This window comes from Salvelinus namaycush, chromosome 28 (genome assembly GCF_016432855.1).
Source record: "Salvelinus namaycush isolate Seneca chromosome 28, SaNama_1.0, whole genome shotgun sequence".
Taxonomy (NCBI): Eukaryota; Metazoa; Chordata; class Actinopteri; order Salmoniformes; family Salmonidae; genus Salvelinus; species Salvelinus namaycush.
Genome location: NC_052334.1, coordinates 2,809,691 through 2,864,372, shown reverse-complemented (window position 1 = coordinate 2,864,372; position 54,682 = coordinate 2,809,691). Strand labels below are relative to the sequence as shown.

The 54,682-nt window shown below is 47.6% G+C and overlaps 1 protein-coding gene across 1 annotated transcript; it reads right to left on the bottom strand.

Annotated features, from left to right (window-relative positions):
* Nucleotides 1–30,958: 30,958 nt before the first annotated feature.
* Nucleotides 30,959–36,272, bottom strand: LOC120023436. The gene is made up of 2 exons (XM_038967453.1): nt 35,996–36,272; nt 30,959–33,199 (listed from the first exon to the last, which is right to left on the bottom strand). The coding sequence occupies exons 1-2, from the start codon at nt 36,167–36,169 to the stop codon at nt 31,634–31,636; spliced, it is 1,740 nt and encodes a 579-aa protein (XP_038823381.1). The 5' UTR covers nt 36,170–36,272; the 3' UTR covers nt 30,959–31,633.
* Nucleotides 36,273–54,682: the final 18,410 nt, after the last annotated feature.

Below are 54,682 nucleotides of genomic sequence, written 5' to 3'. Positions count from 1 at the left end.
GATAATACCTAGTCACACCACTAGTACCAGATAATACCTAGTCACACAACTACCTAGTCACACCACTAGTACCATATAATACCTAGTCACACCACTAGTACCATATAATACCTAGTCACACCACTCGTACCATATAATACCTAGTCACACTACTACCTTGTCACACCACTAGTACCATATAATACCTAGTCACACCACTAGTACCATATAATACCTAGTCACAACACTAGTACCATATAATACCTAGTCACACCACTCGTACCATATAATACCTAGTCACACCACTACCTAGTCACACCACTAGTACCATATAATACCTAGTCACACCACTACCTAGTCACACCACTAGTACCATATAATACCTAGTCACACCACTAGTACCATATAATACCTAGTCACACCACTCGTAACCATATATCCTAGTCACACCCACTACCTAGTCACACCACTAGTACCCATATAATACCTGAGTACACCACCACTAGTACCATATATACCTAGTCACACCACTCGTACCACCTCAGATACCTATGCACACCACTCTTACCATATAGTACCTATCACACCACTAGGCACCATATAATACCTAGTCACAAACACCTCAGCTACCATATAATACCTAGTCAAACCACTAGTACACAGATACATTACCTAGTCACACCACTAGTACCAGATAATACCTAGTCCACACCACTACCTAGTCACAGCCACTAAAAACTAGTTCACACCACTAGTACCATATAATACCTAGTCACACCACGGAGTACCATATCAATACCTAGTCACACACTACCTAGTCACCACCACTAGTACCATAGAATACCGTAGTCACACCCACTAGTACCATATAATACCTAGTCACACCCACTAGTACCATATCATACCTAGTCACACCACTACCTAGTCACACCACTAGTAACATATAAATACCTAGTCACACCACTACCTAGTACACACCACTAGTACCATATAATACCTAGTCACACCACTACCTAGTCCACACCACCTAGTACCATATAATACCTAGTCAGCACCACTACCTAGTCACACCACTAGTAGCCATATAATACCTAGTCACACCACTAGTACCATATAATACCTAGTCATACCAACTAGTACCATATAATACCTAGTCCACACCATAGTACCATATAATACCTAGTCACAGCACTAGTACCATATAATACCTAGTCACACCACTACCTAGTCACACCACTAGTACCATATAATACCTAGTCACACCATACCTAGTCACACCACTAGTACCATATAATACCTAGTCACACCACTACCTAGTCACACCACTAGTACCATATAATACCTAGTCACACCACTACTAGTCACACCACTAGTACCATATAATACCTAGTCACACCACTACCTAGTCACACCACTAGTACCATATAATACCTAGTCACACCACTAGTACCATAATACCTAGTCACACACTAGTACCATATAATACCTAGTCAAACCACTAGTACCATATAATACCTAGTCACACCACTACCTAGTCACACCACTAGTACCATATAATACCTAGTCACAGCACTAGTACCATATAATACCTAGTCACACCACTACCTAGTCACACCACTAGTACCATATATATACCTAGTCACACCACTACCTAGTCACACCCTAGTACCATATAATACCTAGTCACACCCACTACCTAGTCACACCACTAGTACCATATAATACCTAGTCACAACACTACCTAGTCACACCACTAGTACCATATAATACCTAGTCACACCACTAGTACCATATAATACCTAGTCACACCACTAGTACCATATAATACCTAGTCACACCACTAGTACCATATAATACCTAGTCACACCACTCGTACCATATAATACCTAGTCACACCACTAGTACCATATAATACCTAGTCACAACACTAGTACCATATAATACCTAGTCACACCACTAGTACCAGATAATACCTAGTCACACCACTAGTACCAGATAATACCTAGTCACACCACTACCTAGTCACACCACTAACTAGTCACACCACTAGTACCATATAATACCTAGTCACACCACTAGTACCATATAATACCTAGTCACACCACTACCTAGTCACACCACTAGTACCATATAATACCTAGTCACACCACTAGTACCATATAATACCTAGTCACACCACTAGTACCATATAATACCTAGTCACACCACTACCTAGTCACACCACTAGTACCATATAATACCTAGTCACACCACTACCTAGTCACACCACTAGTACCATATAATACCTAGTCACACCACTACCTAGTCACACCACTAGTACCATATAATACCTAGTCACACCACTACCTAGTCACACCACTAGTACCATATAATACCTAGTCACACCACTAGTACCATATAATACCTAGTCATACCACTAGTACCATATAATACCTAGTCACACCACTAGTACCATATAATACCTAGTCACAGCACTAGTACCATATAATACCTAGTCACACCACTACCTAGTCACACCACTAGTACCATATAATACCTAGTCACACCACTACCTAGTCACACCACTAGTACCATATAATACCTAGTCACACCACTACCTAGTCACACCACTAGTACCATATAATACCTAGTCACACCACTACCTAGTCACACCACTAGTACCATATAATACCTAGTCACACCACTACCTAGTCACACCACTAGTACCATATAATACCTAGTCACACCACTAGTACCATATAATACCTAGTCACACCACTAGTACCATATAATACCTAGTCACACCACTAGTACCATATAATACCTAGTCACACCACTACCTAGTCACACCACTAGTACCATATAATACCTAGTCACACCACTAGTACCATATAATACCTAGTCACACCACTACCTAGTCACACCACTAGTACCATATAATACCTAGTCACACCACTACCTAGTCACACCACTAGTACCATATAATACCTAGTCACACCACTACCTAGTCACACCACTAGTACCATATAATACCTAGTCACACCACTACCTAGTCACACCACTAGTACCATATAATACCTAGTCACACCACTAGTACCATATAATACCTAGTCACACCACTAGTACCATATAATACCTAGTCACACCACTAGTACCATATAATACCTAGTCACACCACTACCTAGTCACACCACTAGTACCATATAATACCTAGTCACACCACTACCTAGTCACACCACTAGTACCATATAATACCTAGTCACACCACTAGTACCATATAATACCTAGTCACACCACTAGTACCATATAATACCTAGTCACACCACTAGTACCATATAATACCTAGTCACACCACTAGTACCATATAATACCTAGTCACACCACTAGTACCATATAATACCTAGTCACACCACTAGTACCATATAATACCTAGTCACACCACTAGTACCATATAATACCTAGTCACACCACTAGTACCATATAATACCTAGTCACACCACTAGTACCATATAATACCTAGTCACACCACTAGTACCATATAATACCCAGTCACACCACTAGTACCATATAATACCTAGTCACACCACTACCTAGTCACACCACTACCTAGTCACACCACTAGTACCATATAATACCTAGTCACACCACTAGTACCATATAATACCTAGTCACACCACTACCTAGTCACACCACTACCTAGTCACACCACTAGTACCATATAATACCCAGTCACACCACTAGTACCATATAATACCTAGTCACACCACTACCTAGTCACACCACTACCTAGTCACACCACTAGTACCATATAATACCTAGTCACACCACTAGTACCATATAATACCTAGTCACACCACTAGTACCAGATAATACCTAGTCACACCACTACCTAGTCACACCACTAGTACCATATAATACCTAGTCACACCACTAGTACCAGATAATACCTAGTCACACCACTACCTAGTCACACCACTAGTACCATATAATACCTAGTCACACCACTAGTACCAGATAATACCTAGTCACACCACTACCTAGTCACACCACTAGTACCATATAATACCTAGTCACACCACTAGTACCATATAATACCTAGTCACACCACTACCTAGTCACACCACTAGTACCATATAATACCTAGTCACACCACTAGTATCATATTGTAACGGTTGTCCTCCTCCTCTTCAGACGAAGAGGAGGAGTAGGGATTGGACCAAAACGCAGCGTGATAATTTGACATAATGAAGTTTATTAAAACCGAAAACACTTCAACAAACTACAAAATAACAAACGAACGTAGACTGACCTAAAACATGTGAACTTACATATAACGAAGAACTCACGAACAGGAACAGACTACAAACAAACGATACAGTCCCGTGTGGTAACATATACGGACACAGGAGACAATCACCCACAAACAAACAGTGTGAACAGCCTACCTATATATGGTTCTCAATCAGAGGAAACGTCAAACACCTGTCCCTGATTGAGAACCATATAAGGCTAATTACACCTGACCTAAACATAGAAACACAAAACATAGAATGCCCACCCCAACTCACGCCCTGACCAACTAAACACATACAAAAATAACAGAAAACAGGTCAGGAACGTGACACATATAATACCTAGTCACACCACTAGTACCATATAATACCTAGTCACACCACTAGTACCATATAATACCTAGTCACACCACTAGTACCAGATAATACCTAGTCACACCACTAGTACCATATAATACCTAGTCACACCACTAGTACCATATAATACCTAGTCACACCACTAGTACCATATAATACCTAGTCACACCACTACCTAGTCACACCACTAGTACCATATAATACCTAGTCACACCACTAGTACCATATAATACCTAGTCACACCACTAGTACCATATAATACCTAGTCACACCACTACCTAGTCACACCACTAGTACCATATAATACCTAGTCACAGCACTAGTACCATATAATACCTAGTCACACCACTAGTACCATATAATACCTAGTCACACCACTAGTACCATATAATACCTAGTCACACCACTAGTACCATATAATACCTAGTCACACCACTAGTACCATATAATACCTAGTCACACCACTAGTACCATATAATACCTAGTCACACCACTAGTACCATATAATACCTAGTCACACCACTAATACCATATAATACCTAGTCACACCACTAGTACCATATAATACCTAGTCACACCACTAGTACCATATACTATATACTTCCATTTTGTGAATATGTAGTAACACACTGTATTCCCAAAGGTAAGTACAAGTAAGAACCAGCTTGTTGCTGTGAATACAGTCATGCCAGGCTGTTTCAAAGTAATTCCCAAGAAACATCAATGAACATCCATGGTCATTTATCATTTATTACCACGTAATTACCCATAAATACCTTTAAGTAATCTTCTGGTCTAACCCACGTATGTCCGTAGTAACAAGGCTGTAAAATGAGCTGGTGTCCGTTTCCACATCGATAATAGTGGAGTTATTTGTAAGGTACCACTGGATTGGATGACTCCTTCTCATAAAGATAACATAAACATGTAGATTTCTTTTTACTCATAAAAAGCTGTTTATTTTAGTCCATTCAAACAGACCACATTTCAAAGGAAAACAAGCACTCAGATCAGGTGTGGCCAATTAGCCAACACACCTGATCACACTTAACAAGATAGAAGATAGAGAGAGGTTTTTTTAAGCTGAGAAAAGGAATGTACCGTATACTTTAAAAAAAAATAACATTCTTAGAACGTTCTTTGAACGTTACTAAATGTTTTCTTGTGTTTTTTTATGGAACGTTTTCTTAATGTTCTGAGAACATGATTTTAAATAGAACCAATGAGGAAACCTGTAGGAAGTATTTAAATTCCTGTAGGAAGTATTTAAATTCCCACAGAATACAGTTGTTTCTTAACGTTCTCTGAACTATTTGAAAACATTCCCAATGTCAAACCAGTTATAGAACATTCCTATAACATTACCAAACATTAAATTAAATGTCACTTTTAGGAAACGTTCTGTTAAAGTAATGAAATACCAAGAAAGAAAATAAGTTTGTCAAGTTCCTTAAAATGTGCTGAGAATGTTCCAAAGCCAAGCAACTATCCTGCACCATTCCCAGAACGTTGTGGGAAGGTTGTATGCAAAACAACCATAGGACAACCACGCTCTGACCAAGCTCTTAGAACCATATGGTTCTCAGAATGCATACTATGACATGCATCAGCGTGCTATTGCAATCTGGTGCCCGACTGCACAGTCGATGATGTGGTACGCAACCATTGGTTGATGGCATGCAACGTCCGAGCAGTAGAACGCAACCAATAATTGTGGTGCTGCTGCTTGCAACGTCATCTCGCTGAGTCTACCTTTAAATTAAAGTCAATCTCAAAGTGACCCGCAGATTCTGAAGCTTGAAAACCCCATTAGGGAAAAAAAGGTTGAAAATCCCATAAAAATGTCACCCAATATTTAGAGTGAAACTAATTGAACATAATTAATGATGTTTTTTATTTTATTTTATTTTATTTTAAAGTCAAAGATGGTCCCTGTATAGTTTATTTTTTCAAACTGGTCTGTTAATTATTTTTATTTTAGTTGACTAAATAGTTTTTTTTAATGATCATTTTGTGTTTTAGTTTCAGTTTACTATAAAAACCTTGGTTTGAATAGACTAAAATGTTAGCTCCATCTTGGAAGCTAGCAGTGTTAATAAAAAGTCTAATTGAAACATTTGGTGAAAGTTTTAAAGACAATTTTTCATTCTCATAATTTTAATTTTTCTCCCTGGAAAACTTTCAAGGAACCAGAGTAAAACGTTCTCAGAACATCATATCAAATCAAATCAAATGTATTTATAAAGCCCTTCGTACATCAGCTGATATCTCAAAGTGCTGTACAGAAACCCAGCCTAAAACCCCAAACAGCAAGCAATGCAGGTGTAGAAGGTGTAGAACATCCCTGCAACCTACGAATAAATGTTTCCAAAAAAGGCCAAATTTTCACTTCAGTTCTCAGAATGTTGGGGAAAAAAGTTCAGTTTTACCGGTCAAGAAACTTATGGCTTCGTTCCCAGAACCAATGGGAAACCAAAATTGTACGTTCCAACAACTTCCAAGGAATCAAATGAGCTAGCTGGGTTACTATTGCATAGTACGTTTTTATTATCTCATTATTATGACTTACTATCTCAAAAAGCTTCCATAAAAATTAATTGCATTACATTGTGCTGAATAAGTAATTACTGAACATTGTATTTTTCAACAGTGGTCTTAAAATAATGTTTTTAAAAACGTATTTCAATTTTTTTTTCGATTGATACCTTCTTGCATTTGCTTATAAGCACCATAACAATCGACACTGATTCAAATGTAATATCTTTGAATGAGTTTATCCACCTTGAAATTTTTTGAAATGCAGGCTTTTATTTTCAAGGTTTCCTCATTACCATAGGAAAGTGACGTCATCGTTAGGACTGCTAGCGGAATAGTAGTGAATAAGTAGATCAATACAATATTCATGGGAGAAAAAACACTGTTTTGGGAGGAAAGTTGTTAAACGGACATAAATATATGGCGCACTGTACCTCAGAATTGATAAGTGGGTTTTCCTCATCCACAATAAAAGCCGGTCTTCTGGTTGATATTAGCAGCAGAAAGTGTTCAAGGTGTGCTGTCGAAATAGAGCCATTTTCACCGTAAAACCGCAATATGTCGTCAAGAAAGCCTTGTCCTTTCTTACTGTCCACTTGTACACAATTCGATAACGAGATAAAAAGAAGCGCGCACGTAACTAAAGATCTGAAGTGATACATTGTATCTGGCGAGGACTGAACCTGGAGTTGCGCTGGAGAAAGTTTTGATGCGTCGCTTGCTCTAAAGAGAAAACGTGTAAATACTGCATGGAGTTTTCATTTAAATAAATATGCTACAATCCTACAGAAAAACGGAAGGAACGCTTTTCAGCGGAGCAAAGAGTTCACCGATCCAAAGCTATTTCCTTTAACTTTCCGTTACATGCCCATTATAATAAGGACTGCAATGATAAAGAGAGGTCCTGTTGTACATTCGACTCCGTTCGTTCTGGGATGTTCACTGAACGAATCCTAGTAGGGCTATGCTATCAGTAGTTGCAGAGATTAGAAAGCGGTCCAGCGGTTCAAAGATCACCTCGGCATGAGCCGGGGGAAGGCGAATATTGAGGTGACTGTTTCTACGACATTTAGTGGCACAGGGGGCTGTTTCAATGGGTTCTTTGTGACTTTCTCACTTGCCTGGCAACGTGTTCACTGAATTACCGTATTACAACATTAAAATGGCGGATTAAATGGGGATAAATTGAGAGCCCCCGTGAGAAAAACGCACATGCAACAGGGAGTGCATAATTCCTAATAGTAAAATGGACTGTTGCTTCAATAACAGTGTGTTAACATGTGTAGTTTGTGGAGCAGGGACACTGAAGACCTTGTGAAATATAAAGGGTACTTCTTGGGTAATGTTTTCTTACTGCCTCCTTGTGGATAGTGGATATCACTTCACGGTATTTATATTTAATGTAGGCTAAACACAATGACACAGTAACGGTACGTAAAAAGCCCCAGAACATTGGATTTATATTCTAGTCTGAAATAGACTCATCTAATCTGAAATAGACTAATCTAATCTGAAACACAAATCTAATCTGAAATAGACTAATCTAATCTGAAATAGACTAATCTAATCTGAAATAGACAAATCAATTCTGAAATAGACGAATCTAATCTGAAATAGACTAATCTAATCTAAAATAGACTAATCTAGTCTGAAATAGACTAATCAAGTCTGAAATAGACTAATCTAATCTGAAATAGACGAATCTAGTCTGAAACACAAGTCTAAATGATAGGCCTTTAAAAAGATATCTACATTTACTTTATTATTGCTAATTCCTTATTTACATTGAGTCTCACACACAACATTGTCCATCCATATACCTGAGTAGGAGTGTTCAACTTTCCAAGATAAAGCATATCACAGTATTATTTTAGTTTAGGAATTTCTGGGTGTACTGGGTACTGGGTAGGGGATCAGTATACATCTCTCAAAGACGTGATAGAGAGGGTTTAGCTGTTGGGTATCGGGTAGGGGATCAGTAAGTATGTCCAAAATGGCACCCAATCCCTATATAGTGCACAACTTTTGACCAGGGCTCATGGGGCTCCAACCAACCAAGTCCCGTGGGGCTCCAACCAAGACCCGTGGGCCTCCAACCAACCAAGTCCCGTGGGCCTCCAACCAACCAAGTCCCGTGGGTCTCCAACCAAGACCCGTGGGCCTCCAACCAACCAAGTCCCGTGGGCCTCCAACCAAGACCCGTGGGTCTCCAACCAAGACCCGTGGGTCTCCAACCAACCAAGACGCGTGGGGCTCCAACCACCCAAGACCCGTGGGCCTCCAACCAAGACCCGTGGGCCTCCAACCAACCAAGACCCGTGGGCCTCCAACCAACCAAGACCCGTAGGGCTCCAACCAACCAAGACCCGTGGGCCTCCAACCAACCAAGACCCGTGGGGCTCCAACCAACCAAAACCCGTGGGCCTCCAACCAACCAAGACCCGTGGGCCTCCAACCAACCAAGACCCGTGGGCCTCCGAACAACCAAGACCTGTGGGGCTCCAACCAACCAAGACCCGTGGGCCTCCAACCAAGACCCGTGGGCCTCCAACCAAGACCCGTGGGCCTCCAACCAAGACCCGTGGGCCTCCAACCAAGACCCGTGGGCCTCCAACCAACCAAGACCCGTGGGGCTCCAACCAACCAAGACCCGTGGGCCTCCAACCAACCAAGTCCCGTGGGCCTCCAACCAAGACCCGTGGGCCTCCAACCAAGACCCGTGGGGCTCCAACCAAGACCCGTGGGCCTCCAACCAAGACCCGTGGGCCTCCAACCAAACAAGACCCGTGGGTCTCCAACCAACCAAGTCCCGTGGGGCTCCAACCAAGACCCGTGGGCCTCCAACCAACCAAGACCCGTGGGCCTCCAACCAACCAAGACCCGTGGGCCTCCAACCAAGACCCGTGGGGCTCCAACCAAGACCCGTGGGCCTCCAACCAACCAAGACCCGTGGGGCTCCAACCAACCAAGACCCGTGGGCCTCCAACCAAGACCCGTGGGCCTCCAACCAACCAAGACCCGTGGGCCTCCAAACAAGACCCGTGGGGCTCCAACCAACCAAGACCCGTGGGCCTCCAACCAACCAAGTCCCGTGGGCCTCCAACCAAGACCCGTGGGGCTCCAACCAAGACCCGTGGGCCTCCAACCAACCAAGTCCCGTGGGCCTCCAACCAACCAAGTCCCGTGGGCCTCCAACCAACCAAGACCCGTGGGCCTCCAACCAACCAAGTCCCGTGGGCCTCCAACCAACCAAGACCCGTGGGCCTCCAACCAACCAAGACCCGTGGGCCTCCAACCAACCAAGACCCGTGGGCCTCCAACCAACCAAGACCTGTGGGGCTCCAACCAAGACCCGTGGGCCTCCAACCAACCAAGTCCCGTGGGTCTCCAACCAAGACCCGTGGGCCTCCAACCAACCAAGACCCGTGGGTCTCCATCAAAGACCCGTGGGCCTCCAACCAACCAAGACCCGTGGGCCTCCAACCAAGACCCGTGGGGCTCCAACCAACCAAGACCCGTGGGGCTCCAACCAACCAAGACCCGTGGGCCTCCAACCAACCAAGACCCGTGGGCCTCCAACCAACCAAGACCCGTGGGCCTCCAACCAACCAAGACCCGTGGGCCTCCAACCAACCAAGACCCGTGGGCCTCCAACCAACCAAGACCCGTGGGCCTCCAACCAACCAAGCCCCGTGGGGCTCCAACCAACCAAGACCCCTGGGCCTACAACCAACCAAGACCCGTGGGCCTCCAACCAACCAAGACCCGTGGGGCTCCAACCAACCAAGACCCGTGGGGCTCCAACCAACCAAGACCCGTGGGCCTCCAACCAACCAAGACCCGTGGGCCTCCAACCAACCAAGACCCGTGGGGCTCCAACCAACCAAGACCCGTGGGCCTCCAACCAAGACCCGTGGGCTCCAACCAACCAAGACCCGTGGGCTCCAACCAACCAAGACCCGTGGGGCTCCAACCAACCAAGACCCGTGGGGCTCCAACCAAGACCCGTGGGCCTCCAACCAACCAAGACCCGTGGGCCTCCAACCAACCAAGACCCGTGGGCCTCCAACCAACCAAGACCCGTGGGGCTCCAACCAACCAAGACCCGTGGGCCTCCAACCAACCAAGACCCGTGGGCCTCCAACCAACCAAGACCCGTGGGCCTCCAACCAACCAAGACCCGTAGGCCTCCAACCAAGACCCGTGGGCTCCAACCAACCAAGACCCGTGGGCTCCAACCAACCAAGACCCGTGGGGCTCCAACCAACCAAGACCCGTGGGGCTCCAACCAAGACCCGTGGGCCTCCAACCAACCAAGACCCGTGGGCCTCCAACCAACCAAGACCCGTGGGGCTCCAACCAAGTCCCGTGGGCCTCCAACCAACCAAGACCCGTGGGCCTCCAACCAACCAAGACCCGTGGGCCTCCAACCAACCAAGACCCGTGGGCCTCCAACCAACCAAGTCCCGTGGGCCTCCAACCAACCAAGTCCCGTGGGCCTCCAACCAACCAAGACCCGTGGGCCTCCAACCAACCAAGTCCCGTGGGCCTCCAACCAAGTCCCGTGGGCCTCCAACCAACCAAGACCTGTGGGGCTCCAACCAAGTCCCGTGGGCCTCCAACCAACCAAGACCCGTGGGCCTCCAACCAACCAAGTCCCGTGGGCCTCCAACCAACCAAGACCCGTAGGGCTCCAACCAAGACCCGTGGGCCTCCAACCAACCAAGACCCGTAGGGCTCCAACCAAGACCCGTGGGCCTCCAACCAACCAAGTCCCGTGGGCCTCCAACCAACCAAGACCCGTGGGGCTCCAACCAAGACCCGTGGGGCTCCAACCAATCAAGACCCGTGGGGCTCCAACCAATCAAGACCCGTGGGCCTCCAACCAACCAAGACCCGTGGGCCTCCAACCAACCAAGTCCCGTGGGGCTCCAACCAACTAAGACCCGTGGGCCTCCAACCAACCAAGACCCCTGGGCCTCCAACCAACCAAGACCCGTGGGCCTCCAACCAACCAAGACCCGTGGGGCTCCAACCAACCAAGACCCCTGGGCCTCCAACCAACCAAGACCCGTGGGCCTCCAACCAACCAAGTCCCAAGGGCCTCCAACCAACCAAGACCCCTGGGCCTCCAACCAACCAAGACCCGTGGGCCTCCAACCAACCAAGACCCGTGGGCCTCCAACCAACCAAGACCCGTGGGGCTCCAACCAAGACCCGTAGGGCTCCAACCAACCAAGTCCCGTGGGGCTCCAACCAACCAAGACCCGTAGGGCTCCAACCAAGACCCGTGGGCCTCCAACCAACCAAGACCCGTGGGGCTCCAACCAACCAAGACCCGTGGGGCTCCAACCAAGACCCGTGGGCCTCCAACCAACCAAGACCCGTGGGCCTCCAACCAACCAAGTCCCGTGGGGCTCCAACCAACCAAGTCCCGTGGGGCTCCAACCAACCAAGACCCGTGGGCCTCCAACCAACCAAGACCCGTGGGCCTCCAACCAAGACCCGTGGGGCTCCAACCACCCAAGACCCGTAGGGCTCCAACCAACCAAGACCCGTGGGCCTCCAACCAACCAAGACCCGTGGGCCTCCAACCAACCAAGACCCGTAGGGCTCCAACCAACCAAGACCCGTGGGCCTCCAACCAACCAAGACCCGTGGGCCTCCAACCAACCAAGACCCGTGGGTCTCCAACCAACCAAGACCCGTGGGTCTCCAACCAAACAAGACCCGTGGGCCTCCAACCAAGACCCGTGGGCCTCCAACCAACCAAGACCCGTGGGGCTCCAACCAAGACCCGTGGGCCTCCAACCAACCAAGACCCCTGGGCCTCCAACCAACCAAGACCCGTGGGCCTCCAACCAACCAAGACCCGTGGGGCTCCAACCAACCAAGACCCGTGGGCCTCCAACCAACCAAGACCCGTGGGCCTCCAACCAACCAAGACCCGTGGGCCTCCAACCAACCAAGACCCGTAGGCCTCCAACCAAGACCCGTGGGCTCCAACCAACCAAGACCCGTGGGCTCCAACCAACCAAGACCCGTGGGGCTCCAACCAACCAAGACCCGTGGGGCTCCAACCAAGACCCGTGGGCCTCCAACCAACCAAGACCCGTGGGCCTCCAACCAACCAAGACCCGTGGGGCTCCAACCAAGTCCCGTGGGCCTCCAACCAACCAAGACCCGTGGGCCTCCAACCAACCAAGACCCGTGGGCCTCCAACCAACCAAGACCCGTGGGCCTCCAACCAACCAAGTCCCGTGGGCCTCCAACCAACCAAGTCCCGTGGGCCTCCAACCAACCAAGACCCGTGGGCCTCCAACCAACCAAGTCCCGTGGGCCTCCAACCAAGTCCCGTGGGCCTCCAACCAACCAAGACCTGTGGGGCTCCAACCAAGTCCCGTGGGCCTCCAACCAACCAAGACCCGTGGGCCTCCAACCAACCAAGTCCCGTGGGCCTCCAACCAACCAAGACCCGTAGGGCTCCAACCAAGACCCGTGGGCCTCCAACCAACCAAGACCCGTAGGGCTCCAACCAAGACCCGTGGGCCTCCAACCAACCAAGTCCCGTGGGCCTCCAACCAACCAAGACCCGTGGGGCTCCAACCAAGACCCGTGGGGCTCCAACCAATCAAGACCCGTGGGGCTCCAACCAATCAAGACCCGTGGGCCTCCAACCAACCAAGACCCGTGGGCCTCCAACCAACCAAGTCCCGTGGGGCTCCAACCAACTAAGACCCGTGGGCCTCCAACCAACCAAGACCCCTGGGCCTCCAACCAACCAAGACCCGTGGGCCTCCAACCAACCAAGACCCGTGGGGCTCCAACCAACCAAGACCCCTGGGCCTCCAACCAACCAAGACCCGTGGGCCTCCAACCAACCAAGTCCCAAGGGCCTCCAACCAACCAAGACCCCTGGGCCTCCAACCAACCAAGACCCGTGGGCCTCCAACCAACCAAGACCCGTGGGCCTCCAACCAACCAAGACCCGTGGGGCTCCAACCAAGACCCGTAGGGCTCCAACCAACCAAGTCCCGTGGGGCTCCAACCAACCAAGACCCGTAGGGCTCCAACCAAGACCCGTGGGCCTCCAACCAACCAAGACCCGTGGGGCTCCAACCAACCAAGACCCGTGGGGCTCCAACCAAGACCCGTGGGCCTCCAACCAACCAAGACCCGTGGGCCTCCAACCAACCAAGTCCCGTGGGGCTCCAACCAACCAAGTCCCGTGGGGCTCCAACCAACCAAGACCCGTGGGCCTCCAACCAACCAAGACCCGTGGGCCTCCAACCAAGACCCGTGGGGCTCCAACCACCCAAGACCCGTAGGGCTCCAACCAACCAAGACCCGTGGGCCTCCAACCAACCAAGACCCGTGGGCCTCCAACCAACCAAGACCCGTAGGGCTCCAACCAACCAAGACCCGTGGGCCTCCAACCAACCAAGACCCGTGGGCCTCCAACCAACCAAGACCCGTGGGTCTCCAACCAACCAAGACCCGTGGGTCTCCAACCAAACAAGACCCGTGGGCCTCCAACCAAGACCCGTGGGCCTCCAACCAACCAAGACCCGTGGGGCTCCAACCAAGACCCGTGGGCCTCCAACCAACCAAGACCCCTGGGCCTCCAACCAACCAAGACCCGTGGGCCTCCAACCAACCAAGACCCGTGGGGCTCCAACCAACCAAGACCCCTGGGCCTCCAACCAACCAAGACCCGTGGGCCTCCAACCAACCAAGTCCCGTGGGCCTCCAACCAACCAAGTCCCGTGGGCCTCCAACCAACCAAGACCCCTGGGCCTCCAACCAACCAAGACCCCTGGGCCTCCAACCAACCAAGACCCGTGGGGCTCCAACCAAGACCCGTGGGGCTCCAACCAACCAAGTCCCGTGGGGCTCCAACCAACCAAGACCCGTAGGGCTCCAACCAAGACCCGTGGGCCTCCAACCAACCAAGACCCGTGGGGCTCCAACCAACCAAGACCCGTGGGCCTCCAACCAACCAAGATCCGTGGGCCTCCAACCAACCAAGACCCGTAGGGCTCCAACCAACCAAGACCCGTGGGCCTCCAACCAACCAAGACCCGTAGGGCTCCAACCAAGACCCGTGGGGCTCCAACCAACCAAGACCCGTAGGGCTCCAACCAAGTCCCGTGGGGCTCCAACCAAGTCCCGTGGGCCTCCAACCAACCAAGACCCGTGGGCCTCCAACCAACCAAGACCCGTGGGCCTCCAACCAACCAAGACCCGTAGGGCTCCAACCAAGACCCGTAGGGCTCCAACCAACCAAGACCCGTGGGTCTCCAACTGTCACGGCCCCTCCTCTGCATTGCAGGGGCGGTTCCTCCTGCAGGCAGAGGAGGGTTGTTAGTGATTGGAGCCACCCGGGCTCAGGGTATAAAACTGCTTCACTAATCACCTCTCTCTCTCTCTGCTCCTCCAGGTATGATCCTGTTTTGTTTGTTCCTTTGTAGTTTTGTATAGTTTTCACTCAGTCATGTTCACACACAGATTCACGCACTTTACATACACCTTACATTATGATACATCCACACCTCATTCCTATTTCTTAGTTTAAAGTTAATAGTTTGGTTTATAATAAAGAACACTTTTAATTGGCCTATACCTGTTGTTCGTGTCCCCTCATTTTTGTCACAGGCGGGGGCTCATTCGGGATAGTAGTTAACTTGGGTTAGTTTAGTTCAGATTGCCACATTTCTTTGTTTGATGGGATGTTTTGGTTGGGCCAATTTTGTTGAAGAGAGCGTTGAGAGCCATGTGTTCTTTTGGTTCAGTTAGTTTGGTAGCTAAGCAATTCACTCTGGGTTTTTCTGGGTTTTGTTCAGGTGGGAGTCCTCTTCTGTTCAGGCTTATCAGCAAGTGTTCATAGGAGGCTCGTGGTGTTTTTGTTTTAGGTGGCAGTGAACGTGGGTAGAGCATCCCTTTCCCTTTTCCCCTACATCGGCTCGGGAGCACCTCCGTGGTTATGGGGGGGCCGCCAGTTTCTGGTTGTCTTTTCCACTCCACTGGTTTTGTGTGCATAAAACCCCACCACATGTGACTGCACGAAGACCAGGGCCAGTTAGTTTTTGGAGGATAGTGGCGTGTGGCTCCTGTCCTTGAACCCAGACTGACAGCAGGTGAGTTGTGTTTTTTTGAGCATTTGTAATAGTTGTATTGGTTGAGGAAAATGTCTTCCATTCTGAGTAGTTTTGTTCAAGCTCCTTCAGAGGTAGCCTTAGAGCTGTGTACTAAGGAGCAGTTCATTGAAATTGCTGAACATTATCAGATTGAGATTGTTGATAAAAAAAATTAAAGAGACTGTTAAAACTAGATTAAAGCAGGGTCTTAGGGAAATGGGTGTTTTTGGCAGTCACTCTGCTAGTAGTGAGGGTGCAAGTTTTCAGTCTAGCCCTTCATTAACTTTTGAGCAGCAGAGGGAACTGTTGCAAATGCAATTAGAGATAGAGCGATTGAGAAATGCTAATAGACCGGAAAGACTACCACAGTTTGATGTTTCACAGAATCTTCGTTTGTTGCCTAAATTTGATGAGTCAGATCCAGACACATACTTTGCTTTATTTGAGCGTATTGCGGAAGCTAGAGCTTGGTCAGATTTGGACATGACTATGTTGTTGCAATGTGTACTTACAGGTAAAGCACGTGAGGCTTTTGCAGCACTGAGTGTAGCTGACAGTAAAGTTTTTGCTAAAGTTAAATCAGCAGTTCTGAAGGTCTACGAGCTGGTGCCAGAGGCATATCGTCAACGTTTTCGTTACAGGAAAAAGTTAGATTCACAAACCTATTCTGAGTTTTTTCGTGATTTGACTCCTGCATTTAATCGTTGGTGTACAGCTTCGGAAGTTAGTACTTTTGAGGGTCTGTCTAATTTGATTGTGTTAGAACAGTTCAAAAAATCTGTGTCTGACCAGGTTGCTACATACACGAATGAATGTAAAGTTAAGTCTCCAAGTGATGCAGCAATCCTTGCAGATGAATACAGGCTAACACACAAAAGCCATTTTGAGTCAAACTGTGACATGTACCATGAAAATAACTTTACTCCTAGGAATAGTAGGTCACCTTTTTTTTGGAGCTTCTTTTCCAAAGGCCTCAGCAGAAGTTTGTGTCTGGAGGACTTAAAGCACCGGTTAATGCTAATACCTGTCGCTACTGTTTAGTTGAAGGACATTGGAAGAAAGATTGTCCTCTGCTTTTCAATCAAAACAGTCAGGTCAAGTTAAACCTGCTGTGATGGCAGCTCCTGTTACAGCCTCTGACCTCCAGGGTGAGCTGTTTCAGCCACTAGTTGAGTTTGATTCTCAGTCTTCCCAATGTGATTTTTCAGCCTTTTATTTCAGATGGTGTAGTGTCCCTGATAGATGGCAACCACAATGTTAAAATCAAGATCTTAAGAGACACTGGAGAGTCTGATACTGGCCGTTGTGTAATGGTATGTGGTATGGGTTTAGTTCCATTCTCTTGTCCTTAACATGAAGTTACCCTAAAATGTGGTCTAGTGGAGGGTGATGTAGATGTTGAGGTTAGACCCCAGTTGCCAGTAGAGGGAGTCCACATGATTTTTGGGAATGACTTAGCAGGTAGTAAGGTGTGGGCAGATGGCAAACTAAACATCTGTAAGAAGCAACCTTCAGTGTCCCCTGCAAGGGAATCTCCGGATTAAAACTGTGTGTCTCCTGAGGTATTTCCAGTTTGAGGGGTTACTCGCGCGGCCGATCGTAAGGAGATTGAGAGTAAGCCAGAAAGTCTTGAATTGCAAGTCAAACTCCAGACAGAACAGTTGACTAGTTCTAGAGATTCATTGATGGCTGAGCAAAAGGCAGATACTACTTTGGCTGATCTGTTTGATAAAGTTGTTGCTGATTCAGTGGTGAGGAATAGTGCTCAGTGTTATTTTCTTCTTGATGGGCTGTTGGTCAGGAAATGGGTTCCACACTATGATCAGGGTCTAGGAGAACCAGTCTTTCAAATAGTTGTACCTACTACTTTGCGAAATAAAGTGTTGCAAACTTCACATGGTGATGTGGCAGGTCATATGGGTGTTCGTAAAACTTATGATCGCATACTTCGTTATTTTTTCTGGCCACGTTTAAAGCGGGATGTATCTCAGTTTTTTAAAACTTGTGATACGTGTCAGCGCACAAGCAAGCCAAATCCGGTTGTAAAGCCTGCACCTTTGTATCCAATACCAGCCGTAGGGCAACCTTTTGAGCATCTTATTACCGATTGTGTTGGGCCATTACCAAGGTCCAAGTCAGGTCATAGCTACTTATTAACTGTTATGTGTCAAGCAACCAGATATCCAGCAGCTTTTTCCTTACTTCAAAATCAGTAGTTAAAGTGTTAACTCAATTTATTTCAACATTTGGGATTCCAAAAACATTCCAGTCAGATCAGGGGTCTAACTTTACCTCCCATTTATTTGCTCAGGTTCTCAAACAGCTTAAAGTCAAACACAACAAGTCTATTGCGTTCCGTGCCCAGAGCCAGGGAGCTTTGGAACGTTTTCATCAAACTTTAAAATCCTTGCTTCGTGCATACTGTACAGAACTGTCTGCAGATTGGGAGGAGGGGTTACCTTGGCTGTTACTAGCTGCTCGGGAAGTAGTGCAGGAAAGCACAGGGTTTAGCCCAAATGACTTAGTGTTTGGTCATAAGGTGCGTGGGCCTTTAGCAGTGTTGCAGGATGGTTGTTTGCCTGAGGAACCACCTCGGAACCTTATTGACTATGTAAATGGTTTTAGGTTGAAGTTGTATAGGGCTGGTGAACTAGCAAAAGAAAAACTAAAATTTTCTCGACGGAAAATGAAACTGAAATATGACGCACAGGCTGAGCTGCGTGAGTTTAGTCCCGGTGATCGTGCACTTGCTCTTCTGTCTCTTGTAAGTTCACCTTTTCAGGGAAAATACTGTGGTCCTTTCACGGTGTTGCGTAAAGTGTCCGATTTGAACTATCTTATTGAAACCCCTAGTCATAGGAAGTCCTCTAAATTATGCCATGTGAACCTGTTAAAATGTTATCACTCCCGTGATCTAAGCAAAGTTGAAGGCACTCCAGCGGTGAGGTCAGCGTTGACTGCTGCTCCAGTCACTGCATCTTGTGACTTTAGTTTGGGGGGGGGGGGGGGGGGGGGAGAAGAGGAGGAAGTTAAAGTTTCGGATGAGGTCTTACAAGGTCGGTTGAAAAACTCCCAGACTTTGCAAAACCTTGGGGTTTTGGTAGATCATTTAGACTCAGAAACGTGAGGAATTGGTAGCTCTTATTAGAAACTACCCTGTTTTGTTTTCTGAAACTCTATCACAAACCCACTTAATTGAGAATGATATAGACATCGGAGATGCTAAGCCTATCAAACAGAGATTTTATTGTGTATCTGAGGAGAAGAGACTGCAATTGGAAACAGAGGTGCAGTATATGTTGGACAATGGTATTGCGGAGCCATGTTGTTCAAATTGGGCTTCACCCTGTCTTTTGGTCAAAGAGTCTGATTCCACTTTCAGACCTTGCACTGATTATAGAAAAGTTAACAATGAGAACTCAAAATGTGAGTTTGCCAAAGCCACAGTCACATACCTAGGCAAGGTTGTTGGTCAGGGATTTGTCTGTCCCGTGGAAGCCAAGGTTCAGGCTGTGAAGCAGTTCCCACAGCCCTCCACAAAGAAAGAACTGATGCGCTTCCTGGGAATGGCGGGGTACTACCGTGCTTTCTGTAAAATCTTTTCGGTAGTAGTGTCCCCACTGACCAATCTGTTGAAGGCCAAGGCTGAATTTATCTGGTCCACCCAGTGTCAAGAGGCATTTGATGCAGTTAAAACCAACCAAGACCCGTGGGCCTCCAACCAACCAAGTCCCGTGGGGCTCCAACCAACCAAGACCCGTGGGCCTCCAACCAACCAAGTCCCGTGGGGCTCCAACCAACCAAGACCCGTGGGGCTCCAACCAACCAAGACCCGTAGGGCTCCAACCAAGTCCCGTGGGCCTCCAACCAAAAAAACGAACTCTGACTGGGAAAATACGTTTTGAACGGTATTCCAACTCGGAATTCCAAGTCAGGAACTCTGGCCTCTTTCTAGAGCTCCGACCTGAAGATCACTGACGTCGTCATGATTCAACGTAGTTTTTTCCCGAATTTGATGACAAAAAATTTCCCGCCAAGGAACGCCACGCCACCTTCCTTTTTTAAGTGAGCACAGCACAACAAGGTGAGTCCAAAAATGTATTGTCTGCTGCTGCATAAATGATGTACTATGGCAGGGAGATATGTATACTGTAGCTAAGAAAGTAATACTAAGTGTTTGTTGTGTAGTAACCTGTTAGTGGCCCATGTGTCTTACCCTAATAATTTGCTCCCTTTCCCCCTCATAATATAGCCTACTGTTGTGCACATATAGCCTGTTTAAGAGAAACATAATAAAATATTGTAATAGCTTTCATTGTCTGCTTATATACCCCCTTAATTTATCCTACGGTTCTGACTTGTACAGGGAGAATACTGTAAAGGCCCAGTGACGATTTTAGCACGTAACTCTTCGTGGGGCAAAGCCACTACACAACACTAAACAATATATTAATTGCACTGTAATGGTGACGAACGGTGCCCACAAACTGTTAAGGCCTACATAAAGCTGTCCCAAAAGCAGAGTCGCAACAGCAGTCCCAACACCTTACCACTGCTACACCTGGATATCAGCGGAGCCTTGTGTGGCAGCGAAACAATTCATTCAGCCTCATTTACTGCTTTTGACAGAAACATAGCTGGTATGGCTAACTTGCTTGAACAAATATGGGTTCTCCTGACAATTGAGATGTACAAACTATGGCATAAGGCAGGCCTGGGCAAAGGTCGGCCCGGGGGCCATATGCGACCCGCGACCTGATTCAATACGGTCTGCGGAATCATGCTCAGAACACATAAGGAATTTGCACTAGTAAAGTTTTGAAAAACGTATTTGTTATTCAAATTAAAAGCCCAATGAATACTCGCCTTTGTGAAATGATTTAACTCCCACCACTTGTGGGACATTTATTTTGAAGGCACGTATAAATAACAACTGTGTAATGAGGGAGAAAAAGGTGTAGATTCACACGCAGATCGCGGCAGGTGTTTATTTCGCCTTGGCAGAAGGCAGGAATCGTGTTCACAGGCAGGCAATGGTCATACACAGGTAGGCAAACAGGCAGGTGAATCACAAATAGGACTGAAGGCTATAACTGGTTCTGACAAACGAGCTGGGAAAAGGCTTAGTAGAGTCAAAACGAACAATACCTCACAAAGGCACAAACAGAATGAACTGAACTAAATAAGGAGCTGATGAGACCAGGTGAGAAACTAACAGGTGAAATCAATGAACAAAAATGAAAGACAGGACTACGTTCCAGAACACAAGGTTGACTAAGAAAATAAATACAGAACCTTACAAACTGCACAAGGACAGACAGTGACTGACAGGTTGACACACACATCACAGTTACAAATAGTAGCTAGCTACAAATTCTGCAAAAATGTGTTTTTCAAACATTTCAAAGAAAAGGAAAGTAGACTACGAATGTCGGGTGTTCCAGCATGAGTGGACATCTAAATATTTATTTATTGAGGTATCAGGAAAAGCTGTGTGCTTAGTGTCCAGAGAGAGCATCGCTGTCTTGAAAGACTACAACTTGTCCCGACACTTCATGCGCTCTAAAAAAGAATCTACAACTTGTCCTGACTACAACTTGTCCCGACACTTCCAGACGAAGCATGCAGAGAAATATAGGAATATGTCTTCTGAGCAGAGGGCAAGTGCATCGAAAGAGTTGCTTCCTCAGTTGCAAAAGCAGCAAGGACTTTTCACAAATATTCTTACGAGGTCATAACCCCAGACTGTAATTACAGAGGAGCTTGCATCAGTGCAGTCAATGAAGAGCACAACCACAGGGAAATATTTATTGGAGGAGGTTAATAAGTGTGTGGCAAAGCCGGGACTGAGTTTTGAAAAGTTATCCAGCGTGACCACTGATGGGTGCCCAAACTTGACAGGAAAAAACGTTGGCCTTTTGAAAAGGATACACAATCACATATCTGAGCTGAACCCAGATCAGAAAAGTATTTTCCTGCATTGCATTATTCATCAGGAGGTGCTCTGTAAATGTGTTCTGAAAATGAGCTGTGTTGTGGATACAGTCACTAAAGTGGTAAACTTCATATGAGCAAACTCTTTAAACTACAGGCAGTTTCTCATTGTTGGAAGAGACAGAGTCAGGTTATGCAGATCTCTCCTACCACACAAACGTGAGATGGCTGAGTTTGGGTTAGGTGCTTTGAAGGGTGTGGGACCTTAACTGCAAGATATAAATGGTTGGCTGATTTTGCCTTCACCGTGGACATCATGGCCCTCATGAATGAACTGAATTCCAAAATACAAGGGAAGGGCTTTTTTGCACATCAGATGTACAGCCTTGTCAAAGCCTTCAAGGGAAAATGACACATCCTGACCCGTCAAGTAGAAGCCAACAATCTCACCCACCTTCCGACACTACTAGTCTGTTCCCTATCAGATGACCAGCGGGAGAAGTATCGCTGCTGCTTTGAACGGTAAGTTCTCTCGTCGTTTTGAGGATTACAAAGTGTTGGAAAATGACATGCTGTTGGTTTCCTCTCCTTTCACCTTCAATGTGGATAACGCTCCCACTGACCTGCAACTTGAGCTTATCGATCTTCAGTCTGATGCAGTGATTGGAGAACTATTCAAAACAATGCCACTGACGAGGTTCTATGCATCTCTCGATGAACAAAACTTTCCAAAGATTAGGAGTCGAGCTCAGAAGATGTTTGTACTGTTTGGGTCAACCTATGTATGTGAACAGCCATTTTCAGTGATGAAATATAACAAGTCAAGACACAGATCATCTCTTACTGACTCTCACCTCTCAGCAATCCTGCGCATAGCGATGTCAGAAACTACACCTGACTTCACTGCTCTAGTCAATGCCCATCAGAGACTTCACTGCTCTAGTCAATGTCCATCAGAGACTTCACTGCTCTAGTCAATGCCCATCAGAGACTTCACTGCTCTAGTCAATGCCCATCAGAGACTTCACTGCTCTAGTCATCAGAGACTTCACTGCTCTAGTCAATGCCCATCAGAGACTTCACTGCTCTAGTCAATGCCCATCAGAGACTTCACTGCTCTAGTCAATGTCCATCAGAGACTTCACTGCTCTAGTCAATGTCCATCAGAGACTTCACTGCTCTAGTCAATGCCCATCAGAGACTTCACTGCTCTAGTCAATGCCCATCAGAGACTTCACTGCTCTAGTCAATGCCCATCAGAGACTTCACTCCTCACACTGATTGAGGAGTTTAAACGTAATGTTGAGCTCTCTCTCTCTCTCTTGTGTTTTTGTGCATAACAACCCGTTAACAAGAGTTCTGTCCGTGGTGCTGAAGGCAGGATACTTTTCCCTCCTGTAGTTCATTGTGTTTAATAATGAAAATACCTACCAAAAGGAGAACATGGACGTGGTTTATTTCTGTGCATGTTAAACAAGTAAAATAAGTAGAATATCTGGATGTGATTTACAGTAGATTTATCTGTCAGTCACACACATGATGTATAATCCTGTAATATGATTCTGGCTCGCAATGGTAAAAATATATTCTAATGTGGCCCTCCATGGAAAATAATTGCCCAGGCTAGGCATAAGGGGATGACGAGCGGATAAGAGGCTATTCATAATTTCGATTAAGACAATAATGAGCAAGCTAGGACGGACGTAGTCAATATAACTATTTATTCAGCACTTTTGAAATCTACAGCGACAGAATTCAGAACGAGGGCCCTGTCTGATCAAAATTCCCCATACGGTCAGACTTGTTAAAATCCTCTGTGGATATTTAAAGTCCTGTATCTCTCGTTCCAGCCCAACCTCGTTCTCTAGCCTGGTTGCCGTCTCTGTTCGGCTACTCCACTCCACTTCTTGCCACTCCTGTCATTTGCCACTGGCCTTTTGGCCATATCTTCAAGCATGAACATTCTACCATTAATGAGCTTGATGAAATCAGAGGATTTGTTCCTGATTTGATAACCCTCGCAGCTATCCTAGGAAAACGTTCTAACTTTAAAGTGGAAATGACAGCGCGTGAAATCTTATTCAAATCTGTTCATTTACACCCCAGAAAGAATATGGGTGGGTTACACCAACATGGATTAACTCTTAAACTGGGTTAAATTTTATCTATTAATCTGGGTTAAATCCAAGGTTTATCTATTAATCTGGGTTAAATCCAAGGTTTATCTATTAATCTGGGTTAAATCCAAGGTTTATCTATTAATCTGGGTTAAATCCCAGGTTTATCTATTAATCTGGGTTAAATCCAAGGTTTATCTATTAATCTGGGTTAAATCCCAGGTTTATCTATTAATCTGGGTTAAATCCAAGGTTTATCTATTAATCTGGGTTAAATCCCAGGTTTATCTATTAATCTGGGTTAAATCCAAGGTTTATCTATTAATCTGGGTTAAATCCCAGGTTTATCTATTAATCTGGGTTAAATCCAAGGTTTATCTATTAATCTGGGTTAAATCCCAGGTTTATCTATTAATCTGGGTTAAATCCAAGGTTTATCTATTAATCTGGGTTAAATCCCAGGTTTATCTATTAATCTGGGTTAAATCCAAGGTTTATCTATTAATCTGGGTTAAATCCCAGGTTTATCTATTAATCTGGGTTAAATCCAAGGTTTATCTATTAATCTGGGTTAAATCCCAGGTTTATCTATTAATCTGGGTTAAATCCCAGGTTTATCTATTAATCTGGGTTAAATCCCAGGTTTATCTATTAATCTGGGTTAAATCCCAGGTTTATCTATTAATCTGGGTTAAATCCCAGGTTTATCTATTAATCTGGGTTAAATCCCAGGTTTATCTATTAATCTGGGTTAAATCCCAGGTTTATCTATTAATCTGGGTTAAATCCCAGGTTTATCTATTAATCTGGGTTAAATCCCAGGTTTATCTATTAATCTGGGTTAAATCCCAGGTTTATCTATTAATCTGGGTTAAATCCCAGGTTTATCTATTAACCTTGTTGCACCAATTTCTAAACCTATTTAAATTAAATCCTTCCCCTAATCTAAATGTAGTTTTCACTTTAAACCTAGATTAGCTCTAATCCTATATTAATTTAAACCATGTTGGTGCAATCCACCCTAAAGCAAAGAAAACCTAATACAAAAATCTGTCTCATCCAGGACCAAAGTCTACACAGACCAATGCACCATAGAGGTTTATGCAAACAAGACATTTGCCACACAGGCCTGCCGTCATTCACTTTTTTAAATTCAACTAGGCAAGTCAGTTAAGAACAAATTCTTATTAACAATGACGGCCTAGGAACGGTGGGTTAACTGCCTTGTTCAGGAGCAGAACGACAGATGTTTTACCTTGTCAGCTCAGGGATTCAATCTAGTAACCTTTAGGTTACTGGCCCAACGCTCTAATCACTAGGCTACCTGCCACCCCACTTTGAACTGGACTGTGAGTTGCACCAACAAACCTCTTGAGCCTATGGGGGCGCCATTTCGACTTTGTAAAAATGAGTTCCCAAATTAAACTGCCTCGTACTCAATTCTTGCTCGTACAATATGCATATTATTATTACTATTGGATAGAAAACACTCTCTAGTTTCTAAAACCGTTTGAATTATTTCTCTGAGTGAAACAGAACTCATTCTGCAGCACATTTCCTGTCAGGGAGTGAGATTTCAGAAATCGAGGTCCCTGTTCTGAGGTCAGTTTATAAGTCCCCATGTAAGCCATCGGGCTACATGCACTGCATACGCCTTCCTCTAGATGTCAGTAAGCGGTGAGAATTTGAATGGAGTCGATTGCGCAATCTGGGGCCCTATATAAGACCGTGGAACGGAAGTACCGTCCTTTTCAACGGTGCGCCTGGCGCATCAGGGACATCACTATGGCCTCCTGCAAAGCTTTCGTTTTAGCAGTTCTGTATCTCCGGTCATGTTTTTATTCGTTATAGTTGTTAAAGACATCATAAGGTAGTTAATTTAAACCGATTTATAGCAGTTTATATCAGTTTATTGCGATTTTCCTGGATTTCTTTGTCATGCGCTTTCACGAGTTGGACACCTCTCCAGTGGGTGGCTAACGTTAGCGGCTATTTCGACAGGACAAGAGGACATCTTTCAACCAAAAGACGATTGTTCTGGAGAAAGGACACCTTGCCCAAGATTCTGATGGAAGCTCAGCAAATAGTAAGCAGTCTTTATGCTGTTAATTCGTACTTATGTTGACAAATGTCAAATAATAATTCCGCCATGAATTATGGTGCGGTCTCGCTTTAGCGCACGCTGTATTGCGCAGTAACGTTAATTTTAAAAATCTAACACAGCGATTGCATTAAGAACTAATTTATCTTTCATTTGCTGTCCAATCTGTATTTTTTAGTCAAGTTTATGAATAGTTTTCGATTAGATTAGGTGCCTCTCCAAGATGGCGCCGGACAGATTGCTTGAAGTTTTGGCCACTAATCACATTGTATAACCACGATTTGTGCCGCTAAATATGCACATTTTCGAACAAACTCTATATGCATTGTGTAATATGATGTTATAGGACTGTCATCTGAAGAATTCTGAGAAGGTTAGTGAAAAAATGAATATATTTTGGTGGTTTATACGTTATCGCTATGTTTGGCTTGAATCAATGCTGTTGTGATGTTTGCTATTGTGGTAAGCTAATATAACGCTATATTGTGTTTTCGCTGTAAAACACTTAGAAAATCTGAAATATTGTCTGGATTCACAAGATCTGTGTCTTTCATTTGCTGTACGCTGTGTATTTTTAAGAAATGATTTATGATGAGTAATTAGGTAATACACGTTGCTCTCTGTAGTTATTCTAGTCGCTTTGGTGAGAGTTGTGATGGTGGCTGCAATGGTAAACTATGATTTATACCTGAAATATGCACATTTTTCTAACAAAACATATGCTATACAATAAATATGTTATCAGACTGTCATCTGATGAAGTTGTTTCTTGGTTAGTGGCTATTTATATCTTTATTTGGTCGAATTTGTGATAGCTACTGATGGAGTAAAAAAATGGTGGAGTAAGAAAGTGGTGTCTTTTGCTAACGTGGTTAGCTAATAGATTTACATATTGTGTCTTCCCTGTAAAACATTTTAAAAATCAGAAATGATGGCTGGATTCACAAGATGTGTATCTTTCATCTGGTGTCTTGGACTTGTGATTTAATGATATTTAGATGCTAGTATTTACTTGTGACGCTATGCTAGGCTATGCTAGTCAGCTTTTTTACTGATGGGGGTGCTCCCGGATCCGGGTTTGGGAGGAACTAGAAGTTAATTAAATTTATATTAATATTGGATTAGAGCTAATCTAGGTTTTGTAAATCTAGGTTTATATTTAAATCAGAGATGTGTTGCACCACTTAATTTAAAATCTGGATCAGTAAATCTATGATTAACGGTTTTAAACTATGATTGGTGACATGTTACACCAATATATGAGGTATTTCACGAGTTGAAAACGAAGTAGCTAGCCTACTTGACAAATGGGGCCACAAAGTTGCTGTTTCTTGATAATAATAACAATTTAACGTTAAAACTACTGCAACTCCATCGTGAAAAGGGGTTGGCTGATTTGAAATGAAATCCGTTATTTGCCGGTACCAACGTCAGACAGAAAACGAATTCGTTAGCTACTGTAGCTAGCTAGTTTATCAACCAAGCTTGCTAGCATACAATATTATTTATTATTGTCATTACTTAACGTTATTTAGCCATTTATTAATTGTCCGCTGGCCATCTGATCGTGGCACGTCAAATACGTTCAAATGTCTCCGTTTATGAAGAGAAAAAAAAACTATTATCGGAGTTGGAGGAATTTCGTAACGTACTGGAGGATAAAAAGACAGACAACACGACTGTCAACAACAACAAAAAAGGAAGACACCTGGGTCATGTTATGCGACAAATGTAATAGATCGACACGGATTAAAGAGAAGAGGGACCCAAATCGGATGAAAGCGTGCTGGCGGGGGCTCTTACAGACCGGAGCCTGAGGGGGGGACTTCGTCCAAGGGAATTCATCATATCACTCAGAAGATATGCGAGATTATTCCCCAGCAGTTTGCCCCTCTCCGTAACCCCAATGATGACAACGGACAACAATAACCCACCAATATTTAGTAAGCATAAATAACTAATATCCATGCCTATAATGCACGTTAAAACTAACGTTAATGCTAACGTTACTTCACAACAACGTTACCGTTATCAGGCCCGTTACAGCATGCACGTTGTATAATAATTGTTCTCTGAGGAACTCGTTTTGGTCTCTCCACAGTCGATATGCTGCCATTTTATCAGTTAAACCACCTCAAGTGGCAGTTCATATTTAAATCTCCAATCTAAGTGTATATTTTTTTTAAATTATTAATTGAGCAACAGATTTACAATTAACCTAGGTTTAAAGTGAAAACTACATTTAGATAAGAATTATTTAATTTAACTAGGATTCATTTAAAACTAGGTTTAAAATTTGGTGCAAAAAGATGAATAGATAAACCTTGATTTGACCCAGTTTAAGAGTCAATCGATGTCTGTGTTTACAGGAAGTAGTAACAGCGTGACTTTAGATCATTAGAACAGAATCATCAAAATACACTTGAATGGATTTCTGCAAATATGTAAACACCACAGGAGTCCTCTTTTACATTTGGGAACTTTACAGTCCTGTTGATCAAACAACCATGACAAGGCAGTCTCTCTCTCCCTCAGTGATGCACATCAACAAGATCAACAACTAATGCCAGCCATTGGCCTGCTGGAGGTCATTTTGCAGGGCTCTGGCAGTGCTCCTCCTTGCACAAAGGCGGAGGTAGCGGTCCTGCTGCTGGGTTGTTGCCCTCCTACGGCCTCCTCCACGTCTCCTGATGTACTGGCCTGTCTCCTGGTAGCGCCTCCATGCTCTGGACACTACGCTGACAGACACAGCAAACCTTCTTGCCACAGCTCGCATTGATGTGCCATCCTGGATGAGCTGCAGTACCTGAGCCACTTGTGTGGGTTGTAGACTCCGTCTCATGCTACCACTAGAGTGAAAGCACCGCCAGCATTCAAAAGTGACCAAAACATCAGCCAGGAAGCATAGGACCTGAGAAGTGGTCTGTGGTCACCACCTGCAGAACCACTCCTTTATTGGGGGTGTCTTGCTAATTGCCTATAATTTCCACCTTTTGTCTATTCCATTTGCACAACAGCATGTGAAATTTATTGTCAATCAGTGTTGCTTCCTAAGTGGACAGTTTGATTTCACAGAAGTGTGATTGACTTGGAGTTACATTGTGTTGTTTAAGTGTTCCCTTTATTTTTTTGAGCAGTGTATATTGTGCATCCCTAATACATACCCCAACCAGAAGCCATGGATTACAGGCAACATCCGCACTGAGCTAAAGGCTAGAGCTGCCGCTTTCAAGGAGCGGGACTCTAACCCGGACGCTTATAAGAAATCCCGCTATGCCCTCCGACGAACCATCAAACAGGCAAAGCGTCATTACAAGACTAAGATCGAATCGTACTACACCGGCTCCGACACCCGTCGGATGTGGCAGGGCTTGCAAACTATTAGACCACGAAGGGAAGCACAGCCGAGAGCTGCCCAGTGACACGAGCCTCCCAGACGAGCTAAACCACTTCTATGTTCGCTTCGAGGCAAGTAACACTGAAACATGCATGTGTGCTCAGTCCCCTCCTGTACTCCCTGTTCACTCACGACTGCATGACCAGGCACGACTCTAACACCATCATTACGTTTGCAGATGACACAACAGTGGTAGGCCTGATCACTGACAACGACGAGACAGCCTATAGGGAGGAGGTCAGAGACCTGGCCAGGTGGTGCCAGAATAACAACCTATCCCTCAACATGATCAAGACAAAGGAGATGATTGTGGACTACAGGAAAAAGGAGGACCGAGCACGCCCCCATTCTCATCGACGGGACTGTAGTGGAGCAGGTTGAGAGCTTCAAGTTCCTTGGTGTCCACATCACCAACGATCTATCATGGTCCAAACACACCAAGATAGTCGTGAAGAGGGGACGACAAAGCCTATTCCCCCTCAGGAGACTAAAAAGATTTGACATGGGTCCTCAGATCCTCAAAAGGTTCTACAGCTGCAACATCACTGCCTGGTACGGCAACTGCTCGGCCTCCGACCGCAAGGCACTACAGAGGGTAGTGTGAACGGCCCAGTACATCACTGGGGCCAAGCTTCCTGCCATCCAGGACCAAGAAGCAGAGCTTCCATGTCTGTCATGTCTTAGGAGATAGTAGCAGAGCTTCCATATCTGTCATGTCTTATAAGATAGAAGCAAAGCTTCCATGTCTGTCATGTCTTAGGAGCTAGAAGCAAAGCTTCCATGTCTGTCATGTCTTAGGAGCTAGAAGCAAAGCTTCCATCTCTGTCATGTCTTAGGAGCTAGAAGCAAAGCTTCCATGTCTGTCATGTCTTAGGAGCTAGAAGCAAAGCTTCAATCTCTGTCATGTCTTAGAAGCTAAAAGCAGAGCTTCCATCTCTGTCGGCGCCAACTTATTCCATTTGTGATGTTTGAACGTCTTACTAGATTTCAATAACTTTACTATTTATGTATTAAAAATGATAATATCATTGTTGTTGAGTAAAAAACACTGTGTTTGAGTAAGAGGGAAAGAGAGAGAGAGGAAGAGAGAGAGAGAAAGAAAGAGAGTAATGACACTGTAAAATAAGTAATTTGGCTCAACCAGTGTTTTTAATGTTAAAAAAACAACATTATTTTGTATCAGAAATGCAGAGAAGCTCAGACTATAAGAGAAAAATAAATGTTTTGTTAAATTTGATATGGTTTTCATTTGTCTTACCGAAGTTGTAGTTAACAGTCATTCAAAATGAGGGATCGTCCAGTGAAGATCTATTATACTGTAATTGTTTTACTTCTTTGATGTTGAATACTTAATGGTCAGAATATTATTTGTTGAAAATATTTATAGCCTTATTTATATATATTTTTTTTTTAGGAGGTAAATTGAACAGTTAAAATGTGCACATTTTTGGGCGACAAACCCTGAATATGCATAGGGAACATACAAAGTGTTTCAAAAATCATATTTTTCCCTGTTTTATTTTTTTCACTTTTGAAAATCTTATTCATCATTGACCCATACAGTATAATACAGTATACCGCCCAGCCTTAATCTATAATTTTGCATTTCATAGATTTCATTTCTTATCTTGGGTTTTACATGTTTGCCCCTAAATCCAATCCAGTCCACACACCATTAATTAAATAACTAAATAAACATGTATTATCAGACTGCTAGCTAGGACATTAGTTTTCCAACGTTGTTTCACAGAAAGAAGGCATTGTGGGGGGGGGGGGATTTTCAGTGGACTTGTTGGAGCTTCCCTTCACCACTCTGCCAATGTGCTGTTGTGACGGAGTCCCTCCTCCTCTGTTCTGCTGTTGTGACGGAGTCCCTCCTCCTCTGTTCTGCTGTTGTGACGGAGTCCCTCCTCCTCTGTTCTGCTGTTGTGACGGAGTCCCTCCTCCTCTGTTCTGCTGTTGTGACGGAGTCCCTCCTCCTCTGTTCTGCTGTTGTGACGGAGTCCCCCCTCCACTGTTCTGCTGTTGTGACGGAGTCCCTCCTCCTCTGTTCTGCTGTTGTGACGGAGTCCCTCCTCCTCTGTTCTGCTGTTGTGACGGAGTCCCCCCTCCTCTGTTCTGCTGTTGTGACGGAGTCCCCCCTCCTCTGTTCTGCTGTTGTGACGGAGTCCCCCCTCCTCTGTTCTGCTGTTGTGACGGAGTCCCCCCTCCTCTGTTCTGCTGTTGTGACGGAGTCCCTCCTCCTCTGTTCTGCTGTTGTGACGGAGTCCCCCCTCCTCTGTTCTGCTGTTGTGACGGAGTCCCTCCTCCTCTGTTCTGCTGTTGTGACGGAGTCCCTCCTCCTCTGTTCTGCTGTTGTGACGGAGTCCCTCCTCCTCTGTTCTGCTGTTGTGACGGAGTCCCCCCTCCTCTGTTCTGCTGTTGTGACGGAGTCCCCCCTCCACTGTTCTGCTGTTGTGACGGAGTCCCCCCTCCACTGTTCTGCTGTTGTGACGGAGTCCCCCCTCCACTGTTCTGCTATTAGTAGAACTACTGCGTAGCCTAGATCTCTGTCGCCGGGTAGATTTAACATCCCAGGGCGTGTCCAGTTCTGATTGGCTTTCATCCTGCTGTGTATGTCCATCATCTAGAGTGTGTGACCGCGGTCGTCCCGTGTGTTCGTGTTTCTGTTGGTTGACGTCTCCTATCCTGTTCACACTCTTAGCCCTCGAGGTCTTTCTGGTTGTTGTCCCTGACATGGGTCCACATTGGTTTTCTCCTACCAGGTTGTTCTCAGTCCTGCAGTTCTGTGTAGCCCCATTCACTCTAGTCAATACTCTGCCATTCCACTCTTTGGGATTAGATTGCACCAATAGTTCTTTGATCGTGCAGTCAACCCCTCCACCGCTGTACCTGTTGGTAGGCTGAGTTCCATCCCAAGGCTCCAGGTTCTGCTTCCCTGGACTAGGACGACCCGCAGGAGAGCCTGGGCTGACAAAGCCTACAAAGTCCCCGGTGGAGCTGAAGCGGAGATCCTGGACAGGTTCCCTACGTGGACGTCCTGGTCTGTCCTCTCTATCTAAACCACTGGTTCCCTCTCTCAGGCTCTCTGTCCCCTCCTGCTGATCTAGGGAACCTGGGGATGGCAGGTTAACTGGTGGCTGGTGTGTGGCGTCCCTGCCTGGAGTCTGATCTCTGGAGCCTCTCCTGTCCTCTGCCCGGCCTGGCCCAGTACCTCTAGAGGGCGTCGGAGCAGCCTGGAAGTCTTCTGGCGTGGTGGGGCGGATGGCCTGGTGGCACATGGGGCAAGTCTCCTGGACGTAGAGCCACTTACGCAGGCAGTTTCCATGGAAGAAATGTCCGCAGTACGTCAACACGGCTGAGCTCATTTCCTGCAGAGGAAGAGACGTGTTTATTACTCAAATGAACTAACAGGAACTAACCAAACTCAAAAGCCTCTCCAAGCTCTCCCAGAAACATCTTTAACCAACTCTCTGAACCAGAGCTGGTTCTGGCTGTTCTGCTTCCCCAGATAAGACAACAACAAAAAAGACGTCTAAAATACACATTTTCCCAGACGTTGAAGTTACGTTATTTTATGTTCTGAATGAAAGTTGAACAGATGTATTTTCCGGACGTTGAAATCAGGTTCATTTTCCATGAGGTAGATAGGCCCGTCCATGTGGTAGGCCCATCCATGTGGTAGGCCCATCCATGTGGTAGACCCATCCATGTGGTAGGCCCATCCATGTGGTAGGCCCATCCATGTGGTAGACCCATCCATGTGGTAGGCCCATCCATGTGGTAGGCCCATCCATGTGGTAGACCCATCCATGTGGTAGGCCCATCCATGTGGTAGGCCCATCCATGTGGTAGGCCCATCCATGTGGTAGACCCATCCATGTGGTAGGCCCATCCATGTGGTAGGCCCATCCATGTGGTAGGGCCCATCCATGTGGTAGGCCCATCCATGTGGTAGGCCCATCCATGTGGTAGGCCCATCCATGTGGTAGGCCCATCCATGTGGTAGGCCCATCCATGTGGTAGACCCATCCATGTGGTAGGCCCATCCATGTGGTAGGCCCATCCATGTGGTAGGCCCATCCATGTGGTAGGCCCATCCATGTGGTAGGCCCATCCATGTGGTAGGCCCATCCATGTGGTAGGCCCATCCATGTGGTAGACCCATCCATGTGGTAGGCCCATCCATGTGGTAGGCCCATCCATGTGGTAGGCCCATCCATGTGGTAGGCCCATCCATGTGGTAGACCCATCCATGTGGTAGGCCCATCCATGTGGTAGGCCCATCCATGTGGTAGACCCATCCATGTGGTAGGCCCATCCATGTGGTAGGCCCATCCATGTGGTAGACCCACCATTTGTAAAACAGCCCGTTACATTGGCTTCATTAGTCCCGTTTCCTGTGACTAATCAATTTGGATATTTAAGCTCTGAATATCAGCTACCTAACTTTATCAGGAGTTATCCTGAGCCTATTTGCAATAAGAATCAATGTGTAAACAAAAGCAGGAAATGCAGAAGAATTGCCTTTTTCACTATGATCAGCTTTGTCAAACATGTCGGGATACAAACCTGAAACCACATGACAGTTTGGCCCCACGGGGTGAAACTCCTGGACAGCAGTTGTGAGCAGCCTGATTGGCCGTTCCATACTGTCCATTTCACTTTGACCTGTCCTGTTTTTAGGACACGTTATTTGTTAACATGTCAGCGCATTTCTGATTTGATTGGGCGCCATTCAGGCTCGGCTATTTGAATGGGAGAAACCTGCACGGTGTAAAAAGTGTCCGTCTCATGACATTGTCATCCATTTTATTTCCAGGTCTGAAGGCCACAGAAAATACCACCTCCTGTTTCTACCATATCCTCTTATCTGCTACATGATCAAATCAAATGTATTTATATAGCTTCTTACATCAGCTGATATCTCAAAGTGCTGTACAGAAACCCAGCCTAAAACCCCAAACAGCAAGCAATGCAGGTGTAGAAGCACGGTTCATGATTTATGTTGGATTATTATTTTTGACTGAACGTTGGTGAAGCTCCACAGCGATGCCTCTCTCCAACAACACCCTGGAGAGACGCGCTGGGAATGGACAAGATAAATATTTTGCTTGAGCACTGCTTATCATAGGGTGGCAATCAGTGCTCACCGAAAAAATCCATATTCCACGGCTTTGGAGAAATTGTCATTGTTTTTTGAGCAGAATTATGTGAGGTTTCATGTGTTGTTGGAGGAACGTGTTGGTCAGAAAATGCCACCCTCGTCAATCTAATGAGCGGTCCCTGCTATGAAAAGAAAAAAGTAACAAGTTAAACTATTTGGTATAAACCTGGCTTATAAATTCTCTTATTTTTAAATGGGGAGAAATCATGCATGATTGATGTTAACATTATTGGGTTGATGGTGAATTTATTGGGGTTATTACGGTAATCTAAACATATTCACAGAACAGGTTAAACCATTGACCAGTATAGACACCATCCTCTGTCCACTGAGCCACCATGACCCTGACTGACCTGGAAGCAGATGGCCATGACCCTGACTGACCTGGAAGCAGATGGCCATGACCCTGACTGACCTGGAAGCAGATGGCCATGACCCTGACTGACCTGGAAGCAGATGGCCATGACCCTGACTGACCTGGAAGCAGATGGCCATGACCCTGACTGACCTGGAAGCAGATGGCCATGACCCTGACTGACCTGGAAGCAGATGGTCATGACCCTGACTGACCTGGAAGCAGATGGTCATGACCCTGACTGACCTGGAAGCAGATGGCCATGACCCTGACTGACCTGGAAGCAGATGGCCATGACCCTGACTGACCTGGAAGCAGATGGTCATGACCCTGACTGACCTGGAAGCAGATGGCCATGACCCTGACTGACCTGGAAGCAGATGGTCATGACCCTGACTCACCTGGAAGCAGTTTGCCATGACCCTGACTGACCTGGAAGCAGTTGGCCATGACCCTGACTGACCTGGAAGCAGTTGGCCATGACCAAACATGCATAGAGACGTTTTAAATAGCACCATATTCCCTTTTTAAAGTGCACTACTTTTGACCAGGGCCCATAGGGAATAGGGCACTACTTTTGACCAGGGCCCATATAGAGAATAGGGTTGACATGTAGGACACATCATACAGTGTTTTATGACTGACCTGGAAGCAGATGGCACAAACGTCGTTGTGTTGCTGCAGCTGATTGGCCGTGGCCCGGGGGAGGGAGTTGATCTTCTTGGCTGCTTCCTGTCTAAGCAGGAAGCTCCTCCAGCCGGTCTGGGCTCTGAGCCACACGTTGAAATAGCAGTGTATGATAATGACGGAGGCTCCCATCCAGCTCCACTCCCCAAACAGAGATTCCCAGGTCCCGTAGGCCACCACGCAGAGAGCCACAACGAACTCCAACACACGGCTGACTGGGGTTCCACATTTACATTTTAGTCATTTAGCGGACTCTCTTACCCAGAAAGCCTTTCATCTTTACATACTGGAGCTAGGTACAACAACCACATCTCAGTCATAGTAAGTCAAACTTTACTCAATAAAGCAGCTATTAGCAAAGTCAGAGCTAGTATAACAAAGACAAGTGTTAGGACAGGACAGGAGGGTACAGGACAGGAGGGTACAGGACAGGAGGGTACAGGACAGGAGGGTACAGGACAGGTGGGTACAGGACAGGAGAGTACAGGACAGGAGAGTACAGGACAGGAGAGTACAGGACAGGAGGGTACAGGACAGGTAGGGTACAGGACAGGTAGGGTACAGGACAGGTAGGGTACAGGACAGGTAGGGTACAGGACAGGAGGGTACAGGACAGGTGGGTACAGGACAGGAGGGTACAGGACAGGAGGATACAGGACAGGTAGGTACAGGACAGGTACTACAGGACAGGAGGATACAGGACAGGTAGATACAGGACAGGTGGGTACAGGACAGGAGGGTACAGGACAGGAGGGTACAGGACAGGAGGGTACAGGACAGGTAGGTACAGGACAGGTAGGTACAGGACAGGAGGGTACAGGACAGGTAGGTACAGGACAAGAGGGTACAGGACAGGAGGGTACAGGACAGGAGAGTACAGGACAGGAGAGTACAGGACAGGTGGATACAGGACAGGAGGGTACAGGACAGGTAGGGTACAGGACAGGTAGGGTACAGGACAGGTAGGGTACAGGACAGGTAGGGTACAGGACAGGTGGGTACAGGACAGGAGGGTACAGGACAGGAGGATACAGGACAGGTAGGTACAGGACAGGTACTACAGGACAGGAGGATACAGGACAGGTAGATACAGGACAGGTGGGTACAGGACAGGAGGGTACAGGACAGGAGGGTACAGGACAGGAGGGTACAGGACAGGTAGGTACAGGATAGGTAGGTACAGGACAGGTAGGTACAGGACAGGAGGGTACAGGACAGGTAGGTACAGGACAGGAGGGTACAGGACAAGAGGATACAGGACAGGAGGGTACAGGACAGGAGGGTACAGGACAGGTAGGTACAGGACAGGTAGGTACAGGACAGGAGGGTACAGGACAGGTAGGTACAGGACAGGTAGGTACAGGACAGGTGGGTACAGGACAGGTAGATACAGGACAGGTAGGTACAGGACAGGTAGGTACAGGACAGGAGGGTACAGGACAGGAGGGTACAGGACAGGAGGGTACAGGACAGGAGGGTACAGGACAGGTGGGTACAGGACAGGTAGGTACAGGACAGGAGGATACAGGACAGGTGGGTACAGGACAGGTGGATACAGGACAGGAGGGTACAGGACAGGTGGGTACAGGACAGGAGGGTACAGGACAGGAGGGTACAGGACAGGAGGGTACAGGACAGGAAGGTACAGGACAGGTGGGTACAGGACAGGTAGATACAGGACAGGTAGATACAGGACAGGTAGGTACAGGACAGGAGGGTACAGGACAGGTGGGTACAGGACAGGTGGATACAGGACAGGAGGGTACAGGACAGGAAGGTACAGGACAGGTGGGTACAGGACAGGTGGGTACAGGACAGGTAGATACAGGACAGGAGGGTACAGGACAGGTGGGTACAGGACAGGTAGGTACAGGACAGGTAGGTACAGGACAGGTAGGTACAGGACAGGTAGGTACAGGACAGGAGGATACAGGACAGGTGGGTACAGGACAGGTGGGTACAGGACAGGTGGATACAGGACAGGTGGATACAGGACAGGAGGGTACAGGACAGGTAGGTACAGGACAGGAGAGTACAGGACAGGTTGGTACAGGACAGGAGGGTACAGGACAGGTAGGTACAGGACAGGTGGGTACAGGACAGGAGGGTACAGGAGGGTACAGGACAGGAGGGTACAGGACAGGAGGGTACAGGACAGGAGGGTACAGGACAGGAGGGTACAGGACAGGAGGGTACAGGACAGGTGGGTACAGGACAGGTAGGTACAGGACAGGAGAGTACAGGACAGGTGGGTACAGGACAGGAGGGTACAGGACAGGAGGGTACAGGACAGGTAGGTACAGGACAGGTAGGTACAGGACAGGTACTACAGGACAGGTGGGTACAGGACAGGTGGGTACAGGACAGGTGACTACAGGACAGGTGACTACAGGACAGGTGACTACAGGACAGGAGGGTACAGGACAGGTGGGTACAGGACAGGAGGGTACAGGAGGGTACAGGACAGGAGGGTACAGGACAGATAGGTACAGGACAGGTGGATACAGGACAGGAGGGTACAGGACAGGTGGGTACAGGACAGGAGGGTACAGGACAGGAGGGTACAGGACAGGTGGGTACAGGACAGGTGGGTACAGGACAGGAGGGTACAGGACAGGAGGGTACAGGACAGGCAGGATACAGGACAGGAGGGTACAGGACAGGAGGGTACAGGACAGGTGGGTACAGGACAGGTGGGTACAGGACAGGTGGGTACAGGACAGGTGGATACAGGACAGGAGGGTACAGGACATGAGGGTACAGGACAGGAGGGTACAGGACAGGAGGGTACAGGACAGGTGGATACAGGACAGGAGGGTACAGGACAGGTAGATACAGGACAGGTGGGTACAGGACAGGTGGGTACAGGACAGGTGGGTACAGGACAGGAGGGTACAGGACAGGAGGGTACAGGACAGGTAGGTACAGGACAGGTAGGTACAGGACAGGTAGGTACAGGACAGGTAGGTACAGGACAGGAAGGTACAGGACAGGTAGGTACAGGACAGGAAGGTACAGGACAGGTGGATACAGGACAGGTAGATACAGGACAGGTAGGTACAGGACAGGTAGGTACAGGACAGGTAGGTACAGGACAGGTGGGTACAGGACAGGTGGGTACAGGACAGGTAGGTACAGGACAGGTAGGTACAGGACAGGAGGGTACAGGACAGGTGGGTACAGGACAGGTGGGTACAGGACAGGTGGGTACAGGACAGGAGGGTACAGGACAGGTAGGTACAGGACAGGTGGGTACAGGACAGGAGGGTACAGGACAGGAGGGTACAGGACAGGTAGGTACAGGACAGGAGGGTACAGGACAGGAGGGTACAGGACAGGAGGGTACAGGACAGGTGGGTACAGGACAGGTAGGTACAGGACAGGAGGGTACAGGACAGGAGGGTACAGGACAGGTAGGTACAGGACAGGTAGGTACAGGACAGGTAGGTACAGGACAGGTGGGTACAGGACAGGAGGGTACAGGACAGGAGGGTACAGGACAGGTGGGTACAGGACAGGTAGGTACAGGACAGGAGAGTACAGGACAGGTGGGTACAGGACAGGAGGGCACAGGACAGGTGGGTACAGGACAGGTAGGTACAGGACAGGTAGGTACAGGACAGGTGACTACAGGACAGGAGGGTACAGGACAGGAGGGTACAGGACAGGAGGGTACAGGACAGGTGGGTACAGGACAGGAGGGTACAGGACAGGAGGGTACAGGACAGGTAAGTACAGGACAGGAGGGTACAGGACAGGAGGGTACAGGACAGGTGGGTACAGGACAGGTGGGTACAGGACAGGAGAGTACAGGATAGGAGGGTACAGGACAGGTGGGTACAGGACAGGAGGGTACAGGACAGGTAGGGTACAGGACAGGTAGGGTACAGGACAGGTAGGGTACAGGACAGGAGGGTACAGGACAGGTGGGTACAGGACAGGAGGGTACAGGACAGGAGGATACAGGACAGGTAGGTACAGGACAGGTACTACAGGACAGGAGGATACAGGACAGGTAGATACAGGACAGGTGGGTACAGGACAGGAGGGTACAGGACAGGAGGGTACAGGACAGGAGGGTACAGGACAGGTAGGTACAGGACAGGTAGGTACAGGACAGGAGGGTACAGGACAGGTAGGTACAGGACAGGAGGGTACAGGACAGGAGGGTACAGGACAAGAGGGTACAGGACAGGAGGGTACAGGACAGGAGGGTACAGGACAGGAGGGTACAGGACAGGTAGGTACAGGACAGGTAGGTACAGGACAGGAGGGTACAGGACAGGTAGGTACAGGACAGGTAGGTACAGGACAGGTGGGTACAGGACAGGTAGATACAGGACAGGTAGGTACAGGACAGGTAGGTACAGGACAGGAGGGTACAGGACAGGAGGGTACAGGACAGGAGGGTACAGGACAGGTGGGTACAGGACAGGTAGGTACAGGACAGGAGGATACAGGACAGGTGGGTACAGGACAGGTGGTTACAGGACAGGAGGGTACAGGACAGGTGGGTACAGGACAGGAGGGTACAGGACAGGAGGGTACAGGACAGGAGGGTACAGGACAGGAAGGTACAGGACACGTGGGTACAGGACAGGTAGATACAGGACAGGTAGGTACAGGACAGGTAGGTACAGGACAGGAGGATACAGGACAGGTGGGTACAGGACAGGTGGATACAGGACAGGAGGGTACAGGACAGGAAGGTACAGGACAGGTGGGTACAGGACAGGTAGATACAGGACAGGAAGGTACAGGACAGGTGGGTACAGGACAGGTAGATACAGGACAGGTAGGTACAGGACAGGTAGGTACAGGTAGGTACAGGACAGGAGGATACAGGACAGGTGGGTACAGGACAGGTGGATACAGGACAGGAGGGTACAGGACAGGTAGGTACAGGACAGGAGAGTACAGGACAGGTTGGTACAGGACAGGAGGGTACAGGACAGGTAGGTACAGGACAGGTGGGTACAGGACAGGAGGGTACAGGAGGGTACAGGACAGGAGGGTACAGGACAGGAGGGTACAGGACAGGAGGGTACAGGACAGGTAGGTACAGGACAGGAGAGTACAGGACAGGTGGGTACAGGACAGGAGGGTACAGGACAGGAGGGTACAGGACAGGTAGGTACAGGACAGGTAGGTACAGGACAGGTACTACAGGACAGGTGGGTACAGGACAGGTGGGTACAGGACAGGTGGGTACAGGACAGGAGGGTACAGGACAGGTGACTACAGGACAGGTGACTACAGGACAGGAGGGTACAGGACAGGAGGGTACAGGACAGGTGGGTACAGGACCGGTAAGTACAGGACAGGAGGGTACAGGACAGGAGGGTACAGGACAGATAGGTACAGGACAGGTGGATACAGGACAGGAGGGTACAGGACAGGTGGGTACAGGACAGGAGGGTACAGGACAGGAGGGTACAGGACAGGTGGGTACAGGACAGGTGGATACAGGACAGGAGGGTACAGGACAGGAGGGTACAGGACAGGAGGATACAGGACAGGCAGGTACAGGACAGGTGGATACAGGACAGGAGGGTACAGGACAGGAGGGTACAGGACAGGAGGGTACAGGACAGGAGGGTACAGGACAGGTGGGTACATGACAGGTGGATACAGGACAGGAGGGTACAGGACAGGTAGATACAGGACAGGTGGGTACAGGACAGGTGGGTACAGGACAGGTGGGTACAGGACAGGAGGGTACAGGACAGGAGGGTACAGGACAGGTAGGTACAGGACAGGTAGGTACAGGACAGGTAGGTACAGGACAGGTAGGTACAGGACAGGTAGGTACAGGACAGGAAGGTACAGGACAGGTGAATACAGGACAGGTAGATACAGGACAGGTAGGTACAGGACAGGTAGGTACAGGACAGGTGGGTACAGGACAGGTGGGTACAGGACAGGAGGATACAGGACAGGTGGGTACAGGACAGGTGGGTACAGGACAGGTGGATACAGGACAGGAGGGTACAGGACAGGTAGGTACAGGACAGGAGAGTACAGGACAGGTGGGTACAGGACAGGAGGGTACAGGACAGGAGGGTACAGGACAGGAGGGTACAGGACAGGTAGGTACAGGACAGGAGGGTACAGGACAGGAGGGTACAGGACAGGAGGGTACAGGACAGGAGGGTACAGGACAGGAGGGTACAGGACAGGTAGGTACAGGACAGGAGAGTACAGGACAGGAGGGTACAGGACAGGTAGGTACAGGACAGGTAGGTACAGGACAGGTAGGTACAGGACAGGTGGGTACAGGACAGGAGGGTACAGGACAGGAGGGTACAGGACAGGTGGGTACAGGACAGGTAGGTACAGGACAGGTGGGTACAGGACAGGAGGGCACAGGACAGGTAGGTACAGGACAGGTAGGTACAGGACAGGTAGGTACAGGACAGGTACTACAGGACAGGTGGGTACAGGACAGGTGGGTACAGGACAGGTGGGTACAGGACAGGAGGGTACAGGACAGGAGGGTACAGGACAGGTGACTACAGGACAGGAGGGTACAGGACAGGAGGGTACAGGACAGGAGGGTACAGGACAGGTGGGTACAGGACAGGAGGGTACAGGACAGGAGGGTACAGGACAGGTAAGTACAGGACAGGAGGGTACAGGACAGGAGGGTACAGGACAGGTGGGTACAGGACAGGTGGTTACAGGACAGGAGGGTACAGGACAGGAGGGTACAGGACAGGTGATAACAGGACAGGTGGATACAGGACAGGAGGGTACAGGACAAGTGGGTACAGGACAGGAGGGTACAGGACAGGAGGGTACAGGACAGGAGGGTACAGGACAGGAGGGTACAGGACAGGAGGATACAGGACAGGTGGGTACAGGACAGGAGGGTACAGGACAGGTACTACAGGACAGGTACTATAGGACAGGAGGGTACAGGACAGGAGGGTACAGGACAGGAGGGTACAGGACAGGTACTACAGGACAGGAGGGTACAGGACAGGAGGGTACAGGACAGGTACTACAGGACAGGTACTACAGGACAGGAGGGTACAGGACAGGAGGGTACAGGACAGGTACTACAGGACAGGTACTACAGGACAGGAGGGTACAGGACAGGTGACTACAGGATAGGAGGGTACAGGACAGGAGGGTACAGGACAGGAGGGTACAGGACAGGAGGGTACAGGACAGGAGGATACAGGACAGGTGGGTACAGGACAGGTGGATACAGGACAGGAGGGTACAGGACAGGTGGGTACAGGACAGGTACTACAGGACAGGAGAGTACAGGACAGGTAGGTACAGGACAGGAGGGTACAGGACAGGAGGGTACAGGACAGGTACTACAGGACAGGAGAGTACAGGACAGGTGACTACAGGACAGGTGGGTACAGGACAGGAGGGTACAGGACAGATAGGTACAGGACAGGTGGGTACAGGACAGGTGGGTACAGGACAGGAGGGTACAGGACAGGAGGGCACAGGACAGGTGGGTACAGGACAGGTGGGTACAGGACAGGAGAGTACAGGACAGGTGGGTACAGGACAGGTGGATACAGGACAGGTGGATACAGGACAGGTGGATACAGGACAGGAGGGTACAGGACAGGTGACTACAGGACAGGTGGGTACAGGACAGGTAGATACAGGACAGGAGAGTACAGGACAGGAGGATACAGGACAGGAGGGTACAGGACAGGTGGGTACAGGACAGGTGGGTACAGGACAGGTGGGTACAGGACAGGTGGGTACAGGACAGGAGGAAACAGGACAGGTGGGTACAGGACAGGTAGGTACAGGACAGGAGGGTACAGGACAGGTGGATACAGGACAGGAGGGTACAGGACAGGTGACTACAGGACAGGTGGGTACAGGACAGGTGGGTACAGGACAGGAGGGTACAGGACAGGAGGATACAGGACAGGTGGGTACAGGACAGGTGGGTACAGGACAGGAGGGTACAGGACAGGTGAGTACAGGACAGAAGGGTACAGGACAGGAGGGTACAGGACAGAAGGGTACAGGACAGGAGGGTACAGGACAGGTGGGTACAGGACAGGTGGGTACAGGACAGGAGGGTACAGGACAGGTGGGTACAGGACAGGTGGGTACAGGACAGGTAGGTACAGGACAGGAGGGTACAGGACAGGTGGGTACAGGACAGGAGGGTACAGGACAGGTGGGTATAGGACAGGAGGGTACAGGACAGGTACTACAGGACAGGTAGGTACAGGACAGGAGGGTACAGAACAGGAGGGTACAGGACAGGAGGGTACAGGACAGGAGGGTACAGGACAGGTACTACAGGACAGGAGAGTACAGGACAGGAGGGTACAGGACAGGAGGGTACAGGACAGGAGGGTACAGGACAGGTACTACAGGACAGGAGAGTACAGGACAGGTGGGTACAGGACAGGAGGGTACAGGACAGGAGGGTACAGGACAGGTACTACAGGACAGGAGAGTACAGGACAGGTGACTACAGGACAGGTGGGTACAGGACAGGAGGGTACAGGACAGGAGGGTACAGGACAGGTACTACAGGACAGGAGAGTACAGGACAGGTGGGTACAGGACAGGAGGGTACAGGACAGGAGGGTACAGGACAGGAGGGTACAGGACAGGAGGGTACAGGACAGGTGGGTACAGGACAGGTAGGTACAGGACAGGAGGGTACAGGACAGGAGGGTACAGGACAGGTAGGTACAGGACAGGTGGGTACAGGACAGGTGGGTACAGGACAGGTAGGTACAGGACAGGTAGGTACAGGACAGGTAGATACAGGACAGGAGGGTACAGGACAGGAGGGTACAGGACAGGAGGGTACAGGACAGGAGGGTACAGGACAGGAAGGTACAGGACAGGTAGGTACAAGACAGGAGGGTACAGGACAGGAGGGTACAGGACAGGAGGGTACAGGACAGGTGACTACAGGACAGGTACTATAGGACAGGTGGGTACAGGACAGGAGGGTACAGGACAGGAGGGTACAGGACAGGTGGGTACAGGACAGGAGGGTACAGGACAGGTAGGTACAGGACAGGTAGGTACAGGACAGGAGGGTACAGGACAGGAGGGTACAGGACAGGAGGGTACAGGACAGATAGGTACAGGACAGGTAGATACAGGACAGGAGTATACAGGACAGGAGGGTACAGGACAGGAGGGTACAGGACAGGAGGGTACAGGACAGGAGGGTACAGGACAGGAGGGTACAGGACAGGTGGGTACAGGACAGGTGGGTACAGGACAGGTGGGTACAGGACAGGAGGGTACAGGACAGGAGGGTACAGGACAGGAGGGTACAGGACAGGAGGGTACAGGACAGGAGGGTACAGGACAGGTAGATACAGGACAGGTAGATACAGGACAGGAGGGTACAGGACAGGTGGATACAGGACAGGAGGGTACAGGACAGGAGGGTACAGGACAGGTAGATACAGGACAGGTGGGTATAGGACAGGAGGGTACAGGACAGGAGGGTACAGGACAGGTGGGTACAGGACAGGAGGGTACAGGACAGGAGGGTACAGGACAGATACTACAGGACAGGAGAGTACAGGACAGGTGGGTACAGGACAGGTAGATACAGGACAGGAGGGTACAGGACAGGTACTACAGGACAGGTGGGTATAGGACAGGAGGGTACAGGACAGGTAGATACAGGACAGGTAGATACAGGACAGGAGGGTACAGGACAGGAGGGTACAGGACAGATAGGTACAGGACAGGTAGATACAGGACAGGTAGATACAGGACAGGAGGGTACAGGACAGGAGGGTCCAGGACAGGTACTACAGGACAGGTGGGTATAGGACAGGAGGGTACAGGACAGGTCGATACAGGACAGGAGGGTACAGGACAGGTAGGTATAGGACAGGAGGGTACAGGACAGGAGGGTACAGGACAGGAGGGTACAGGACAGGTAGATACAGGACAGGTGGGTACAGGACAGGAGGGTACAGGACAGAAGGGTACAGGACAGGAGGGTACAGGACAAGTGGGTACAGGACAGATGAGTACAGGACAGGTGGGTACAGGACAGGAGGGTACAGGACAGGAGGGTACAGGACAAGTGGGTACAGGACAAGTGGGTACAGGACAGGTAGATACAGGACAGGCGGGTACAGGACAGGTGGGTACAGGACAGGTAGATACAGGACAGGAGGGTACAGGACAGGAGGGTACAGGACAGGTGGGTATAGGACAGGAGGGTACAGGACAGGAGGGTACAGGACAGGAGGGTACAGGACAGGAGGGTACAGGACAGGAGGGTACAGGACAGGTACTACAGGACAGGAGAGTACAGGACAGGTGGGTACAGGACAGGAGGGTACAGGACAGGAGGGTACAGGACAGGTACTACAGGACAGGAGAGTACAGGACAGGTGACTACAGGACAGGTGGGTACAGGACAGGAGGGTACAGGACAGGAGGGTACAGGACAGGTACTACAGGACAGGAGAGTACAGGACAGGTGGGTACAGGACAGGAGGGTACAGGACAGGAGGGTACAGGACAGGAGGGTACAGGACAGGAGGGTACAGGACAGGTGGGTACAGGACAGGTAGGTACAGGACAGGAGGGTACAGGACAGGAGGGTACAGGACAGGTAGGTACAGGACAGGTGGGTACAGGACAGGTGGGTACAGGACAGGTAGGTACAGGACAGGTAGGTACAGGACAGGTAGATACAGGACAGGAGGGTACAGGACAGGAGGGTACAGGACAGGAGGGTACAGGACAGGAGGGTACAGGACAGGAAGGTACAGGACAGGTAGGTACAAGACAGGAGGGTACAGGACAGGAGGGTACAGGACAGGAGGGTACAGGACAGGTGACTACAGGACAGGTACTATAGGACAGGTGGGTACAGGACAGGAGGGTACAGGACAGGAGGGTACAGGACAGGTGGGTACAGGACAGGAGGGTACAGGACAGGTAGGTACAGGACAGGTAGGTACAGGACAGGAGGGTACAGGACAGGAGGGTACAGGACAGGAGGGTACAGGACAGATAGGTACAGGACAGGTAGATACAGGACAGGAGTATACAGGACAGGAGGGTACAGGACAGGAGGGTACAGGACAGGAGGGTACAGGACAGGAGGGTACAGGACAGGAGGGTACAGGACAGGTGGGTACAGGACAGGTGGGTACAGGACAGGTGGGTACAGGACAGGAGGGTACAGGACAGGAGGGTACAGGACAGGAGGGTACAGGACAGGAGGGTACAGGACAGGAGGGTACAGGACAGGTAGATACAGGACAGGTAGATACAGGACAGGAGGGTACAGGACAGGTGGATACAGGACAGGAGGGTACAGGACAGGAGGGTACAGGACAGGTAGATACAGGACAGGTGGGTATAGGACAGGAGGGTACAGGACAGGAGGGTACAGGACAGGTGGGTACAGGACAGGAGGGTACAGGACAGGAGGGTACAGGACAGATACTACAGGACAGGAGAGTACAGGACAGGTGGGTACAGGACAGGTAGATACAGGACAGGAGGGTACAGGACAGGTACTACAGGACAGGTGGGTATAGGACAGGAGGGTACAGGACAGGTAGATACAGGACAGGTAGATACAGGACAGGAGGGTACAGGACAGGAGGGTACAGGACAGATAGGTACAGGACAGGTAGATACAGGACAGGTAGATACAGGACAGGAGGGTAAAGGACAGGAGGGTCCAGGACAGGTACTACAGGACAGGGTGGGTATAGGACAGGAGGGTACAGGACAGGTCGATACAGGACAGGAGGGTACAGGACAGGTAGGTATAGGACAGGAGGGTACAGACAGGAGGGTACAGGACAGGAGGGTACAGGACAGGTAGATACAGGACAGGTGGGTACAGGACAGGAGGGGTACAGGACAGAAGGGTACAGGACAGGAGGGTACAGGACAAGTGGGTACAGGACAGATGAGTACAGGACAGGTGGGTACAGGAAGGAGGGTACAGGACAGGAGGGTACAGGACAAGTGGGTACAGGACACAGTGGGGTACAGGACAGGTAGATACAGGACAGGGCGGGTACAGGACAGGTGGGTACAGGACAGGTAGATACAGGACAGTAGGGTACAGGACAGGAGGGTACAGGACAGGTGGGTATAGGACAGAGGGTACAGGACAGGAGGGGTCCAGGACAGGAGGGGTACAGGACAGGAGGGTACAGGACAGGAGGGTACAGGACAGGTACTACAGGCAGGAGAGTACAGGACAGGTGGGTACAGGACAAGGGTACAGGACAGGAGGGTACAGACAGGTACTACAGGACAGGAGAGTACAGGACAGGTGGGTACAGGACAGGAGGGTACAGGACAGGAGGGTACAGACAGGTACTACAGGACAGAGAGTACAGGACAGGTGACACAGGACAGGTGGGTACAGGACAGGAGGGTACAGGACAGGAGGTACGTGTTTGAGTTATTATTGTTATTCTTTCCACAGGCCACGTGTTGATTTTATATTGGTTAGTCTTTTCCACAGGGCCTTGTGTTGAGTTATATTGGTTAATCTTTTCCACAGGGCCACGTGTTGAGTTATATTGGTTAATCTTTTCCACAGGGCCACGTGTTGAGTTATATTGGTTATTCTTTTCCACAGGGCCACGTGTTGAGTTATATTGGTTATTCTTTTCCACAGGGCCACGTGTTGAGTTATATTGGTTAATCTTTTCCACAGGGCCACGTGTTGAGTTATATTGGTTATTCTTTTCCACAGGGCCACGTGTTGAGTTATATTGGTTATCTTTTCCACGGGTCACGTGTTGAGTTATATTGGTTATCTTTCCACAGGGCCACGTGTTGAGTTAATTGGTTAGTCTTTTCCACAGGCCACGTGTTTAGTTATATTGGTTAATCTTTTCCACAGGGCCACGTGTTGAGTTATATTGGTTTAATCTTTTCCACAGGCCCCGTGTTGAGTTATATTGGTTTTTCTTTCCACAGGCCACGTGTTGAGTTATATTGGTTAATCTTTTCCACAGGGCCACGTGTTGAGTTAATTGGTTAATCTTTTCCACAGGGCCACGTGTTGAGTTATATTGGTTATCTTTTCCACAGGGCCAGTGTTGAGTTATTGGTTAATCTTTTCCACAGGGCCACGTGTGTGAGTTTATATTGGTTATTCTTTTCCACAGGGCCACGTGTTGAGTTTATATTGGTTAATCTTTTCACAGGGCCACCGTGTTGAGTTAATTGGTTATTCTTTTCCACAGGGCCACGTGTTGAGTTATATTGGTTAATCTTTTCCACAGGGCCACGTGTTAGTTATATTGGTTATTCTTTTCCACAGGCCACGTGTTGAGTTATATTGGTTATTCTTTTCCCAGGCCACGTGTTGAGTTATATTGGTTATCTTTTCCACGGGCCACGTGTTGAGTTATATTGGTTAATCTTTTCCACAGGGCCACGTGTTGAGTTATATTGGTTATTCTTTTCACAGGGCCACGTGTTGAGTTAATTGGTTAATCTTTTCCACAGGCCACGTGTTGAGTTATATTGGTTAATCTTTTCCACAGGGCCGTGTTGAGTTATTTGGTTATCTTTTCACAGGGCCACGTGTTGAGTTATATTGTTATTTCTTTTCCACAGGGCCACGGTTGAGTTATATTGTTAATCTTTTCCACAGGCCACGTGTTGAGTTATATTGGTTAATCTTTTCCACAGGCCACGTGTTTGAGTTATATTGGTTATTCTTTTCCACAGGGCCACGTGTTGAGTTATATTGGTTAATCTTTTCACAGGGCCACGTGTTGAGTTATATTGGTTATTCTTTTCCACAGGCCACGTGTTGAGTTATATTGGTTAATCTTTTCCACAGGGCCACGTGTTGAGTTTATATGTTATTCTTTTCCACAGGCCACGTGTGAGTTATATTGGTTATCTTTTCCACAGGGCCACGTGTTGAGTTATATTGGTTAATCTTTTCCACAGGGCCACGTGTTGAGTTATATTGGTTATTCTTTTCCAAGGGCCACGTGTTGATTTATATTGGTTAATCTTTTCCACAGGGCCACGTGTTGAGTTATATTGGTTAATCTTTTCCACAGGCCACGTGTTGAGTTATATTGGTTATTCTTTTCCACAGGGCCACGTGTTGAGTTATATTGGTTAGTCTTTTCCACAGGGTCACGTGTTGAGTTATTTTGGTTAGTCTTTTCCACAGGGTCACGTGTTGAGTTTTATTGGTTATTCTTTTCCACAGGGCCACGTGTTGAGTTATATTGGTTAATCTTTTCCACAGGGCCACGTGTTGAGTTATATTGGTTAATCTTTTCCACAGGGCCACGTGTTGAGTTATATTGGTTTTCTTTTCCACGGGCCACGTGTTGAGTTATATTGGTTTTCCTTTTCCACAGGGCCACGTGTTGAGTTATATTGGTTATTCTTTTCCACAGGGCCACGTGTTGAGTTATATTGGTTATTCTTTTCCACAGGGCCACGTGTTGAGTATTTGGTTAATCTTTTCCACAGGGCCACGTGTTGAGTTATATTGGTTATTCTTTTCCACAGGCCACGTGTTGAGTTATATTGGTTAATCTTTTCCACAGGGCCACGTGTTGAGATATATTGGTTATTCTTTTCCATAGGGCCACGTGTTGAGTTATATTGTTAATCTTTCCACAGGGCCACGTGTTGAGTTATATTGGTTATTCTTTTCCACAGGGCCACGTGTTGAGTTATATTGGTTAGTCTTTTCCACAGGGTGTGTTGAGTTATATTGGTTAATCTTTTCCACAGGGCCACGTGTTGAGTTATATTGGTTAGTCTTTTCCACAGGGCCACGTGTTGAGTTATATTGGTTAATCTTTTCCACAGGGCCACGTGTTGAGTTATATTGGTTAATCTTTTCCACAGGGCCACGTGTTGAGTTATATTGGTTATTCTTTCCACAGGGCCACGTGTTGAGTTATATTGGTTATTCTTTTCCACAGGGCCACGTGTTGAGTTATATTGGTTATTCTTTTCCACAGGGCCACGTGTTGAGTTATATTGGTTAATCTTTTCCACAGGGCCACGTGTTGAGTTATATTGGTTAATCTTTTCCACAGGGCCACGTGTTGAGTTATATTGGTTAATCTTTTCCACAGGGCATGTGTTGAGTTATATTGGTTAATCTTTTCCACAGGGCCGTGTTGAGTTATATTGGTTTATCTTTTCCACAGGGCCACGTGTTGAGTTATTTGGTTAATCTTTTCCACAGGGCCACGTGTTGAGTTATTTTGTTATCTTTTCCACAGGGCCACGTGTTGAGTTTATATTGGTTATCTTTTCCACAGGGCCACGTGTTGGAGTTATATTGGTTAATCTTTTCCACAGGGCACGTGTTGAGTTATATTGGTTATTCTTTTCCACAGGGCCACGTGTTGAGTTATATTGGTTAGTCTTTTCCACAGGGCCACGTGTTGAGTTATATTGGTTAATCTTTTCCACAGGGCCACGTGTTGAGTTATATTGGTTATTCTTTTCCACAGGGCCACGTGTTGAGTTATATTGGTTATTCTTTTCCACAGGGCCACGTGTTGAGTTATATTGGTTATTCTTTTCCACAGGGCCACGTGTTGAGTTATATTGGTTAATCTTTTCCACAGGGCCACGTGTTGAGTTATATTGGTTAGTCTTTTCCACAGGGCCACGTGTTGAGTTATATTGGTTAGTCTTTTCCACAGGGCCACGTGTTGAGTTATATTGGTTAATCTTTTCCACAGGGCCACGTGTTGAGTTATATTGGTTATTCTTTTCCACAGGGCCACGTGTTGAGTTATATTGGTTATTCTTTTCCACAGGGCCACGTGTTGAGTTATATTGGTTAATCTTTTCCACAGGGCCTTGTGTTGAGTTATATTGGTTATTCTTTTCCACAGGGTCACGTGTTGAGTTATATTGGTTAGTCTTTTCCACAGGGCCACGTGTTGAGTTATATTGGTTAGTCTTTTCCACAGGGCCACGTGTTGAGTTATTTGGTTATTCTTTTCCACAGGGCCACGTGTTGAGTTATATTGGTTAATCTTTTCCACAGGGCCACGTGTTGAGTTATATTGTTTAATCTTTTCCACAGGGCCACGTGTTGAGTTATATTGGTTATTCTTTTCCACAGGGCCCCGTGTTGAGTTATATTGGTTATTCTTTTCCACAGGGCCACGTGTTGTTATATTGGTTATTTTCTTTTCCACAGGGCCACGTGTTGAGTTATATTGGTTATTCTTTTCCACAGGGTCACGTGTTGAGTTATATTGGTTAGTCTTTTCCACAGGGCCACGTGTTGAGTTATATTGTTATCTTTTCCACAGGGCCACGTGTTGAGTTATATTGGTTAGTCTTTTCCACAGGGCCACGTGTTGAGTTATATTGGTTAATCTTTTCCACAGGGCCACGTGTTGAGTTATATTGGTTAATCTTTTCCACAGGGCCACGTGTTGAGTTATATTGGTTATTCTTTTCCACAGGGCCACGTGTTGAGTTATATTGGTGAATCTTTTCCACAGGGCACGTGTTGAGTTATATTGGTTAATCTTTTCCACAGGGCCACGTGTTAGTTATATTGGTTATCTTTTCCACAGGCCACGTGTTGAGTTATATTGGTTATTCTTTTCCACAGGGCCACGTGTTGAGTTATATTGGTTGTCTTTCACAGGGCCACTGTTGAGTTATATTGGTTAATCTTTTCCACAGGGCCACGTGTTGAGTTATATTGGTTAATCTTTTCCACAGGGCCACGTGTTGAGTTATATTGGTTATTCTTTTCCACAGGGCCACGTGTTGAGTTATATTGGTTAATCTTTTCCACAGGGCCACGTGTTGAGTTATATTGGTTATCTTTTCCACAGGGCCACGTGTTGAGTTATATTGGTTATTCTTTTCCACAGGGCCACGTGTTGAGTTATATTGGTTAGTCTTTTCCACAGGGCCACGTGTTGAGTTATATTGGTTAGTCTTTTCCACAGGGCCACGTGTTGAGTTATATTGGTTAGTCTTTTCCACAGGGCCACGTGTTGAGTTATATTGTTAGTCTTTTCCACAGGGCCACGTGTTGAGTTATATTGGTTAGTCTTTTCCACAGGGCCACGTGTTGAGTTATATTGGTTAATCTTTTCCACAGGGCCACGTGTTGAGTTATATTGGTTAATCTTTTCCACAGGGCCACGTGTTGAGTTATATTGGTTATTCTTTTCCACAGGGCCACGTGTTGAGTTATATTGGTTAATCTTTTCCACAGGGCCACGTGTTGAGTTATATTGGTTAATCTTTTCCACAGGGCCACGTGTTGAGTTATATTGGTTATTCTTTTCCACAGGGCCACGTGTTGAGTTTATAATGGTTAGTCTTTTCCACAGGGCCACGTGTTTAGTTATATTGGTTATTCTTTTCCACAGGGCCACGTGTTGAGTTATATTGTTATTCTTTTCCACAGGGCCACGTGTTGAGTTATATTGGTTAATCTTTTCCACAGGGCCACGTGTTGAGTTATATTGGTTATTCTTTTCCACAGGGCCATGTGTTGAGTTATATTGGTTAATCTTTTCCACAGGGCCACGTGTTGAGTTATATTGGTTAATCTTTTCCACAGGGCCACGTGTTGAGTTATATTGGTTATTCTTTTCCACAGGGCCACGTGTTGAGTTATATTGGTTAATCTTTTCCACAGGGCCAGTGTTGAGTTATTGGTTATTCTTTTCCACAGGGCCACGTGTTGAGTTATATTGGTTAGTCTTTTCCACAGGGCCACGTGTTGAGTTATATTGGTTAGTTTTTTCCACAGGGCCACGTTTGAGTTATATTGGTTATTCTTTTCCACAGGGCCACGTGTTGAGTTATATTGGTTATTCTTTTCCACAGGGCCACGTGTTGAGTTATATTGGTTATTCTTTTCCACAGGGCCACGTGTTGAGTTATATTGGTTAGTCTTTTCCACAGGGTCACGTGTTGAGTTATATTGGTTAATTTCTATAATTTCCAGCGAGATGTTGTTTATAGTGAATCTGATGAGGTTTTCTGGTCGAGAACAGATTATACAGATGATAGGAGCATTGCACCTGGTCCCAGATCTGTTTGTGCAGTCTTGCCAACTCCTATGGTCATTACCTAGCCTGGTCCCAGATCTGTTTGTGCTGTCTTTCCAAATGCTATGGTCAATGTCAAGGAAGACGTCGCAAACAGATCTGGGACCTGTCTAACCTGGTTTCATATCAGATAAAAACATACACATCATATGGATCAGTTTCATCAACCTGCAAATAAACAACAGTAAATTAACCAAAAGCCATCTGTGTAAATACAATCAACAAGCAAAGACGAGAAAAATAAAAGTCACATTTTAATATGTTGGCTATATGGTGGCTTTACAATTGCATTCCTATTTTAAAGAGTACATCTTTGGTGTTACACAGGGTCAGGTTTAAGGCTTCTGCCTGTCCCGTACTTTAAACCCTCACATTGTCACAGTAGCATATTGTGTTGGTTCAATAACTATATCCATTATTTTTCCAACCGTCCTCGAAGCTGTAGGACAGTAAAGAGAGCTGCTATACCTTTTGCAATAACCATTAATTTTGTTTGAATAAAAGTATTTTTAATAAAAGTCTTGTAATGCAGTTTGAACACAACCAGGCTGTTGTAGAGATGACATCCTAAAGATAGTCCCGATCCAGC

Excerpts from the sequence above, each read along its gene's own strand:
- LOC120023436 (XM_038967453.1), bottom strand. The coding sequence starts at position 36,169 with ATGGGAGCCTCCGTCATTATCATACACTGCTATTTCAACGTGTGGCTC. Across the intron at positions 33,200-35,995 it reads TTTGTGCCATCTGCTTCCAG|GAAATGAGCTCAGCCGTGTT; the intron begins GTCAGTCATAAA and ends CTTCCTCTGCAG.